Source organism: Pristiophorus japonicus, chromosome 19 (genome assembly GCF_044704955.1).
Source record: "Pristiophorus japonicus isolate sPriJap1 chromosome 19, sPriJap1.hap1, whole genome shotgun sequence".
NCBI lineage: Eukaryota > Metazoa > Chordata > Chondrichthyes > Pristiophoridae > Pristiophorus > Pristiophorus japonicus.
The window spans coordinates 8,076,784-8,148,720 of record NC_091995.1 but is presented as its reverse complement, the minus strand read 5'-3'; the positions used below and the strand labels follow the sequence as shown (position 1 = coordinate 8,148,720).

The 71,937-nt window shown below is 48.6% G+C and overlaps 1 protein-coding gene across 2 annotated transcripts; it reads right to left on the bottom strand.

Moving 5' to 3' along the window:
* Positions 1-22,728: 22,728 nt before the first annotated feature.
* On the bottom strand, positions 22,729-70,759 carry ppt2b (palmitoyl-protein thioesterase 2b). 2 transcript variants are annotated; one of them, XM_070861220.1, is made up of 8 exons: positions 70,466-70,759; positions 62,270-62,423; positions 58,908-59,003; positions 49,955-50,062; positions 49,731-49,814; positions 44,159-44,243; positions 42,938-42,992; positions 22,729-29,052 (listed from the first exon to the last, which is right to left on the bottom strand). In XM_070861220.1, exons 1-8 carry the CDS (start codon positions 70,601-70,603, stop codon positions 28,909-28,911), a joined length of 864 nt encoding a protein of 287 aa, XP_070717321.1. In that variant the 5' UTR covers positions 70,604-70,759; the 3' UTR covers positions 22,729-28,908. The 2 variants fall into 2 exon arrangements, with proteins under 2 accessions (XP_070717321.1, XP_070717322.1); XM_070861221.1 differs by lacking the exon at positions 22,729-29,052 and adding an exon at positions 36,549-37,549.
* Between the last annotated feature and the right edge of the window lie 1,178 nt (positions 70,760-71,937).

Here is a 71,937-nt window from a genome sequence, read left to right as displayed (position 1 = left end):
GGGAATCAGTCTGGTGAACCTTCGCTGCACTCCCTCAATAGCAAGAATGTCCTTCTTCAGATTAGGAGACCAACACTGAACACAATATTCCAGGTGAGGCCTCACCAAGGCCCTGTACAACTGCAGTAAGACCTCCCTGCTCCTATACTCAAATCCCCTAGCTATGAAGGCCAACATACCATTTGCCTTCTTCACTGCCTGCTGTATCTGTCTGCCAACTTTCAATGACTGATGAACGATGACACCGAGGTCTCGTTGCACCTCCCCTTTTCCTAATTTGCCACCATTCAGATAATATTCTGTCTTCCCGTTTTTGCCCCCAAAGTGAATAACCTCACATTTATCCACATTATACTGCAAGTGCCATGCATTTGCCCACTCACCTAACCTAAGTCACCCTGCAGCCTCTTAGCATCCCCTCACAGCTCACACCACCACCCAGTTTAGTCTCATCTGCAAACTTGGAGATATTACACTCAATTCCTTCATCCAAATCATTGATGTATAATGTAAATAGCTGGGGTCCCAGCACCGAGCCCTGCGGCACTCCACTAGTCACTGCCTGCCATTCTGAAAAGGACCCGTTTATCCCGACCCTCTGTTTCCTGTCTGCCAACCAGTTCTCTATCCACATCAGTATATTACCCCCAATACCATGTGCTTTGATTTTGCACATCAATCTCTTGTGTGGAACCTTGTCAAAAGCCTTTTGAAAGTCCAAATACACCACATCCACTGGTTATCCCTTGTCCACTCTACTAGTTACATCCTCAAAAAATTCCAGAAGATTTGTCAAATATGATTTCCCCTTCATAAATCCATGCTGACTTGGACCAATCTTGTCACTACTTTCCAATTGCGCTGCTATTTCATCCTTAATAATTGATTCCAACATTTTCCCCACCACTGATGTCAGGCTAACCGGTCTATAATTACCTGCTTTCTCTCTCCCTCCCTTTTTAAAAAGTGGTGTTACATTAGCTACCCTCCAGTCCATAGGAACTGGCTGTTGGAAAATGATCACCAATGCAACCACTATTTCTAGGGACACTTCCTTAAGTACTCTGGGATGCAGACTATCAGGCCCCGGGGATTTATCGGCCTTCAATCCCATCAATTTCCCTAACACAATTTCCCGCCTAATAAGGATATCCTTCAGTTCCTCCTTCTCACTAGACCCTCGGTCCCCTAGTACCTCCGGAAGGTTATTTGTGTCTTCCTTCGTGAAGACAAAACCAAAGTATTTGTTCAAATGGTCTGCCATTTCTTTGTTCCCCTTTATAAATTCACCTGAATCTGACTGCAAGGGACCTACATTTGTCTTCACTAATCTTTTTCTCTTCACATATCTATATAAGCTTTTGCAGTCAGTTTTTATGTTCCCGGCAAGCTTCTTCTCGTATTCTATTTTCCCTCTCTTAATTAAACTCTTTGTCCTCTACTGCTGAATTCTAAATTTCTCTCAGTCCTCAGGTTTGCTGCTTTTTCTGGCCAATTTATATGCCTCTTCCTTGGATTTAACACTATCCTTAATTTCCCTTGTTAGCCACGGTTGAGCCACCTTCCCTCTTTTATTTTTACTCCAGACAGGGATGTAGAATTGCTGAAGTTCATCCATGTGATCTTTAAATGTTTGCCATTGCCTATCCACCATCAACTCTTTAAGTATCATTTGCCAGTCGATTCTAGCCAATTCACGCCTCAAACTATCGAAGTTACCTTTCCTTAAGTTCAGGACCCTAGTTTCTGAATTAACTGTGTCACTCTCCATCCTAATAAAGAATTCTACCATGTTATGGTCACTCTTCCCCAAGGGGTCTCGCACAACAAGATTGCTAATTAGTCCTTTCTCATTACACATCACCCAGTCTCGGATGGCCAGCTCCCTGGTTGGTTCCTCGACATATTGGTCTTGAAAACCATCCCTAATACACTCCAGGAAATCCTCCTCCATCGCATTGCTACCAGTTTGTTTAGCCCAATCAATATGTAGATTAAAGTCACCCATGATAACTGCTGTACCTTTATTGCATGCATCCCTAATTTTTTGTTTGATGCTGTCCCCAACCTTACTACTGCTGTTTGGTGGTCTGTACACAACTCCCACTAGTGTTTTCTGCCCCTTGGTATTCTGCAGCTCCACCCATACCGATTCCACATCATCCAAGCTAATGTCCTTTCTTACCATTTCATTAATTTCCTCTTTAACCAACAATGCCACCCCGCCTCCTTTTCCTTTCTATCTATCCTTCCTAAATGTTGAATATCCCTGGATGTTGAGTTCTCAGCCTTGGTCACCCTGGACCCATGTCTCTGTAATGCCAATTACATCACACCCGTTAACTGCTATCTGCGCAGTTAATTCGTCCACCTTATTCCGAACGCTCCTCGCATTGAGACACAGAGCCTTCAGGCTTGTCTTTCTAACCCACTTTGCCCCTTTAGAATTTTGCTGTAATGTGGCCATTTTTGCTTTTTGCCTTGGGTTTCTCTGCCCTCCACTTTTACTTTTCTTCATTCTATCTTTTGCTTCTGCCCCCATTCTATTTCCCTCTGTCTCCCTGCATAGGTTCCCATCCCCCTGCCATATTAGTTTAACTCCTCTCCAACAGCACTAGCAAACACTCCCCCTAGGAATTCTTGGAATCTTGTAAATATACATGGGAACTAAAACAAGTGTCAGTGTGACTTTCCAGAAGAATTTCAATTCTGTCAATAACCCAGCGAGAATATCGAGGCATTGATATTTTTGCAATCACTTTGATGATTGATTTTGCTAGCAAATGCCTGACAATGCATTAACCACAGAACACTCTGTGAGCAAAGGTCTGTGTTTATTCGATTAGAAGGCAGCTTATCAGAGTAGAAAGTAATGCAGACTCTTTGCATAGGTTTTATGTAAATCTATTATTTACCAACATGTTTCTATTCCCATTTTATTATGCCAGCTTAGTTATCCCCAGTGTCCTGGCCAATATTTATCCCCCAATCAATGTAACAAAAGAACAGATTATATGGTCATTATCACATTGCTGTTTGTGAGAGCTTGCTGTGCGCAAATTGGCTGCCACGTTTCCTACATTACAGCAGTGACTACACTCCAAAAGTACTTCATTGGCTGTAAAGCACTTTGAGACGTCCAGTGGTCGTGAAATTCAAGTCTTTCTTTAAATCCTAAATATTCAGAAATGTCTACATTTCCCCATAAGGTCCACCAATTTGGTTTATATAAGCTGCCTGAACACCACCAGTGAAGTAATGTGTGGTGCATTGCAAAGTTCTGTCTGTTTTAATGTCCAATGCACGTCAGGGAGGGAGCGTATCCATGCTCTTTAAACACTGCTGAAATTTCTACTTTTTTTAGTATATCGAACCATTTCTTTGGGAAAACTTGCCTTAGGTCACATGATAGAACACACAAACAACCATCCAGTGCTAGTTAATTCTGCAATTTGACCAGAGGAAACCCATTAGTTGGGCTTGTGCCCCTAAATGTTCACTGTGATATTGCAGTGAATTCACGCAATGGAAAATAAACTTGCTGGGTGTAAAGTGGCTGCTGAATCACCTGCCTAAAGACCAATTTCACCCCCGTTCAGTCTAGTTCCTCAGGACGATGTCACTTGAGGTGAAATTTCCGCTGTCCCTCTCACCAGTGGGACCTCCCATGCAGCGCACCACTGATCACAGCATTGTGGGCACACTGCCTTCCATTTCCCACCTCCCACATCACATGATGCAAAACGTCAGCACTGAAAGTTCAATTTTCTGATAAGCTGCCCACAAATTCCACCCTGGCTCTTCACATCTCCAGTGACAAACATAAAAATACCTGGAACACCAACACAGGGTAAAATCAAACTGAAACAGTAACAAGGTGATACATCCTTACTATATAGTATAAATGCACACGAGGCCCATGCTTGAGAGAAGGTCAGTCTGTGACCTGTCCTTTATTCCTTAGCACTCAAGTGATGAAGGTGGGTGGAGCTTCCCCTTTCTACCTGAAGGTCCAGGTTAGGAGTGTCTCCCACCTAGTGGTCAATGTTCTCACAGTGTACAACTTAGGTCAAATTATACATGGGTTACAATGCTGGTTGAATACATGACATCACCTCCCCCCCAAAGTCTTATTGGGATCACAGGTTGAGTCTCTCTGGTGGTTTACGCTCTCTTGTAGAGCGCTTGAGTTGGGGCTCCGGTTGTTGGGCGCTGGCCTGAGTGTCTGCTGTTTGCGGTGTCTCAGGCCTATGCAGACTGCCCACAGTGATTGGGCTCTCCTCCCTTTGGTTCCGGAGTGCGGTCACCTGTGGTGGAGTGAACTCTACATCATGTTCTTCCTCTGCTTCTTCTATGGGGTTGCTGAACCTCCTTTTTGTTTGATCCACATGTTTGCGGCAGATTTGTCCATTGGTAAGTTTAACTACCAGAATCCTATTTCCCTCTTTGACAATCACAGTGCCTGCGAGCCATTTGGGCCCTGCAGCATAGTTGAGGACAAAAACAGGATCATTTACATCAATACATCGCGCCCTCGCATTCCTGTCATGGTAGTCATATTGTGGTTGGCGCCTGCTCTCGACAATTTCTTTCATGGTGGGGTGTATAAGGGATAGCCGGGTTTTGAGCGTCCTTTTCATTAGCAGCTCTATGGGTGGAACCACTGTGAGCGAGTGTGGTCAGGATCTATAGGCCAACAGTAGGCGTGATAAGCGGCTTTGTAGGGAACCCACTTGGATTCGGAGCATCCCCTGACATGGATAATTCCATTGCCTGCCATAAAGTCCTGGAATTCATTGCTTGTAAAGCACGGTCCATTGTCGCTGACCAAGACGTCCGGTAGACCGTGGGCAGCGAACATTGCCCGTAGACTTTCTACCATGACAGAGGATGTGCTTGAATTTAAAATGTCACACTTGATCCATTTGGAGTCGGCGTCTACTACAACCAAAAACATTTTTCCCATGAAAGGACCTGCGTCGTCCACATGGATGCGTGACCAAGACTTGGCCAGGGACGAAGGGCGGCTTCCCTGGGTGCATTGTCCAGCTGGGCACACGTGTTGCACCTGCGAACACAAAGTGTTCCAGATCGACATCGATCCCTGGCCACCAAACGTGTGAGCTGGCAATTGCCTTCATCATGACAATGCCCAGGTGCTCATTGTGGAGTTCTCTGATGAACACCTCTCTGCCCATCTGGGGCATGACTACGCGGTTTCCCCACAGTAGGCAATCAGCCTGAATCTAGAGTTCATCCCTGCGCCTGTGAAATGGTTTAAATTCCTCAGGGCATGCACTGTACGTCGCTGCCCAGCCCCCACTCAGGACACATTTCTTGACTAGAGACAATAGCGGGTCTCTATTTGTCCAAACTTTAATCTGACAGGCTCACCCGTGACAGCCCTCACTTCCAAAAGCTTCAACTGCCATGACCATCTCAGCACCATGCTCGGTAGCCCCCTCAATGGTGGCTAGTGGGAGCCTGCTGAGTGCATCAGCGCAGTTTTCAGTGCCCGGTCTGTGCCGAATTGTATAGTCATAGGCGGCTAACGTGACTGCCCACCTCTGTATGCGGGCCGATGCGTTTGCATTTATGGCCTTGTTGTTGGCCAAAAGGTACTTTAGGGGTTTGTGATCTGTCTCCAGCTCAAATTTCCTGCCAAACAGGTACTGGTGCATTTTCTTTACCGCATATACACATGCGAGCGCCTCCTTTTCTACCATCCCGTAACCCCTTTCTGCCTGGGACAGACTCCTGTAGGCATAAGCTACCGGCTGTAACTGACCCTTGACATTGACATGCTGCAACACACACCCGACACCATAGGACGACGCATCCCACGTTAACACAAGTTTCTTACATGGGTCGTATAGTGTTAACAGAGTGTTGGAACATAACAAATTGCGTGCTCTATTAAAAGCCCTTTCCTGGCTGTCCCCCCCAGACCCATTCGCGACCTTTGCATAGGAGCACGTGTAGCGGCTCTAGCAGCGTGCTCAATTTGGGAAGAAAGTTACCAAAATAGTTCAGGAGCCACAGGAACGAACGCAGCTCCATCGTGTTACGGGGTCTGGGTGCTCTCTGGATCGCTTCCATCTTGGACGTAGTAAGGCTGATCCCGTCTGCTGCTACCCTCATCCCCAGGAATTCTATCTCTGGAGCTAGGAAGACGCACTTCGCCTTTTTCAGTCGCAGCCCTACCCGGTCCAGTCTGCGTAGCACCTCCTCCAGGTTGTGGAGGTGTTCTTCAGTATCGTAACCCGTGATGAGGATGTCGTCCTGAAAAACTACCATCCCTGGAATCGACTTGAGGAGGCTTTCCATATTGCGTTGGAAGATCGCGGCGGCCGAGCGAATGCCGAACGGACATCTGTTGTACTCAAACAACCCCTTGTGTGTCGTGATGGTGGTCAGCTTCTTCGACTCACTCGCCAGCTCCTGGGTCATGTAAGCTGAGGTCAGGTCCAATTTTGAAAAAAGTTTGCCACCGGGATAGCATCGCAAAGAGGTCCTCCGCTCTCGGTAGCGGGTACTGGTCTTGGAGTGACACCCGATTGATGGTGGCCTTGTAATCACCACATATCCTGACCGACCCATCCGCCTTGAGCACCGGCACGATCGGGCTCGCCCAGTCACTGAATTTGACTGGCGAGATGATGCCTTCCCTCAGCAGGCGGTCCAATTCGCCTTCTATCTTTTCCCGCATCACGTACGGCACTGCTCTGGCCTTGTGGTGTACAGTAACTAAGCAGGACTCGGGATAGGTGAGCCTGCAGTGAGCCTTCAGTTACCCTCTTCAGGCTCTGCTCGATTGTTTTCACTGCTCTCTCTGCCTGACCATTGGATGCTGGTTTGAACGGGGCAGATGTGACATGTTTGATCCCATTGCGGGTCATGAACTCTTTGAACTCGGCACTGGTGAAACACGGCCTGTTGTCACTCACAAGGACATCAGGCAGGCCGTGCGCGGCAAACATGGCCCGCAGGCTTTCAGTGGTGGCAGCGGACGTGCTTGCCGACATTATCTCACATTCAATCCATTTGGAGTACGCATCGACAACCACTAGGAACATTTTCCCCAAGAATGGGCCTCCAGAGTCGACATGGACCCTAGACCACGGTTTGGAGGGCCAAGACCATAAACCTAGTGGCGCCTCACTGGGTGCATTGCTTAACTGTGAACATGTATTACATTTGTGCATGCAGCACTCTAAGTCTGCATCAATACCGGGCTACCACATGTGGGATCTGGCTATCGCTTTCATCATTACAATGCCTGGGGGGGGGTATTGTGGAGATCACTAATGAAAGTGTCCCTGCCCTTTTTAGGTACTACTACCCGATTGCCCCACAGAAGGCAGTCTGCTTGTATAGACATTTTATCTTTGCGCAGCTGGTACGGCTTTATTTCTTCCTGCATTTCCACTAGGACACCTCCTGTGAAGCACACAGCTTTTTTACTAAAGACATTAGTAAGCGAGAGGCGGCGGCGGAAGTTCGTGGTTGGTGAGGCCTATAAAAGGCCCAGCGGCAGCGAGAGGCGGCGGCAGTCCGAGAGGCGGGAGTTCGTGGTTGGTGAGGCCTATAAAAGGCCCAGCGGCAGTGAGAGGCGTACTTGTGCAGCTGCAGCGGGGAGAGAATGCTTAAAAAAAAGAAATAAATCAAAAGGTGACGTCACAGCCAAGGGGGTAAGTGATTGGCTGGTGATTGGCGAGTAGCTTTTCTTTTTATTTTTTTATATCAGTAAGTAACCTGTTAACATTGTTGTTGTCAATTTAAGGGTATCTAAGGGTTAAGTCATGGCAGGAGAGCTCGGTTACGTGATATGCTCCCCTGTACCATGTGGGAACTCAGGGACACTTAGTGTGCCTGACGACTACGTGTACGGGAAGTGTATCCGCCTCCAGCTCCTGACGGTCCGCATTGCGGAATTGGAGCTGAGGTTGGATTCACTCTGGAGCATCCACGATGCTGAGAATGACGTGAGTAGCACGTGTAACGAGGTGGTAATACCGCAGGTGAAGGGTCCACAGCCAGCTAGGGAATGGAAGACCAGCAGGAAGAGCAGTGCAAGGAAGGTAGTGCAGGTGTCCCCTGCGGTCATCCCCCTGCAAAACAGATACACTGCTTTGAGTACTGTTGAGGGGGATGATTCATCAGGGGAGGGCAGCAGCAGCCAAGTTCATGGCACCGTGGCTGGCTCTGTTGCACAGGAGAGCAGGAAAAAGAGTGGGAGAGCGATAGTGATAGGGGATTCAATTGTAAGGGGAATAGATAGGTGTTTCTGCGGCCGCAACCGAGACTCCAGGATGGTATGTTGCCTCCCTGGTGCAAGGGTCAAGGATGTCTCGGAGCTGGTGCAGGACATTCTGAAAAGGGAGGGAGAACAGCCAGTTGTCGTGGTGCACATTGGTACCAACGACATAGGTAAAAAAAGGAATGAGGTCCTATGAGACGAATTTAAGGAGCTAAGAGCTAAATTAAAAAGTAGGACCTCAAAAGTAGTAATCTCGGGATTGCTACCAGTGCCACGTGCTAGTCAGAGTAGGAATCATAGGATAGCGCAGATGAATACGTGGCTTGAGCAATGGTGCAGCAGGGAGGGATTCAAATTCCTGGGGCATTGGAATAGGTTCTGTGGGAGGTGGGACCAGTACAAACCGGACGGTCTGCACCTGGGTAGGACCGAAACCAATGTCCTAGGGTGAGTGTTTGCTAGTGCTGTTGGGGAGGAGTTGAACTAATATGGCAGGGGGATGGGAACCAATGCAGGGAGACAGAGGGAAACAAAAAGGAGACAAAAGCAAAAGACAGAAAGGAGATGAGTAAAAGTGGAGGGCAGAGAAACCCAAGGCAAAAAACAAAAAGGGCCACTGAATATAAAGGGGCTGCAGGAGGGGTCAAAACTAAAAATCATGGTTTAAAAAACTAGGATTAAAACACTCTACCCAAATGCACGCACATTCGAAATAAAGTAAATGAGTTGACAGCACAAATCATTACAAATGGGTATGATTTGGTGGCCATTACAGAAACATGGTTGCAGGGTGGCCAAGACTGGGAATTAAACATACAGGGGTATCTGACGATTCGGAAAGATAGACAAGAAGGGAAAGGAGGTGGGGTAGCTCTGTTAATAAAGGATGATATCAAGGCAGTTGTGAGAGACGATATTGGCTCTAATGATCAAAATGTTGAATCATTGTGGGTGGAGATTAGAGATAGTAAGGGGGAAAAAGTCACTGGTGAGCGTAGTTTATAGGCCCCCTAATAATAACTTCACAGTGGGGCGGGCAATAATCAAGGGAATAATGGAGGCATGTGAAAAAGGAATGGCAGTAGTCATGGGGGATTTTAACCTACATATCGATTGGTCAACTCAAATCGCACAGGGTAGCCTGGAGGAGGAATTCATAGAATGCATACGGGATTGTTTCTTAGAACAGTTAGTAACAGAACCTACAAGGGAGCAAGCTATCTTAGATCTGGTCCTGTGCAATGAGACAGGAAAAATAAACGATCTCCTAGTAAAAGATCCTCTCGGAATGAGTGATCACAATATGGTTGAATTTGTAATATAGATTGAGGGTGAGGAAGTTGTGTCAGAAACGAGCGTACTATGCTTAAACAAAGGGGACTACAGTGGGATGAAGGCAGAGTTGGCTAAAGTAGACTGGAAACACAGACTAAACGGTGGCACAATTGAGGAACAGTGGAGGACTTTTAAGGAGCTCTTTCATAGTGCGCAACAAAAATATATTCCAGTGAAAAAGAAGGGCGGTAAGAGAAGGGATAACCAGCCGTGGATAACCAAGGAAATAAAGCAGAGTATCAAATCAAAGACCAATGCGTATAAGGTGGCCAAGGTTAGTGGGAAACTAGAGGATTGGAAACATTTTAAACAACAGCAAAGAATGACTAAAAAAGCAATAAAGAAAGGAAAGATAGATTTCGAAGGTAAACTTGCACAAAACATAAAAACAGATAGTAAAAGCTTTTACAGATATATAAAATGGAAAAGAGTGACTAAAGTAAATGTTGGTCCCTTAGAAGATGAGAAGGGGAATTTAATAATGGGAAATGTGGAAATGGCTGAGACCTTAAACAATTATTTTGCTTCGGTCTTCACAGTGGAAGACACAAAAACCATGCCAAAAATTGCTGGTCACGGGAATGTGGGAAGGGAGGACCTTGAGACAATCACTAGGGTGGGTAGTGCTGGACAGGCTAATGGGACTCAAGGTAGACAAGTCCCCTGGTCCTGATGAAATGCATCCCAGGGTATTAAAAGAGATGGCAGAAGTTATAGCAGATGCATTCGTTATAATCTACCAAAATTTTCTGGACTCTGGGGAGGTACCAGCGGATTGGAAAGCAGCGAATGTAACGCCTCTGTTTAAAAAAGGGGGCAGACAAAAGGCAGGTAACTATAGGCCAGTTAGTTTAACATCTGTAGTGGGGAAAATGCTTGAAACTATCATTAAGGAAGAAATAGCGGGTCATCTAGATAGGAATAGTGCAATCAAGCAGACGCAGCATGGATTCATGAAGAGGAAATCATGTTTAACTAATTTACTAGAATTCTTTGAGGATATAACGAGCATGGTGGATAGAGGTGTACCGATGGATGTAGTATATTTAGATTTCCAAAAGGCATTCGATGAGGTGCCACACAAAAGGTTACTGCAGAAGATAGAGGTACACGGAGTCAGAGGAAATGTATTAGCATGGATAGAGAATTGGCTGGCGAACAGAAAGCAGAGAGTCGGGATAAATGGGTCCTTTTCGGGTTGGAAATCAGTGGTTAGTGGTGTGCCACAGGGGTCGATGCTGGGACCATAACTGTTTACAATATACATAGATGACCTGGAAGAGGGGACAGAGTGTAGTGTAACAAAATTTGCAGATGACACTAAGATTAGTGGGAAAGCGGGTTGTGTAGAGGACACAGAGAGGCTGCAAAGAGATTTGGATAGGTTAAGCGAATGGGCAAAGGTTTGGCAGATGGAATACAATGTCGGAAAGTGTGAGGTCATCCACCTTGGGGGAAAAAAAAAAAACAGTAAAAGGGAATATTATTTGAATGGAGAGAAATTACAACATGCTGAGATGCAGAGGGACCTGGGAGTCCTTGTGCATGAAACTCTTTTAGAGTCTACCTGCAAAACATAAAACATTAAATCATGCCACCCGACCTGGGTGACACACCAGACATTTACAAGGCCCTTTTTTTCCTTTTTTTTTTGAGTTTTTCTTTTTTTTTTTGGGCACTAAAATCACAATTTTTCTCCAGTGCCCCCTATAAAAGGGAAGGGGGACACTAAAAGCACCGGCAATTAAAACAAATTAAACTTTAAAACGTAAAATCAAATTAAAATTTGGTTGCCGGGCGTGATGATGCACTCCAGTCCCTCCGGTGCCCACCTCTCGCGGAAGGCCGCGAGCGTACCGGTGGACACCGCGTGCTCCAAGGACACCCTGGACCGGATGCAAGAGCGGAAGAGAGGCAGGCAGTCAGGTTGAACGACCCCTTCGACCGCCCGCTGCCTGGACCGGCTGATGGCACCCTTGGCCGTGCCCAGGAGCAGTCCTACGAGGAGGCCTTCGGACCTACCCGCTCCCCTCCGCACATGGTGCCCAAAGATCAGGAGAGTGGGTCTGAAGTGCAGCCAGAATTTCAGGAGCAGCCCCTTCAAATAATGGAACAGGGGCTGCAACCTCGTGCACTCAATAAAAACATGGAACACGGACTCCTCCAGACCGCAGAAATTGCAGGCGGCCTGGGAGTCTGTGAACCGGCTTAAAAATTTATTGCACGGCACTGCTCCGTGCACCACCCTCCAGGCCAAGTCCCCGATGAATAGTGGGAGGACCCCTGCGTAGAGTGCCCTCCATCGGGGACCCCCGCCTCCTCCGGACGGCAGGATGGTATGCCATGGCGTGTCTGGACGACCGGCGAGGATGGCAAAGTTGAGAGTGTGCAGGAGCAGCCCGTACAGGAAACCCCTCCGCACGGAACTGAAAGGCACGGAGGGGATTTCCCCGAGGCGGCTCAAGTTGTGAGGCGCTGGCCCCCGAGGGAGGTTCCGGGGTTTGGCGCCGATGAGGAATTCCGTCCGGACGGGGGTCAGTTCGGACGGGATCTCCCCACGTGCCTCCTCGATGCACCTAAGAGAGTCAGGGCCCAGAGCTGTTTTTAGCGACTCGATGGCATCGGCCACGTGGCGGACGTTGGCAGAATTTAGGCGCCGCGCCAGCGTGTCTGGCGCCATCCAGCCCGCTCCTCCGCCATCGAGCAGGTCCCTGACCCTGGTCACCTCACCAGCCACAACCCTCTCTTCCGACCGCCACATAAAACCTCGGTCGTGGAGGTACAGATTCCCGAGCAGCGGCTCCTGCAGGACGGCCGCCACTCCAGCCGGCGGAGAGCTGCGCTTGGTGGAGACTTTGTTCCAGACCCTGATGAGTTCCCTGTAAAAGACAGGCAGCTCCCGGAGGGCGGTCCTGGCACCCCTCAAGTTCACAAACAGGAGCTGCGTGTCATAATTGAGGTCGCGCTGCTGGCGGAAGAAATACCTCGCCAGAGCACGCCACCTAGGAGGGGGCTCGACGTAAAGGTATCTGTGCAGGGTCTGAAGACGGAAAGTCGCGAGCTGGGCGCTGACGCACACCAACGACTGACCGCCCTCCTCAAGCGGGAGACTCAAGACCGCGGCAGAGACCCAGTGCTTCCTGTTGTTCCAGAAGAAGTCCACCAGCTTCTTCTGTATCTTGGCGACAAACGCAGGGGGAGGTGTCAAAGTGACCAGCCGGTACCACAACATTGCGACCACCAGCTGGTTTATGACTAGCGCTCGACCCCTGTAGGACAGCACTCGGAGCAGTCCTGTCCAGCGCCCTAGGCGAGCGGCGACCTTGGCCTCCAGCTCCTGCCAGTTCGCCGGCCAGGCTCCCTCGTCGGGGCTAAGGTAGACTCCCAGATAGAGGAGATGGGTCGTGCTCCAGGCAAAAGGCCTGAGCTCCTCCGGCAGGGGGTCCACCCGCCACTGACCCACCAGGAGTCCGGAACATTTCTCCCAGTTGATCCTGGCGGAGGACGCGGCCGAGTAAATCTCCTGGCACTCACGCATCATCCTCCGCAGGTCAGCGGGATCCTCTACCGCGAGGAGCACGTCATCGGCGTAAGCCGAGAGGACGACCTCCACGCCTGGCCCTTGCAGAGCCAGTCCCGTCAACCTCGTCCGCAAGAGGCGCAGGAAAGGCTCCACGCAAACGGCGTATAACTGGCCGGACATGGGGCATCCCTGGCGCACCCCTCTCCTAAAGCGAAGAGGCGCCGTCAAGGACCCGTTAACCTTAATCAGACACTCCGTGGCGGCGTACAAAAGTCGGATCCGGGCGACGAAATGCGTCCCGAACCCGAAAGCGCGCAGAGTTCCGAGCAGATAGTCGTGATCCACCCTGTCGAACGCCTTCTCTTGGTCGAGGGATAGGAAGGCGACCGACAGACCAGCCTCCTGGGAACAATGGATGAGGTCCCGGACCAGATGGATGTTATCGTGGATTGTCCGGCCCGGGACCGTGTAGGACTGGTCGGGGTGGATCATGTGGTCCAGCACGGCACCAAGGCGAGCAGACATCGCCCTGGCGAAGATTTTGTAGTCCGTGCTGAGGAGGGAGACCGGGCGCCAGTTCTTAAGGAGACGGAGATCGCCCTTCTTAGGCAGCAGGACGATGACTGCCCTGCGCCAAGAGAGGGGCATCTCCCCGGTCGCCAGACTTTCCCCCAGGACCCGCGCGTCGTCGCCCCCCAGAACGCCCTGTGGAACTCCACGGTCAGCCCGTCCAGCCCCGGGGATTTTCCCCTCGAGAGCCGGTCGAGGGCACCGGTCAGCTCCGCCAGGCTTAGCGGAGCTTCCAAATTTTCGGCGCCCTCCGGGGTGACCTTCGGCAGGTCCTCCCACAAAACTCTACGCGCTTCCTCGCTGGACGGATCCGGAGAGAACAGAGCCCCGTAATATTCACGGGCCCTGTTGTTGACGCACTCCGGATCCGAGACGAGAGAGCCGTCGTCGGCCAGCAGCGTCAAGAGCTGCTTACGGACACTCTGCCTTTTTTCCAGCGAGTAGAAGAAGGGGGAGCCGCGGTCCAGATCCCGCAGGAACCGGATCCGCGACCTCACGAACGCGCCTCGGGACCCGACGAGCTGCAGGTCCTTCAGCAGTGCCTTCTTAGCTTCGTACACCGTCCGCAGGGCCGGGTCCTGGATGACTTGACCGAGACGGGCTTCCAGGTCGAGCACCTCTTTTTCTAGGCGCCCGACTCTGGCCGCCCGCCTCTTGGTCGACCCCCTCGCGTACTCTTGACAGAAGACGCGGACGTGAGCCTTGCCCACGTCCCACCATAGCCTCAAGGAGGGGAAGCCCCCCTGCTTCCTTCTCCAGTCGGCCCAGAATCGACGGAACGAGTCCTGGAACCGCACGTCCTCCAGCAGCCGGTTGTTAAAGTGCCAGTACGCGGACCCCGTCCTCGCGCGGAGCGAAGCGAGCTCCGCCCACACCAAGTGGTGGTCCGAACACGGCACCGGCCGCATGGAGGCCGCCGGGACGCAGGAAACGTACGCCCGAGACACGTAAAGGTGGTCGACTCTAGACCATCCTACTCCAGGCCTCACCCAAGTAAAGGCGCTGGAGTCGGGGTGGAGATTTCGCCAGACGTCCACCAAGTCGAAGGACCCGACCAGGTCCCTCAACTTCTCCATCGCCGTCATGCACTGCGGGGCACCGGAGCGGTCCCTCGCCTCGAGGGTGCAGTTAAAATCCCCCCCCGAGGACAATGCAGTCGCCGACGTCGACGGAGCCAAGAGCGGACACCTCTTCAAAGAAGCGCGTCTGCTGCGGGCCGGGCTGAGGGGCGTACACGTTCACGAGATGGAGCGGCACGTCCCCCAGGCGAACCGTTACATGCAGCAAGCGGCCTGGCACGGGCTCCTCGACCCCCAAGATCTCCGGCTGAATATGCGGGCCCAGCAAGATGGCCACCCCACTAGAAATGGCGGTGAGGTGGCTCATGCGGACCTCTCCTTGCTATTCCAGGAGCCACGTGGCTTCGTCTCCCGGAACGGTGTGGGTTTCTTGCAGGAAGCACACCGCATATTTCCCCTCCCGCAGGAGCGAAAAATTGTCAAATCTACGGCGTGCCCCTCTGCCGCCGTTGATGTTGAGGCTGGCTATGGTTATCTTCATGGCAAAAGCATAGTGCAACCTCTACCTTAACCTATTGTGGGGGAGGGAGCGGAGTCTTTTGTTGAACTCCGCTCCCTCCGCAGCCCAGCGAGGAGTCCCTCGAGCTCGCGCAGCTCAAGTTGTTGCGCCTTTGTCAAGGGCCCGCCCGCGGCCAAGGTTTTAACGGCGGCGCGGACGGACCTCTTGATCAGCTCTGGCTCGGACCATTTTTCCAGGGCCAGTCGGGCTTGGTTGCAGCGACCCCGGCTCTGGGCCCAAAAGTCCCGGAGTTCCTTTGCAGGAATGAGGATGTCTCGGCGGCGGCCGCGAGCAGATCCACCGCCTCGCTGGCGGTGGTCTCTAGATTTTCTCCCGCGTCCCCCACCGAGTCCCCGTCCTCCTCCGGGAGGTGGCTGCCAGCAGCCGGCCCATCGACCGCACAAGGTACGGCAAATGAACCGGCCGCTCCAACCGGCCCTGGCTCTGCCCCGATCCCACCCCCAGGATCGTCGGCAGAGGAGTCCCCACTGGGCTCTTTTAAAAATGGTGCTGGGTCAGGAAATGACAGCGGAAGGGGTTCCCCCTCCGCCCCAGGAACCGGGGAACAAGGAGAGACCCGGCCATAGGAAATCCCCAGGCTCCCCAAGTGCTCCAGCTCCAAAGTAAGGGGCGAGGGTGGGTGTTCCTCCCCCTCCCCGCTGCCAACCCCGGCCCAGCATTTACAGTTTTGTTAAAATTCTTGATAATTTCGGTTTCTGCCGGGTCGAGCAAATCCCGGGGGAAGTTGGATATTGGCTGGGCGGGCTCAGGTTCGGCCTTTTCGGCCCCGCCCGCCTCAGTCCCCGGGACGCCCGGCCCGGCGGCAATGCATTCCTCCGCGGTCCCCACGCCCCCCATGACAGGCAGATCTTCCACGCCATCCCCGGGAGGCAGAGGCTGGGCAGCCTCGACTGTCTCACCCTCCCCGGGGACAGACTCCTCCCGCCTACGGCGCTGCTTGGGGGCGCTGGTGGGGGACGCGGGACACGCGGCGGGCACCGACTCCTCCGCGGAGGGATGTTGCTCCCCCTCCGCCTCAACGGAGCGGCGCCTCCTTTTGTTGCTGGAGGTGCGCTGAGGCAGGGAGACCTCCATGTCTGCCGAGGCCTCCCGCTCCGCCCCCCCCCTTTTTCCTTTTCTTGCCTGCGCCCGGGCCCCTCTGCGGTGTTGTTCAAGGGCTCGGGCACGGGCTCAGGGCACCCCGCGCTCGCCGGTGACTGGATTGGGCCGAGCGCGGTGGTCAAACTTTCCGGCGCACTGAGGGGACCCGCCTCTAGATGTCTCGTCTTCTTCCGCGCCTTCTTTTCGATCGGACGCTCTCCTTCCCCCCCGCCGGAGGCCGTGAAAACAAAGGCCCCCGACGATGCCCGCGCACCTACGGCTCCCGGCACGCGGACGCAACTAGGGGGAGGGGTGGCGGCGGCGCCAGCCTTGGCCGCCCTCGGTGGTTTGGCAGCCTTGGAGGCGGGGCAGTTCTTGCGAACGTGCCCCACCTCCCTACAGACATGGCACCGCACGCCGTCCGACGTCCAGAAGGCGCGGTAGGCAGTCCCCTCGTGCACCACATTGAAATTTCCCTCCGTCGTGTCCTCCCGCGCCAGCCGGACAGAGAGCTGGCGGCGGAAGGAGAACACGTGGTGCAGGCTGTTCTCCCTGAGGCCGAGCGGTATGGGGTTGATCCCCGACCTTACCTCCCCCAGTTGTTGTAGGTGAGGGAGGAGGAGCTCAGCGGGAACAAAGGGCGGGACGTTTGAAACGATGACCCTCTGCGCGGTGGCCTCGAGAGGGTCCACCGGCAGGAACGTCCCGCCCACCGTGAGCCCCTTTTCGAGGGCAAGGGACACTGCCCGCTCCGACCCCAGGAAGAACACGGCCTTTCCAGACATCTTGGAGGCTGCGACAATGGCCGAGGGGCCGACTACCCCAGCCATCGCCCGCACGCACTCCTCGATGGTCATTATGGGGTGAGTGTAGCTCTTGACCCAGTGTTTTTTTGTAATAAGTCGAAAAGGTGGCAGGGCAGCAGGTGCCGTGGAAGCGGTTGCCACCTGCGCATATGTCCTTGCTGGCCCTGCCACCGGCGTGGATGGGGTCGCCATCACGGGGTCCCTTTAAGGGCTACACCCACCCCAAAGTCACAGGCCTTAATGGTCTTAATTGGCCTCTTGTCTAAAGACTGAGCAGAGGAGCCCTTAACGAGGCACACCTCTCCCCTAGTTGGCAATTGGGGAGGGGCCTTGCTCCCTCTGCTCAGTTGTCTCAATTGGTTTTTTTAAAAATTAATTTGGGAGAAAGGGGTCTCAGAGAGAGAGGGGAGAAACAGAGTAACAGAGAACGAGAGAGGGGGGTGGGAAACTGCGAGGGCAGGTCTCCCCTCGCAGCTGTGGGTGGGTGCAATCCCCAGATGGCAAAAACACACAATAGTCTTTGGGGTGGTCTTCAGGTGAGGGGAGAAGATGTCTTCACCTGGGGCAGCTAGAGCCACCAGGCACACACTCCTAACGATGTTAAAATGGGTATTTAAAGAAAAGAAATCTTCAGCCTGGTAGCTCCAGCTATCCCAGGCTAGGCAATTGCGGGGGGGGGGGGGGGGTTCAGTTGTGTGTGGGGCCTAGTTGTAAGCAAGGCCCCCACACACACACCCCCCGCGATGTCCCGGCCCTCAGTGGTCTTCTTTCCTCCCCCCACCGATATAACAAAGTCTTTTTGGGAAATGCACCCACACCCACCTGTAGAGGATGTAGAGTCTCCCTCCTTCCACACTGGATGTTGTTGGTCTTTCCCCCTCTCTCCAACTCTTTACAGAATGGTAAAAAGTTGTTAAAAAGCTTTCTTTTCTCCTCCTCTCCCTCTGAGTGAAAGTTGGTGGTGAAGCCCCTTCCTTCCTTGTCTTCCTGGGCTGTTCTCAGGGCTCTCCAGGCAGGAGCTAAGGTTGATAGCTGCTCCTCTCACTGCTCACAGCTCCAACTGAGCAGGACACGCCTCCACTGCTCCCAATCCCAAAAAGTTAGTTTGCAGGTGCAGCAGATAATCAGGAAGGCGAATGAAATGTTGGCCTTCATTGCGAGGGGGATGGAGTACAAAAGCAGAGAGGTCCTGCTGCAACTGTATAGGGTATTGGTAAGGCCGCACCTGGAGTAGTGTGTGCAGTTTTGGTCACCTTACTTAAGGAAGGATATACTGGCTTTGGAGGGGGTACAGAGACGATTCACTAGGCTGATTCCAGAGATGAGAGGGTTACCTTATGATGATAGATTGAGTAGACTGGGTCTTTACTCGTTGGAGTTCAGAAGGATGAGGGGTGATCTTGTAGAAACATTTAAAATCATGAAAGGGATAGACAAGATAGAAGCAGAGATGTTGTTTCCACTGGTAGGGGAAACTGGAACTAGGGGGCACAGCCTCAAAATACGGGGGACCAATTTAAAACCGAGTTGAGAAGGAATTTCTTCTCCCAGAGAATTGTGAATCTGTGGAATTCTCTGCCCAAGGAAGCAATTGAGGCTAGCTCATTGAATGTATTCAAGTCAAAGATAGATAGATTTTTAACCAATAAGGGAATTAAGGGTTACGGGGAGAGGACGGGTAAGTGGAGCTGAGTCCACGGCCAGATCAGCCATGATCTTATTGAATGGCGGACCAGGCTCGAGAGGCTAGATGGCCTACTCCTGTTCCTAATTCTTATGTTATGTTCTTATGATAGTAAGAGGTCCTGTCTCATCCAGGCGGTAACAGGTGATTGCTCACTCTCGAATGCTTCCATTACCGTGGGGGCAATGGCAGCCTACTGAGAGCATCGGCACAGTTTTCTGTGCCTGGCCTATGGCGGATGGTGTAGTTGTATGCGGACAACGTGAGCGTCCATCACTGGATGTGGGCTGATGCATTCGTATTATCCCTTTTTTCTGAAAGTAAGGGGATAATCAGTGGCTTATGGTCGGTTTCCAATTAAAATTTGAGCCCAAACAGATATTGATGCATTTTCTTTACCCCATAAAAGACATGCTAACACTTCTTTTTCAATCATGCTGTCGACCCTCTCAGCCTTAGACAGACTTCTGGATGCATAAGCAACCAGTTGCAATTTCCCAAATTCATTAGCTTATTGCAATACACATCCAACATCATATGACGAGCATCACATGCTCGTACCAAACACTTACATGGATCATACAACACAAGCAATTTGTTTGAACATAACAGTTTTCTAGCTTTTATAAAGGCACTTTCTTGGCTTTTACCCATACCCATTTGTCTCCTTCATGCAGTAAAGTGTACACTGGTTCTAACAGTTACCAAAGTAGTTCAGGAGTCCTAGAAACGACCATAGCTCCGTCACGTTCTGTGGTCTCGGTGCGTTCTCAATTGTCTCCATCTTCGAATCAGTGGGCCTGATGCCGTCCACTGCGATTCTTCTCCCCAGCAACTCCACTTTAGGCACCAGGAAAATGCACTTCGAGCATTTTAACCCGAGCCCCACGCAATTAATTCGATGATTCCTCCAGCTCCTGCATCATGTAGGCAGAGGTCAAGTCCAGCTTCGTGAACATCTTTCCTCCCGCCAGTGTCGCAAATAGGTCGTCTGCTTTTGGTAGTGGGTATTGATCCTGCACAGAGAAACAATTCAGTTACTTTATATTCACCACAGATTCTGAAGGTGCCGTCTCTCTTGAGGACTAGCTCACTCATTGAATTCGATCGGCGAAATGATGCTCTCTCATTGCAGCCGGTCCAGCTTGATCTCCACCCTCTCTCATCATGTACGGTACCGCTCTCTCCTTGTGATGGATGGGTCGCACCCCCGGAATTACGTGGATCTGCACTTTTGCTCCTTGGAACTTCCCGATGCCTGGTTTGAACAGTGAGGGGAACGTGTTTAGGACCTAGGCACACTGAGTGTTGTCGACAGGAGAGCGCGCTCGGACGTCATCCCAGTTCCAGCGTGTCTTCCCCAGCCAGTTCCTGCCGAGCAGCGTGGGGCCATCGCCCGGGTACCACCCAGAGTGGTAACTTGTGCACCGCTCCATCCTCGGAGACCTTTACAGTAGCACTGCCGATTATGGGAATCAGTTCCTTTGTATAAGTTCTCAGTTTAGTGCACATGGGAGTCAGGACTGGCCTTGAGGCCTTGCTGCACCACAATTTATCTGAAGTCTTTTCGCTCATTATGGACTGGCTCGCGCCCGTGTCCAGCTCCATTGACACCGGGAGTCCATTTAATTCAACATTCTGCATTATCGGGGGACACTTTGTAGCAAATGTGTGCACCCTATATACCTCTGCCTCCTTGGTCTGAGGCTCTGGTTCATCATGATCCGCTGTGGATTTGTCCTCCTCTGCAACATGGTGGTTTGCAGGATTAGCAGCTCGCCTGTACATATGTTCCATTGTTCCACAGCCCTTGCAAACGTATCTTTTGAAGCAGGATGAATGGAAACAATGATCACCCCCGCAGCGCCAACAAGGTGTTAATGGCCTAGCATTCATAACCCTTGATAGTGGACTCAGCCATCTGTGGACGTGCAGCTGCAGGCCTGCCCGGTACGTTACGATTTGAAAACAACACTACTTTGTTCACAGTATTTGTAGCAGCATTCATGTACTGAGAGATTTGCTTGGTATTGTCATGGGTGGTGATGAACACCTAGGCTATCACTATGGCTTTACTCAAGATTGGGGTCTCTACAGTCAAAAGTTTGCGAAGTATTACTTCATGGCCAATGCCAAGTACAAAGAAGTCCCTGAGCATGTGCTCCAAATTCGTAATGTCCTGCAAGGCTTCTTAGCTCGGCAACATAGCTCGCCAATTCCTGGCCTTCAGACCTCTTGCACGAGTAGAACCGGTACCTCGCCATCAGAACACTTTCCTTCGGGTTAAGATGCTCCCAGACCAGTGTGCAGAAATCATCATACAATTTCTCTATGGGTTTCGCTGGAGCAAGCAGATTTTTCATGAGGCCATACGTTGGTGCCCCACATTGAGGAGAATCGCCCTTTGTTTGGCAGCGTTCACTTCTTCCAGCTCATTGGCCTTGAGGTATTGGTCGAGTCGTTCCACGAAGGTTTCCTAATCATCTTCCTCCAAAGATTTCTCCAGATGCCCACTATTCTCTGCATCGTTGCGGTGGGATTCATCATCTGTATCTCATCGCCAGTTGTAGTGTATGAATAAAGAGTCTGACCAGATATTGTGATCCCAAAATAAAGTGTGGCCTTAGTCTTTTATTGCAGGTCTCCAGCGTGCCTCTCCAGCCTATGAGGCCTCCTTAAGTACAGGTGCTCCCAAGGGATTGTGGGATCCCTTGGGACTCCAGCGGGTGAGCCCTCTGGTTGTTAAACAAGGTATTTACAGGTTTACATATACAACAGTTTCACTCTAGGCACAGCGATGCCAATAACATTAAAGTTAAAAGTGCAGTAAGCGAATGCAGGTATGCAAATGTAATATTAAATTGTGATCCCGGATTAACTAATGGAAAAAAATGTAATGAATGCTTGTGAAAGTGATGTTAGCAACAAGTTTGTACTGTTAAATGATGATGCTAGAAATTTTAATATGATAAATGTAACCCTGTATGGAGACACTGATACACAAGAAAGTGTTGTAAGTGCTAAATGTGATACTGTGAAGAGAGATAACAGTGTAGAATCGACTATTTGTGATCGGAGCCAATGTGTCAACCATGCAGAAAGTAGACTGTTAAAGGACACTGGGTTCTACAGGTACAATGTAAATGCCAGAAGTATCCCCCTGTGGGAGACCCCCAGGTCTAGCGGGCTACCTGCCCATGTAGCCTGGGCTTTTGGGACCAATGTGATACCCCAGGAAGGGCTCACACACACCCAGTGGGAGCAGACACACTGCAGGGACAGCGGTCAATGGGCAGCACAGCCACCACCACTGGCAACCTGCCTCTACATCCTCTGGCCACCAGGGCCAGCACCAGTAGGGAGAGGCCAGTACCCTCCAGCTTTCCTGGCAGACCCTGGGATGACCAGACTTCCACCACCAATGGAGGACAAGGAGCCCAGGCAGCCCTGTGGCCCTGCCCACCACCACTTACCCACTCTACAGTGTATGTACCTTACCCATTGCACTGGCTCCACCACTGAGGAATCCTTCAACAGTGACACCCACATGGTCCATGTGTGAGGTCGGGGGAGGGGGAGGGGGAATGAATGAGGCAGCGTCAAGCACAGGGATCACACCTGGTACCCACACAACCCTCACTACAGCCCACTAGTGATCACCTCCCCATGTCATGTCAACACCTGGAGATAGTTACAGATAGTGGTGAAATGATACCTAAACCTGATAAACCAGAATCACAGAACCCAGCAATCAGTTACACAACACTAGCGGCCCAGAGCCCACTCCCTCAGGCAGGGAGTGAGGCATGGCCCAAGAAACCCAGTCAATATCCCCAATGAACAGAGGCCGATTCCCACTCGTCACACACTCTTCTTTAAAATACTTTTATTCAAGAATGAGGCAACATTGGAATAATTTACAAACAGTCAGCAAAAATGGTAGAAACAAGTCACAACAAAGAAAGGGAAAGCTCAGTTTGTTAACAATCATCACACGTTGATTCTGGTTCAATATAATTTTTCCCCCTCAGTTTATCCGGTTACTGCAGCTGAGGCCAATATTCTACAGAACTACACATCCAGCCATTGTTTGTATTTGACAATGAGCCCCTCTCTGCAATGATGCCAGCCCTAGTGTACAACATCCCATCAGATCACTATTGGACACCATAGGCACCGAGCTGTACTAGACGATGGGCCCAGCCCATCGCTGAATGGGCAAAGCTAATCTCCTCAGACTGGGGGTGCACTGCACCTGCAGAATCAACATCAAGGGGGAAATTTGTTCCCTCGCGTCAGCAGCTGTCATGGATAACCCCACCTTTATTAGTCATACACCGAGGTTTTTGCATTGCTATCTATTTATGGAAATTTCAATAGATCTGAAAATTAAATATTCAAGGATTATTTCCCATCTCTCATTTAAACACATCAGCCTCATAAACCTCTTTTTTTAACCAAGTTCTTTGTGAAGATATTCCTCTCGTTCCTAACTTCTACAGGAGAGGAGAAAGAGGATGATCATTTTAAAACAGGAGAACATATGACAGGCGCCCGATGAGCAGGTTGTCAGTAATGGGTTAGGACAGCTAAGGTACACACACCAGCCAACCATTGGTGTTTCACACCGACAGTCAGCATTTCGGGGTCCTGGCTATGTGTTGATAAAAATAACGGACAGCTATGCTGACATTACCAATGGCTGCTCCCAATGCATGAAGTTCTTCCACCTGGACGTTGGAGATGGAACCCTCGTTCTTGGTTTAAAACAAGGTGCATGGGCCTCTTTTTTTACATAAACACATCAACTGACAGAGCTGCCATATTGGAAGAAGTTGCCAATCACAGCAGACACTTTCCCAGGATCGACACTCCCGAATAATCAACATTCCTAGATTTGGAGCACTGAAATAAGAATCCTTACTACCATTCATAAGAACATAAGAATTAGGAACAGGAGTAGGCCATCGAGCCCCACGAGCCTGCTCCGCCATTCAATAAGATCATGGCTGATCTGGCCGTGGACTCAGCTCCACTTCCCTGCCCTCTCCCCATAACCCTTAATTCCCTTATTGGTTAAAAATCTATCTATCTGTGATTTGAATACATTCAATGAGCTAGCCTCAACTGCTTCCTTAGACAGAGAATTCCACAGATTCACAACCCTCTGGGAGAAGAAATTCCTTTTCAACTCGATTTTAAATTGGCTCCCCCGTATTTTGAGGCTGTGCCCCCTAGTTCTAATCTCCCCGACCAGTGGAAACAACCTCTCTGCCTCTATCTTGTCTATCCCTTTCATTATTTTAAATGTTTCTATAAGATCACCCCTCATCCTTCTGAACTCCGAGTAAAGACCCAGTCTACTCAATCCATCATCATAAGGTAACCCCCTCATCTCCGGAATCAGTCTAGTGAATCGTCTCTGTAGCCCCTCCAAAGCTAGTATATCCTTCCTTAAGTAAGGTGACCAAAACTGCACGCAGTACTCCAGGTGCGGCCTCACCAATACCCTGTACAGTTGCAGCAGGACCTCCCTGCTTTTGTACTCCATCCCTCTCGCAATGAAGGCCAACATTCCATTCGCCTTCCTGATTACCTGCTGCACCTGCAAACTAACTTTTTGGGATTCATGCACAAGGACCCCCAGGTCCCTCTGCACCGCAGCATGTTGTAATTTCTCCCCATTCAAATAATATTCCCTTTTACTGTTTTTTTTTCCCCCCCAAGGTGGATGACCTCACATTTTCCAACATTGTATTCCATCTGCCAAACCTTAGCCCATTCGCTTAACCGATCTAAATCTCTTTGCAGCCTCTCTGTGTCCTCTATACAACCCGCTTTCCCACTAATCTTTGTGTCATCTGCAAATTTTGTTACACTACACTCTGTCCCCTTTTCCAGGTCATCTATGTATATTGTAAACAGTTGTGGTCCCAGCACCAATCCCTGTGGCACGCCACTAACCACCGATTTCCAACCCGAAAAGGACCCATTTATCCCGACTCTGCTTTCTGTTAGCCAGCCAATTCTCGATCCATGTTAATACATTTCCTCTGACTCCGCGTACCTTTATCTTCTGCAGTAACCTCTTGTGTGGCACCTTATCGAATGCCTTTTGGAAATCTAAATACACCACATCCATCGGTACACATCTATCCATCATGCTCGTTATATCCTCAAAGAATTCCAGTAAATTAGTTAAACATGATTTCCCCTTCATGAATCCATGTTGCGTCTGTTTGATTGCACTATTCCTATCTAGATGTCCCGCTATTTCTTCCTTAATGATAGCTTCAAGCATTTTCCCCACTACAGATGTTAAACTAACTGGACGATAGTTACCTGCTTTTTGTCTGCCCCCAGAATAAAGCAGAACCGAAACCTACAGTCAAAAGTGATGGGGAGAAAAGACCAGGAACGGTTTAAACAGCTCCACAAACACCACTGATGGAGCGGGTGAAACTATCAGCAAACCTGGAGCCTCGCTCCTGGGATATTGTCAGCTCTCAGTGCTGGCTGGACATGTTCCATTTATCCCTCCATCCTGCAACACGAGGGAAATATGCTAAACATTTCTAGCGTGCAAAACATACAAATGATGTGAACATTATTCCCATGAGGGGCTGATCTCACTAGTGAACTAAAGTCTATTGTACACGAGATGTGCTGCTCATTCAGGCAGCTCCCGGGAATTTAATCCATCAGTGTCAGGTTAGACACAACGATCATTTAAAAATTCTAAGTTAAACTCCTGTTGAAACACTGGAAGCAGAGCAGCCAGTGTGTCAAAATGATGATATTCTTTGTAAAATGCACAGTAACACTGAATACACATTATCGTATATTGCACTTTTTGTCCCATCACACATGCAAACTAAATTACCCCCCTCCCCCCCGTTTAGGTATCAAGAATTTAAAATATTCACCATAATTTGTTTGCCTCTCTTCTACAAGAATTAACTTTTGTCAAACTAATAATTAACACTCCCAAGAGTTTATTATCCGTAAATGGATTAATAATCTGTGTTGACACTGAGGATTTTCATTGTATGAGTGCTCAACACTCTCAACAAACTCCTCCGACATTTTGGTGGCATTACCAGTTTAAAATAAATAGGTTAAAGGTGCCAGTAAAATAGTGAACGGAGAAGTTCAATAGGATTATACAGTGTTTGTCGGATAATATCCTAGTTTAATTTCTGAGCTCATACAACAGGTATGAATGGAAGATGCACTGCACATCAAATATAATGTCTCCAAAGTATGGCATTGTCTTAACATTTCCCAAATTAAAGGGACGTGGATCAAAGGTGGGCAAAAGGAGTTGAGGTACAGATCAGCCACCAGTGGTAAGAACTGTTTGGAAAGGCTGAATGGCCTCCTCCTGTTCCCATGTTCTTATGTAAATGCTAAATTGAGATATTTTTGCAATATTAACAGAAAATGCTGAAAAACACTGAGCTGGTCAGGCAGCACCTGCGGAGAGGGAAACAGTTAACGTTTCAGGTCAGTGACCTTTCATGAGGTCGGTGACCTTTCATCAGGTATTTTTGTATCCGGACAAGGTGCCTGCAGCAACACCAAACGTCGGTTGGTGGCGCTGTTCTGAGAATTCCTATAGACTCAATGGTGCCACTAGCAGAATCTTGGTGGAACTGCAGCTGTTTGCAAATAGGTCAAGGATCAAGGACATCAAATTCAAGACTAAAAAAACGGTGTGAATGAAATGCCGCAGAAAGATCTACTGGAACAAGCGAGATTTGTACAGGGCTAAAACAAAGATGATTCTCGGCTTTCATCTCACACATTTCCAATCGAAACCAAACTCATATTTAGTGTCTTTGCACATTCACAATACATTAACAAAGAATTTGTTTAAATAATCTGATCATTAAAACAATCTACATTTATTATAAGATTTTAAAAAAATAAAGTAACTGAAAAGATAAATAGATGATTTAATGTTACAGGTGTAGACCATTTGACAGCCCTTCTCGATAAAGCATCTTACACCCAGAAACATTGATCTACTTTCCTCTTTTCAGATGCTGACGAGCCTACTGGGCATTTCCAGCCTTTTCAGTTTTATTTCAAGTTTCTAATCCCTTCAGTTTCTCTTTCCAGCTACATTGATGAAGAAAATGTAAACATTGAGGGAGAAGGCAGCTGGGAGGTGCATGTCAGAGCCATGGACCCTGAAGTACAGACGATAATTACACCACGGTGAACGGAGGGCCAGGCTTCCCCCCACACCACAGCGATTCCTTACAGTAACACGGCCCACTTTTCTCTTCACTACTCACCTTTCTCTGCCGTTTCTTCTCCTCCCTTAGAGGACCTCATGCTCACTTACTTGGTCCATCACAAATTTACCCACCAAGTGGTAACAATGCAATCCCTGCGGTTTCTTGCATAACGCCCTGTCGCAACAGGGGGTCGAACTGAGTGAACAAAGAGATCGCTGCCTGGCAGAATCCAAGAAATTAAAATAAAATCAATGGAGGGAAAAATTGAACCACTGATTCCTCATATTTAACAATATTTTCCACACCAGACAGATTGATGAATACACAGAAGTGATTGAGGTCAACTGTGTTAACAAGTTGTAAAACAGTCCCAACAGACTCAAACAATATTTTCTAAAATAGACTTGGGTATTCCACCCATTAGCCCGACAGAGTGATGGGTGGGATTGGAAATAAGAGTTTCTGCAGTACCGCTTTTAGACAGTAGATGGCAGTGATGCGCCGCAAGGCACCGCCTGTTGGGAGAAAGCGGTACTACATGAACAAGCAGCTCACACCAATCCCAGCCACTCCTTTTCCTCTTTCGTGGAGAGAATTGATATCTTTCCCCCATCGCCAATATTGGGTGTCCTCATATCCCTGAGGCATATACTGATTTTTGATGCTCAAACTCTTACCTGCTTTAATATTCTTCCACATTTTTATATAAAAGACAAAATTCTCAAATATATGATCCTTAAAAACCCAGTTCATTCATTCAAAACTATTCCTTTGAAATACAATTTTAAAAGCTTATATATAGAAAACACTCTTCCCTTCAAAAACATTTAAATTTCCCTTTAAATCATTAAACCGCCAGGTTACGAAAGGAGAAGCGAATAGTGAACAGAGACAAACCAGACAGAACTGGTCAGATACAGAACTTTGTTGGGAACGGGAAATTAAATCGGAGGCATTGAGGAGTCCAGTTCAACTGGTGAAGCCCACAGCAGCAGCCCAGCCATCAACTCTGGGATAGAGGTATTAATCTGCCCAGGAGGCAGCAGAGTGTAGATTTACAATAAATCATTGGCTGGGTGCCAGATTAATCCACAGGGACCAGGCTGAATTACATCGTCCACATGACTATAGTTATAGGATATACACAAGTCAATTTCCGTTCCGAGTGGCCTATCTGCCTCTCCTCCACCCCCGTCCACTCCGTTTAATTAGAGTTTGTCCAAGAGTCAAGGGGGAAGAACACCTGAGGTAGTCGTTGAATGTTTTGTGACGTTTCAAAATGAATCTGAATACCTGAAAATATTCTGTATGTTGCATTCAGATCACATAGTTAGCAGTCGCCTTAAAAAGCAGCATCGGAGCAGGTTACCTGGCTCCTCCCCCCTCAGCGGGAAATGGAAGGAGTGGGGGGAAGGGAGGGAAAAGAGAAAGAGGGGTGTAAATTAAATGAGTTACTTGTAAACTTTTAGCCAATTATTAAAATCAAACTGGGACTTCGTCCTTCCTGGACCGGGTTTCACCAGTAGATGGCGCTGTTCCCCCACCCTTCACCACCTCCCTCCCCCTCAGTCACACACTGAGGCAGTTAAAACAAACACTGGTGCCACCTGATGAGATCCTTTCACACAGATCAGCCTCCAGTGCCGATTGTCATTGTATTTAAACTGGGGGCCCACATAAAACCTTCCAGGTCAGCAGTGTCCCCCCCTCCGCCTGCAGGGGGCACTTCTTTGTGCAGTTGGGTTTGGTTTGCTCAGAGTCCACAGTTCGCTTGCCCTTAATTACACAGATCTCCCACTTATTTTTTACGTCAGCCACTTGATGATGCAGTTGTCAAACACGGTGCGGTTGGAGTGCCACTCTGTGTGATGCACATTGTTAACCATAAAAGTGGTAATGGCTCCCCTGGCGTCCAGACTTTTCAGGCCAAACATGTCCTTGAGGTAAATCTGGATGGGAAGAGAAAGCAGATTTTTTATTTCATTTCAAGGGTGCCACTTTCGCACATTACTTGTGGCTCCGAAGGAAAATCGTCAAGCCCAGGCTGGGCTGTGACTCTCCCCACCCATTGTGACAGTCACTTCAGTTACTCGGGCCACATATTAGAGGCTACTGTTATCCCCGAAGTTCCGCGCCCAGCAGCCCCTAGAAGTCTGTCCTCACAGCATGGGTCGTGAGCACCTTCAGGAATAGAGATGACAAAAAAGATGAAAATAAAACCTTCAAGCTCAGTCAAAAAACTTTCCTGACATGTGCAGCCACAGGTCTCGAGCAGTTTCCCCTCAGAACAGACAGAGAGATAAACACTTCAAGAGGCAATCCCATCATACAGTGCACCCCAGTCTTGTGCCCAGCAAAGGACCAGGCCTCAGGCAGGTGCTCACAGGGTGGGCTCCCAAATCTCAACTGAACCATGGATGGAGGAAGGGACCAGGTCAAGCCCAGTCAGTAGAAGGTAAGAGAATACAATGCCAACATTCTCTTACACTGTCCACTGAACTTTCCTCCGGCATATCTGGGAGATTATTGCCCTCATTACAGCAACAATGTGCATTTATACAGCGGTATAATATAGAAAAAAGTCTTCACAGATGCAGAATCAGACAACAGTGAACACCAAGCCACATAAGGAGATATTGGGCCAGGTGACCAAAAGCTTGCTCAAAGAGGTGGGTTTTAAGAAGCGTCTCAAAAGGAGGGTAGAGAGGTTTACGGAGGGAGTTCCAGAGCTCAGGGCCTAGGCGGCTGAAGGCCCGGCCACCAATGGTGGAGCGATGAAAATCAGGGATGCGCAAGATTCCAGAATTGGAGGAACAGAGAGTCCCGAGGAATTTCTAGGGCTGGAGGAGGTTATGGAAATAGGGAAGGGGCGAGGCCATGGAGGATTTAAACACAGGGGTGATGGGTGAATGTGAGTTAGGAGTTTTAGATGAGTTGGAGTTTATGGAGAGTGGAAGAGGAGAGGCCAGCCAAGAGAGAAACAACACCAACTTACATTTATACAACACCTTTTAACACAGTAAAACAACCCAAGCCATTTTGCCGGAGTGTTAACAAACAAAATTTGACACCGAGCCACAGAACATATTAGTACAGGGGTCACAGAGGTAGGTTTTAAGGAGTGTTTAAAGGAGGGGAGAGAGGTAGACAGACAGAGAGGTTTAGGGAGGGAGTTCCAGAGCTTAGGGCCCAGGCAGCTGAAGGAATAGTTGAACATAGAGGTGATAAATACATGGTTGAGGGTTTCAGCAGATGAGCTAAAGCTGGGGCAGAGACGGGCAAAGTTAGAGAGGTGGAAATAGACGGTCTTTGTGATGGAGAGGACATGTGGTCGGAAGCTCAGCTCCGGGTAAAATAGGACACTAGGGCTGAAAAGAATCTGGTTCAACCAGAATCAGAGGCTGGGGAGAGGGATGGAGTCGGTGACAATGGAACAAAGTGGCAAGTTGGATCCATAATTGGCTCAGAGGCAGGAAGTAAAGGGTAATGGTTGATGGGTGTTTGTGACTGGAAGGCTGTTTCCAGTGGGGTCCCACAGGCCTCAGTACTACATCCCTTGCTTTTTATGGTATTTATGGTATTTAGACTTTAATGTGGGGCATATAATTAAGAAGTTCGCTGTGTGGTTGATAATGAAGAAGCAAGCTGTAGACTGCAGGAAGATATCAATGAACTGATCAGATGAGCAAACAGTGGCAAATGGAAATCAATCTGGAGAAGTGTGAGGTAATGCATTTGGGGAGGGTTAACAAGGCGAGGGAATACACATTAAATGGTAGGCCATTGAAAAGTGTAAAGATAAAAGGGACCTTGGAGTGCAGGTCCACAAATCCCTGAAGTTAGGACAGGTAGGTAAAGTGGCTAAGAAGGCATACGGAATACTTGAATTTATTAGCCGAGGCATAGAATACAAGAGCAGGGAGGTTATGTTTGAACTGTATAAAACACTGGTTAGGCCACAGCTGGAGTAATGCATTCAGTTTTGGTCACCACATTACAGAAAAGATGTGATTGCATTAGAGAGGATACAGAGGAACTTTACGAGGATGTTGCCGGGACTGGAGCATTTTAGCTAAGAGAAAAGATTGGATAGGCTAGATTTGTTTTCATTGGAACAGAGGAAGCTGAGGGGAGACCTAATTGAGGTGTATAAAATTATGTGGGGCCTCGATAGAGTGGATAGGACGGACCTATTTCCCTGAGCAGAGGGTCAACAACCAGGGGGCATATATTTAAAATAATTGGGGGGAGGTATAGAGGAGATATGAGGGGAAATGTCTTCATCCGAGGGGGGTAGGGGTCTGGAACTTACTGTCTGAAAGGGTGGTAGAGGCAGAAACACTCACCAAATTCAAAAAGTACTCTGATATGCACTTGATGTGCCGTAACCTGCAAGGCTGCGGACCAAGAGCTGGTAAGTGGGATTAGGCTGGGTAGCTCTTTGTCGACAGGCATGGACATGATGGGCCGAATGGCCTCCTCCGGTGCTGTAAATTTCTATGATTCTGTGAAAGGACGCTGTTATTTGTTTTTATATAACCAATATCTGCAGTCCTGGTAAACACCTCTAAATGCCCCTGGGACACAGTGAAAGTCCCTTTCTACACAATCTAATGGTGCCATTTGCTGCCACAAATAATAATGTACTCTATACTATTATTGAAAGTTAATAAACCAGTCGTCAGAATGGAGTAGTCGAATTACTGGCAAAAATCTAGTTTTTGAAAAAAATGACAGTACACCACCACCAGGCAAACAAAATCGGTATTGCTGGAAAAAATAAATTGGTTGTAGTCCCAATCTCAGCGAACAGGTGCCAGTGTTGCTCAATGGAAAATGGGATAGCAAAAATTGTTTTTGTTCACCGATCTTAATAATTATCCTACATACATTAATACACAATAACTATAGAGATTGATCGTCAGAGAAGTAGTGACTGGAGGCCCTGACATCACCTCTAACACGATAAATTAATTGAAACATACTAGAATCTGAAGCTCATTGAAACATAGGGTGGATTCACTCTGGAGCATCCACGATGCTGAGAACGACGCGAGTAGCACGTGTAGCGAGTTGGTCTTACCGCAGGAGAAGGGTCCACAGCCAGATAGGGAATGGAAGACCAGCAGGAAGAGTAGTGCAAGGAAGGTAGTGCAGGGGTCCCCTGTGGTCATCCCCCTGCAAAACTGATACACCGCTGTGAGTACTGTTGGGGGGGGGGGGGGGGGGGGGATGACTCATCAGGGGAGGGCAGCAGCAACCAAGTTCATGGCACCGTGGCTGGCTCTGTTGCACAGGAGGGCAGGAAAAAGAGTGGGAGAGCGATAGTGATAGGGGATTCAATGGTGAGGGGAATAGATAGGCGTTTCTGCGGCCGCAACCGAGACTCCAGGATGGTGTGTTGCCTCCCTGGTGCAAGGGTCAAGGAGCGGGTGCAGGACATTCTAAAAAGGGAGGGAGAACAGCCAGTTGTCGTGGTGCACATTGGTACCAACGACATAGGTAAAAAAAAAGGGATGAGGTGCTACGAAACAAATTTAAGGAGCTAGGAGCTAATTAAAAAGTAGGACCTCAAAAGTAGGCATCTTGGGATTGCTACCAGTGCCACGTGATAGTCAGAGTAGGAATCGCAGGATAGCACAGATGAATTCGTGGCTTGAGCAGTGGTGCAGCAGGGAGATTCAAATTCCTGGGGCATTGGAACCGGTTCTGGGGGAGGTGGGACCAGTACAAACCGGACGGTCTGCATCTGGGTAGGACCGGAACCAATGTCCTTGGGGGAGTGTTTGCTAGTGCTGTTGGGGAGGAGTTAAACTAATATGGCAGGGGGATGGGAACCAATGCAGGGAGACGGGAACCAATGCAGGGAGACAGAGGGAAACAAAAAGGAGGCAAAAGCAAAAGACAGAAAGGAGATGAGGAAAAGTGGAGGGCAGAGAAACCCAAGGCAAAGAACAAAAAGGGCCACTGTACAGCAAAATTCTAAAAGGACAAAGGGTGTTAAAAAAACAAGCCTGAAGGCTTTGTGTCTTAATGCAAGGAGTATCCGCAATAAGGTGGATGAATTAACTGTGCAAATAGATGTTAACTAATATGATGTGATTGGGATTACAGAGACGTGGCTCCAGGATGATCAGGGCTGGGAACTCAACATCCAGGGGTATTCAACATTCAGGAAAGATAGAATAAAAGGAAAAGGAGGTGGGGTAGCATTGCTGGTTAAAGAGGAGATTAATGCAATAGTTAGGAAAGACATTAGCTTGGATGATGTGGAATCTATATGGGTAGAGCTGCAGAACACCAAAGGGCAAAAAATGTTAGTGGGAGTTGTGTACAGACTTCCAAACAGTAGTAGTAATGTTGGGGAGGGCATCAAACAGGAAATTAGGGGTGCATGCAATAAAGGTGCAGCAGTTATAATGGGTGACTTTAATATGCACATAGATTGGGCTAGCCAAACTGGAAGCAATACGGTGGAGGAGGATTTCCTGGAGTGCATAAGGGATGGTTTTCTAGACCAACTAGGGGGGAGGCTATCTTAGACTGGGTGTTGTGTAATGAGAGTGGATTAATTAGCAATCTCATTGTGCGAGGCCCCTTGGGGAAGAGTGACCATAATATGGTGGAATTCTGCATTAGGATGGAGAATGAAACAGTTAATTCAGGGACCATGGTCCAGAACTTAAAGAAGGGTAACTTTGAAGGTATGAGGCGTAAATTGGCTAGGATAGATTGGCGAATGATACTTAAGGGGTTGACTGTGGATGGGCAATGGCAGACATTTAGAGACCGCATGGATGAACTACATCAATTGTACATTCCTGTCTGGCGTAAAAATAAAAAAGGGAAGGTGGCTCAACCGTGGCTATCAAGGGAAATCAGGGATAGTATTAAAGCCAAGGAAGTGGCTTACAAATTGGCCAGAAATAGTAGCGAACCCGGGGACTGGGAGAAATTTAGAACTCAGCAGAGGAGGACAAAGGGTTTGATTAGGGCAGGGAAAATGGAGTACGAGAAGAAGCTTGCAGGGAACATTAAGGCGCATTGCAAAAGTTTCTATAGGTATGTAAAGAGAAAAAGGTTAGTAAAGACAAACGTAGGTCCCCTGCAGTCAGAATCAGGGGAAGTCATAACGGGGAACAAAGAAATGGCAGACCAATTGAACAAGTACTTTGGTTCAGTATTCACTAAGGAGGACACAAACAACCTTCCGGATATAAAAAGGGGTCAGAGGGTCTAGTAAGGAGGAGGAACTGAGGGAAATCTTTATTAGTCGGGAAATTGTGTTGGGGAAATTGATGGGATTGAAAGCCGATAAATCCCCAGGGCCTGATGGACTGCATCCCAGAGTACTTAAGGAGGTGGCCTTGGAAATAGCGGATGCATTGACAGTCATTTTCCAACATTCCATTGACTCTGGATCAGTTCCTATCGAGTGGAGGGTAGCCAATGTAACCCCACTTTTTAAAAAAGGAGGGAAGAGAGAAAACAGGGAATTATAGACCGGTCAGCCTGACCTCAGTAGTGGGTAAAATGATGGAATCAATTATTAAGGATGTCATAGCAGCGCATTTGGAAAATGGTGACATGATAGGTCCAAGTCAGCATGGATTTGTGAAGGGGAAATCATGCTTGACAAATCTTCTGGAATTTTTTGAGGATGTTTCCAGTAAAGTGGACAAGGGAGAACCAGTTGATGTGGTATATTTGGACTTTCAGAAGGCTTTCGACAAGGTCCCACACAAGAGATTAATGTGCAAAGTTAAAGCACATGGGATTGGGGGTAATGTGCTGACATGGATTGAGAACTGGTTGTCAGACAGGAAGCAAAGAGGAGGAGTAAATGGGTACTTTTCAGAATGGCAGCCAGTGACTAGTGGGGTACCGCAAGGTTCTGTGCTGGGGCCCCAGCTGTTTACACTGTACATTAATGATTTAGACGAGCGGATTAAATGTAGTATCTCCAAATTTGCAGATGACACTAAGTTGGGTGGCAGTGAGAGCTGCGAGGAGGATGCTATGAGGCTGCAGAGTGACTTGGATAGGTTAGGTGAATGGGCAAATGCATGGCAGATGAAGTATAATGTGGATAAATGTAAGGTTATCCACTTTGGTGGTAAAAACAGAGAGACAGACTATTATCTGAATGGTGACAGATTAGGAAAAGGGGAGGTGCAACTAGACCTGGGTGTCATGGTACATCAGTCATTGAAGGTTGGCATGCAGGTACAGCAGGCGGTTAAGAAAGCAAATGGCATGTTGGTCTTCATAGTGAGGGGATTTGAGTACAGGGGCAGGGAGCTGTTGCTACAGTTGTACAGGGCCTTGGTGAGGCCACACCTGGAGTATTGTGTACAGTTTTGGTCTCCTAACTTGAGGAAGGACATTCTTGCTATTGAGGGAGTGCAGCGAAGATTCGCCAGACTGATCCCTGGGATGGTGGGACTGACCTATCAAGAAAGACTGGATCAACTGGGCTTGTATTCACTGGAGTTCAGAAGAATGAGAGGGGACCTCATAGAAACGTTTAAAATTTTGATGGGTTGAGACAGGTTAGATGCAGGAAGAACGTTCCCAATGTTGGGGATGTCCAGAACCAGGGGTCACAGTCTAAGGATAAGGGGTAAGCCATTTAGGACCGAGATGAGGAGAAACTTCTTCACCCAGAGAGTGGTGAACCTGTGGAATTCTCTACCACAGAAAGTAGTTGAGGCCAATTCACTAAATATATTCAAAAGGGAGTTAGATGAAGTCCTTACTACTAGAGGGATCAAGGGGTATGGCGAGAAAGCAGGAAGGGGGTACTGAAGTTGCATGTTCAGCCATGAACTCATTGAATGGCGGTGCAGGCTAGAAGGGCTGAATGGCCTACTCCTGCACCTATTTTCTATGTTTCTATAAGATTCTGAGGGGGATTGACAGGGTAGATGCTAAGAAGCTGTTTCTCCTGGCTGCAGTGTCTAGAACTGGGGGCACAGTCTCAGGATAAGGGGTAGGCCATTTAAGACCGAGATGAGGAGAAATTTTACTCAGAGGGATGTGAATATTTGGAATTCTGTGAATGCTGAGTCTCTGAATATATTTGGGGGGGGGGGGGGGTGGGGAGAGAAGAGAGAGCCTGGCTTGGGGGTGTGGAGGAAAAAGAGAGCCTGGTTTTGCGGTGAGGGGGGGGGGGGGGAAAGGGAGCTTGGTTTTGGGGGTGGGGGGGCAGGGGAAGAGAAAGAACCTGGTCAGACTCTCGGGGAAACAACAGATATGGGGATTGGAGTTGAGGTCAATGATCAGCCATGATCTTATTGAATAGCGGAGCAGGCTCGAGGGCCCATATGGTCTACTCCTGCTCCTATTTCTTATGTTCCTAAATGTTGAGTGATCTCATTGAATGGTGGAACAGGTTAGAGGGGTTAAATGGCCTGTTCCTATATCAAAAGATTCTTGGTAACTACTAGGTTTAAAAAATAATTCTGTAGACTCTTTGTGGTTTTATGTTTACTGTTTTACTGGCAAGTAACATATATTTATTTATACCATCCAACAATGTGACCCGCTGGTTAAGAATAGAACAGAAAAAAATGTTGTTGCAATATCAGCACAAGCCAATAGCTGTTGCACTGTTTAAAGAAAAAAGGCTAATTGTAACTCCTGCAATACCATTCTCAGCCACGCTGGTGGTGTTGCACCATCTAATTTTACTTTCATTCTTATTTTCCAACTATACACCAACGGCACCAATAATTCAACCAGGTGGGTCTTCTCAACCTAGCAACATACGTCATCATCATAGGCAGTCCCTCGAATCGAGGATGATTTGCTTCCACGTCGAAAAGTTCACAGGTGTTTCAATGCTGGACCTAAAATTCCAGGTCCGAACTAAATCTTGAAGGGTGGAAGATGCTTGTGCGTGGATTGTTTTAACATGTGATGACCGTTGCACACCAGCCACCACACTGGCTTGACAGAGCTAGGTCTTGGCCCAGTAGCAAGGATTAACCAAGACGACTGGAGACAAGCTCTGCTGCACGGACCCAGTGCGCGCACACAGATCGCAGTGTGGGCTGGGCTGAGCTGCACCTGGGCCCTCGCCTGTTCTGGGCCCTGAACTCGCGCCTCTCCTGAGCCCCGATCATGTCCCTCTACAGTCTCTCGCCACTCCTTCGCCCCGATCTCGCTGCTCCTGATGTACCTGCCCACGCTCCAATCACCGACCTGGACCTTGGTGATGTCCCTTTTCACTGCTGTTGCTCTCCTGCTCCAGCACTTCCTGCTCCTTGGAGTGATATGCTGCCACGCTGCTCCTTCCGCTCCCCGACCTGCTCCGATGGTGCTCGCAGGCCGGGGGCTGCACAGACTGCTGGGCTAGGTTGCCACACTGCTCCTTACATACAAGAGTAACGCTGAGGCCACAGCACTCCCTCTTAGCCAAAACGGCACAAAAGCGCTGAACAACTGCATAAAATCAAAAGAAAAACACTGAGGACGCTGGAAATCTGAAATAAAAGCTTAAAATGCTGGAAATGCTCAGCAGGTCAGGCAGAATATATGGAGAGAGAAACATAGTTAACGCATGCGCAGGGGAGATTGCCTGGAGTCTGAATTTCCCCCCTTGTTTCCAAGCACAGTGATGGAGATTTATACTGTTTCTGTAAAAGTTTTGTGAGGAGGGGTTAAGACTGGCATTTAACTAGTCGGAGCTATAAAAAGAGCTGGAGCCCCGGCCCTGGAACATCATGGGCCACCCCGACCTGTGAGAGAACACCACCGCAGGCCGCGGCTATAAAAAGAGCCTCTGCAGCTTCCAGCGCGAGCCGCTCGACGGCTTCGAGGTGACGTCATCAGGACCCAGGTCGTAGTTTGCAGCGTGGGCAGGAGCATCGGCTGGGCCCTGGTAAAACAGTGGAATAGGAAGATCATGGCGGACTTGCGACGAGTGATCAGGGCGGAGGAGCGGTGAGGAATCGTGGCTGCGATTTGGTGGATGATCGTGACGGAGATTCTGCGAATGTTTGGTGCGGCGGGAGATTGTGGCAGAGGAGTGGTGAGAGGTCATGGCTGAGGTGCGGCGAATGTTTGTGGTGGAGGAACGGCGAGAGATCGTGGCGGAGGAGCGGTGAATATTTATGGCGGAGGAACGGCGAGAGATCGTGGCGGAGGAGCGGTGAATGAGGGTACGGGGCCCAGAAGAGCCGAGGGCCCAGGGGCAGCACGGACCAGCCCACACTGCGATGTGTGCGCGCACTGGGTCCGTGCAGCAGAGCAGGTCTCCAGCCATCCTGGTTAACCCTTGCAACTGGATAAAGGCCGAGCTCTGTCAAGCCCGTGTGGTGGCTGATGTGCGACGGTCACCACACGTTAAAACAATCCAGGCACAGGCATCTGCCACCCTTCAATTGGAGTTCAGGACTGGAATATCAGGCCCTCCATTGAAACATCTGTGAACCCATGTGGAAGCAAGTCCTCCTGGTTCCAGGGACCGCCGATGATGATGATGATGCCTCCACCTGTCCTCTGCAGCTCGGGGAGTATTTACACTCCAGCTTTAACTGGTGTGGTGTCAATCCGGATTCCAGGACTGGGCTTGTATTCATTGGAGTTCAGAAGAATGAGAGGGAATCTCATAGAAATGTTTAAAATTCTGACGGGTTTAGACAGGTTAGATGCAGGAAGAATGTTTCCAATGTTGGGGAAGTCCGGAACCGGGAGTCATAGCCTAGGGATAAGGGGCAAGCCATTTAAGACCGAGATGAGGAGAATCTTCTTCACCCAGAGAGTGGTGAACCTGTGGAATTCTCTACCACAGAAAGTAGTTGAGGCCAATTCACTAAATATATTCAAAAAGGAGTTAGATGTAGTCCTTACTACTAGGGGGATCAAGGGGTATGGCGAGAAAGCAGGAATGGGGTACTGAAGTTACATGTTCAGCCATGAACTCATTGAATGGCGGTGCAGGCTAGAAGGGCCGAATGGCCTACTCCTGCACCTATTTTCTATGTTTCTATGTTTCAGGTTGATGATATTTCATCAGAACTGAGAGGTGATGGAGATTAATCAGCTTTTAAGCAAATACAGAGCCAAGGAAAAGGCTGGAGGTGGGGGGGAGGGAGATTACAAAATGGAAGGTCTGTGATAGTGATTCAATGACAAAAGGGATGATGGTGTAAGACAAAAAGAGATGGTAATGGGACAAATATAGAAACAAAAGATGGGTCCAGAGGAGATGTAAATGGTTATAGCAGAGATGGAGGGAAGCTTTGAAAATCTGGCAAATGCTCCCATGGTCCGGGAATATGGCAGAAGAAAGGTGTATAAAATTACTCTATTTGTTCTAACTCGCGCTTCCGCGTTTGAACAGAAGTGAGTGAGCACAAATAGTCTCCGACTCCACCCCCCCCACCCCCCCCCCCCCCCAAGCGCAATTTCCACTAACCCTTTTCTGCGCATGCATCATCATCATAGGCAGTCCCTCGGAATTGAGGAACTCTTGCTTCCACTCTTAAAATTAGTCCTTAGATGGCTGAACAGGCCAATACAAGAACCACAGACTCTGTCACAGGTGGGACAGATAGTCGTTGAGGGAAGGGGTAGGTGGGACAGGTTTGCCGCACGCTCTTTCCGCTGCCTGCGCTTGATTTCTGCATGCTCTCAGCGATGAGACTAGAGGTGCTCAGCGCCCTCCCGGATGCACTGTCTCCACTTAGGTCGGTCTTGGGCCAGGGACTCCCAGATGTCGATGGGGATGTTGCACTTTATCAGGGGTGTTTTATGGGTGTTCTTGTAACGTTTGCTCTGCCCGCCTTTGGCTCGTTTGCTGTGAAGGAGTTCCGAGTAGAGCGCTTGCTTTGGGAGTCTCATGTCTGGCATGCGAACAATGTGGCCTGCCCAGCGGAGCTGATCAAGTGTGGTCAGTGCTTCAATGCTGAGGATGTTGGCCTGGACGAGGACGCTGATGTTGGTGCGCCTGTCCTCCCAGGGGATTTGTAGGATCTTGCGGAGACATCGTTGGTGGTATTTCTCCAGCGACTTGAGGTATCTACTGTACATGGTTCATGTCTCTAAGTCATACAGGAGTGCGGGTATTCATCATCATAGGCAGTCCCTCAGAATCGAGGAGGACTTGTTTCCACTCTCAAAGTGAGTTCTTTGATGGCTGAACAGTCCGATACGAGAGCCACAGACCCTATTACAGGTGGGACAGACATTTGTCGAGGGAAGGGGTCGGTGGGGCTGGTTTGCCGCGCGCTCCTTCCGCTGCCTGCGCTTGGCTTCTTCATGATCTTTGCGTTGAGACTCGAAGAGCTCAACGCCCTCCCGGATGTACTTTCTCCACCTCGGGCGGTCTTCGGCCAGGATCTCCCAGGTGTCAGTGGTGATGTCGCACTTTACCAGGGAGGCTTTGAAGGTGTCCTTATAACGTTTCCGCTGTCCTCCTTTGGCTTGTTTACCATGAAGGAGCTCCGCATTTGCTTAGGGAGTCTCGTATCTGGAATGCGAACTATGTGGCCTGCCCAGCGAAGCTGATCGAGTGTGGTCAGTGCTTCAATGCTGGGGATGTTAGCCTGGTCGAGGACATTGCTGTTGGTGCGCCTGTCCTCCCAAGGAATTTGCAGGATTTTGCAGAAACATCGTTGGTGATATATCTCCAGTGACTTGAGGTGCCTTCGATACATTGTCCATGCCTCAGATCCATACAGGAGGGCGACTATTACTGCATCCCTGTAGACCTTGAGCTTGGTGGTAGATTTGAGGGTGTGGTCTTCAAACACTCTTTTCCTCAATTGGCTGAAGGCTGCACTGGCACATTGGAGGCGGTGTTGAATCTCGTCATCAATGTCTGCTCTTGTTGATAAGAGGCTCCCAAGGTATGGGAAATGGTCCATGTTGTTCAAGGCTGCACCGTGGATCTTGATGACTGGGGGTGGGGGGGGGGGGTGGGGGGCGGGAAAAAAGACAGTGCTGTGCAGCAAGGACAGGCTGGTGAAGGACCTTTGTCTTACGGATGTTTAGCTTAAGGCCCATGCTTTCGTATGCTTCAGTAAATACGTCAACTATATCCTGGAACTCAGCCTCTGTATGTGCACAGACGCAGACGTCGTCCGCATACTGTAGCTCGACGAGATTGGGGTGGCCATGGACCTGCCCTGAAGACAGCGAAAGTTGAACAGGTTCCAACTGGTTCTGTAGTTTAGTTCCACTTCAGCGGGGAGCTTGTTGACTGTGAGATGGAGCATGGCAGCGAGGAAGATGGAAAAGAGAGTCCGGACGTGGATTGTGTCTGTAATGGATCCATTGGTAAGGATCACGGCCTACATGTCGTCATGGAGCAGGCTGAGGATGTTGAAGAACTTTTGGGGGCATCCGAAACGGAGGAGGACACTCCATAGACCCTCGTGGTTGGCAGTGTCAAAGGACTGCATCCTCTTCTTCGCTCTTCTCCTCTCCACCCCCAGCCAATCCGGAAAGGGAACAGGCCCCGACCACCACATTGGCCGCTGGGCCCCGAGCTCCCTCAGCTTCCCGCTTAGCCCCCAGTCCCTTGGGGGGGGGGGGGCAGCGGTGAAGAGAGAGCCTGGTTTTGGGGGGGGGGGGGGATGGGCAGGGATGAGAGGAGGAAGAGAAAGAACCTGGTTGGCTGGGGGGGGGGGTGGGGAGGGGATGGAGAGTGAGAGCCTGCTTGGGGACAGGGTGGGGGTGGGTGGGAGTGCCTGGTATGGCGGGGGGGGGGGGGGGGGGGGGCGGTAGAAGAGAGCCTGGCTTGGGGTGGCGGGGGGGGGAGAAAAGGAGAGCGAGAGAGAGAGAGAGAGAGAGAGAGAGAGAGAGAGAGAGAGAGAGAGAGAGAGAGAGAGAGTGAGAGTGTGTGTGTGTGTGTGTGCCTGGTTGTTGTGGGTGGGGAGGGGGGGATAGAGAGGGAACTCAGGGAAGACAAATACCGTTCTTCCAACCCCCTTTACACCCACACCCGACATCGTTGGAGTGGATGAAATCCAGAAGTCACGACACTGTCACTATTCACTTCATACCAATAAACCTGTTAACAATCCGTACACAATGCCACCTCTGGGCGGAGGGGGTGGGGGATGGTAAGGTCATGCGCTTGCGCCGGGGTAAGGGGGGGGGGGAACGCGCTTGCGCCGGGGTAAGGGGGGACGCCGGCTGTGAGATGGATGTTTCCTTTCTGACCTCAAGTCCAAATGGATCATGTTACAATATGCAAAGTTAGGCTGGGCAGTTCCATTTACACATTCCAGAGAAACTTCAGGGTGTGGCTTATCCTCCAAGGGGACCAATCAGCAATAGGTCATGTGATAATGGTGAGCCAGAGAATTGACTCCAATTCAGTTAGTACAAATAAACACATCCATAAAATTATGAGGGGCCTGGTTAAAGTGAATAGGAAGGACCTGTTTCCCTTGGCAGAGGGGTCAACAACCAGGAGACATATATTTAAAGTAATTGGGGGGAGATTTAGAGGGGATATGAATGGAAATTTCTTCACCCAGAGGGTGGTGGGGGTCTGGAACTCACTGCCTGAAAGGGTGGTAGAGGCAGAAAGCCTCACCACATTTAAAAAATACTTGGATGTGCACTTGAAGTGCCATAACCTGCAGGGCTACGGACCGAGAGCTGGAAAGTGGGATTAGGCTGGATAGCTCTTGGTCGGCCGGTGCAGACACGATGGGCCGAAATGGCCTCCTTCCATTCTATGATTTTATGTAAAGGTGGAGGAGCCCAGATGTACAGACCCCACCGGCCGTGTACCGACAGGGGATCCCTGGGGTTCCCCTTTCACCATTACCACCCCATCCACCCGCCCATTGCTATGGCTGCTCGACAACTCACCAGCTGCTCTCTCATATCCACCACCGTCTCGTTCTCATTGTAAAACCCAAAGTGGCTGGAAAAGAAACAGTCAGTCAGAAATGGGCTGCAATTAACAGACAACACAGTAACAGAGTGGGGTGGGGGGGGGGTTGGGATGGAATTACCGTCAGCTGCAGGGGGAAGCGGTTTCAAGAATCACCGACCTCGGGGAACCCCATAACCGTATGAAGCTCACTGAGTACATCAGCTGAACCCACCAAACTCAGACAGGGACCAGGAGAGAGTCAATCTAAAACCTTGCTGTCACAGCAGAAGAGGAACATAGCAACAAAACCCTGGTTCGCCCTTAGCCACAGTCCCTCGTGACCACAACCACACTTCCCACCGAGAGCTGGTACTTTTTAAAAAAAACATTTATAAAAAGTTCTTCCCCACAAGGTTTTTTTAAAAAAATCATCAGTTTGGTTTTATTGTCTAATTTCCCTCCTGTCCATCACACCCAGCTGCTGACACTTTGCTAAATCTTGGTGGCCAATGTAACCAGCTTCCAGCAAGTGTCAGGGACCCTGGGACAGCATCACCTAGAATTTACAGCACACAAACCAGCCAGTCGGGCTAACCAGTGTTTAGGCTCCACACAAGCCTCCTCCCACCCCTCTTCAACTCATTCCATCAACAAACCTTCTGTTCCTTTCTTCCTCATGTGCTTATAGATGCATTTAAGGGGAAGCTAGATACTACTCATTTCAACCATTCCACATGGGAGCGAGTTCCACATTCTCACCACTCTCTGAGTAAAGATGTTTCTCCCGAGTTCCCTAGTCGATTTATTCGGAACTACCTTATATTTATGGCCCCTAGTTTTGGACTCCTCCGCAAGTGGAAACATCTCCTCGACATCTCACATATCAAAACCTTCCATAATTTTAAAGACCTATATTAGGGCACCGATCAGCCTTTTCTTTCCGAAAGAATAGAGCCGCAGCCTGTTCAATCTTTCCTGATATGTATAATCTTCCACTTCTGGTATCGTCTTTGTAAATCATTCCTTTTTGCACCTTCCCCAGTAGCGTGCACTCGAACAGTGCAGAGCCCAATACTGGCAGTGGATTGGAGACTGCCGTGCTGCCCATGCTCGGCAGGGCAATGGAGGATGGCACATACTAATCTCGAAACAGAGGGCACGCCCCTGTATCAACTCCACCCCCATCCCACGCCCCCACACAGACCGAACCATACCTCGACTGCCATGGGGTTATGACCCCATCGTCCGGTCCGCCAATCAGAACAAGATTCCCGATCCTTAGGAAATTTTTCTTCCATTCTAATAAAAAGCACAAAAAACAAGTTATAACCGGCATTAAAGACCTTGGAGCATTTACAGGCAACACCTGGAACCTCTGGGACTGGGTGGTGCAGTGGGTCACACACTGTCCTTTCCCCCTCTGGGACTGGGTGGTGCAGTGGGTCACACACTGTCCTTTCCCCCTCTGGGACTGGGTGGTGCAGTGGGTCACACACTGTCCTTTCCCCCTCTGGGACTGGGTGGTGCAGTGGGTCACACACTGTCCTTTCCCCCTCTGGGACTGGGTGGTGCAGTGGGTCACACACTGGCCTTTCCCCCTCTGGGACTGGGTGGTGCAGTGGGTCAGACACTGTCCTTTCCCCCTCTGGGACTGGGTGGTACAGTGGGTCACACACTATCCTTTCCCCCTCTGGGACTGGGTGGTACAATGGGTCACACACTGTCCTTTCCCCCTCTGGGACTGGGTGGTGCAGTGGTCACACACTGTCCTTTCCCCCTCTGGGTCTGGGTGGTGCAGTGGGTCAGACACTGTCCTTACCCCATCTGAGATATAGAAACATAGAAAATAGGTGCAGGAGCAGGCTATTCGGCTCTTCGAGTCTGCACCGCCATTCAATATGATCATGGCTGATCATGCAACTTGAGTACCCCACCCCTGCCTTCGCTCCATACCCCCTGATCCCTTTAGCCCAAAGGGCCACATCTAACTCCCTTTTGAATATGTCCAATGAACTGGACTCAACAACTTTCTGTGGCAGAGAAATCCACAGGTTCACAACTCTCCGGATGAAAAAGTTTCTCCCCATCCCGGTCCCATATAGCTTACCCCTTATCCCTAGACCGCGTCTCCCGGTTCCAGACTTCCCCAACATCGGGAACATTCTTCCTGCATCTAACCTGTCCAGTCCCGTCAGAATTTTAAACATTTTTATGAGCTCCCCTCTCATTCTCACTCAACACATACACTGTTTTGGGTACTGCTGGGCAGGGGGGCAGGGAATGACTCATCAGGGAAGGGCAGCAGCAGCCAAGTCCATGGCACCATGGGTGGATCTGCTGCAGGAGGGCAGGAAAAAGAGTGGGAGAGCTATAGCGGTAGGGGATTCTATTGTAAGGGGAATAGATAGACGTTTCTGCGGCCGCAATCGAGACTCCAGGATGGTATGTTGTCTCCCTGATGCAAGGGTCAAGGATGTCTCGGAGCAGTTTCAGGACATTGTGGAGGGGGAGGGTGAACAGCCAGTTGTCGTGGTGCATATAGGTACCAACGATATAGGTAAAAAAACAGGATGAGGTCCTACAAACTGAATTTAGGGAGCTGGGAGTTAAATTAAAAAGTAGGACCTCAAAAGGTAGTAATCTCAGCATTGCTACCACTGCCACGTGCTAGTGAGAGTAGGAATCGCAGGATAGCTCAGTTGAATACGTGGCTTGAGGAGTGGTGCAAAATGGAGGGATACAAATTCTTGGGTCATTGGAACCGGTTCTGGGGGAGGTGGGACCAGTACAAACTGGACTGTCTGCACCTGGGCAGGACCGGAACCAATGTTTCCTAGTGCTGTTGGGGAGGGGTTAAACTAATATGGCAGGGGGATGAGAACCTATGCAGGGAGACAGAGGGAAGTAGAATGGGGTCAGAAGCAAAAGATAGAAAGAAGAAAAGTAAAAGTGGAGGGCAGAGAAACCCAAGGCAAAAAGAAAAAAGGGCCACATTACAGAAAAATTCTAAAGGGGCAAACGCTGTTAAAAAGACAAGCCTGAAGGCTCTGTACCTCAATGCGAGGAGTATTCGTAATAAGGTGCATTAACTGCACAGGCAGCAATTAATGAATATGATATAATTGGCATCACGGAGACATGGCTCCAGGGTGACAAAGGCTGGGAACTCAACATCCAGGGGTATTCAACATTCAGGAAGTATGGACAGAAAGGAAAAGGAGATGGGGTAGCATTGCTGGTTAAAGAGGAAATTAACACAATAGTAAGGAAGGATATTAGCTTGGATGATGTGGAATCGTTATGGGCGGAGCTGCGGAATACCAAAGGGCAGAAAACGCTAGTGGGAGTTGTGGACAGACCACCAAACAGTGGTAGTGAGGTTGGGGACAGCATCAAACAAGAAATTAGGGATGTGTGCAATAAAGGTACAGCAGTTATCATTGGGAACTTTAATCTACATATAGATTGGGCTAACCAAACTGGTAGCAATACAGTGGAGGAGAATTTCCTGGAGTGTATTAGGGATGGTTTTCCAGACCAATATGTCGAGGAACCAACTAGAAGGCTGGCCATCCTAGACTGGGTGATGTGTAATGAGAAAGGATTATTTCACAATCTTGTTGTGCGAGGCCCCTTGGGGAAGAGTGACCATAATATGGTAGAATTCTTTATTAAGATGGAGTGTGACACAGTTAATTCAAAGACTAGGGTCCTGAACTTCAGGAAAGGTAACTTCGACGGTATGAGACACAAATTGGCTAGAATAGACTGGCGAATGATACTTAAAGGGTTGACGGTGGATAGGCAATGGCAAACATTTAAAGCTCACATGGATGAACTTCAACAATTGTACATCCCTGTCTGGAGTAAAAAATAAAACGGGGAAGGTGGCTCAACAACCATGGCTAACAAGGGAAATTAAGGATAGTGTTAAATCCAAGGAATAGGCATATAAATTGGCCAGAAAAAGCAGCAAACCTGAGGACTGGGAGAAATTTAGAATTCAGCAGAGGAGGACAAAGGTTTACTTAGGAGGGGGAAAATAGAGTCTGAGAGGAAGCTTGCTAGGAACATAAAAACTGACTGCAAAAGCTTCTATAGAAATGTGAAGACAAACGTAGGTCCCTTGCAGTCAGAGTCAGGTGAATTTAGAATGGGGAACAAAAAAATGGCAGACGAATTGAACAAATACTTTGGTTCTGTCTTCACGAAGGAAGACACAAATAACCTTCCGGAAATACTAGGGGACCGAGGGTCTAGTGAAAAGGAGGAACTGAAGGAAATCCTTATTAGGCGGGAAATTGATGGAATTGAAGGCCGATAAATCCCCAGGCCCTGATAGTCTGCATTCCAGAGTACTTAAGGAAGTGGCCCTAGAAATAGTGGATGCACTGGTGATAATTTTCCAACAGTCTATCGACTCTGGATCAGTTCCTATGGACTGGAGGGTAGCTAATGTAACACCACTTTTTAGAAAAGGAGGGAGAGAGAAAACGGGTAATTATAGACCGGTTAGCCTGACATCAATAGTGGGGAAAATATTGGAATCAATTATTAAAGATGAAACAGCAGCGCATTTGGAAAGCAGTGACAGGATTGGTCCAAGTCAGCATGGATTTATGAAAGGGAAATCATGCTTGACAAATCTTCTGGAATTTTTTTGAGGATGTAACTAGTAGAGTGGACAAGGGAGAACCAGTGGATGTGGTATATTTGGACTTTCAAAAGGCTTTTGGCTAGGTTCCACACAAGAGATTAGTGTGCAAAATTAAAGCACATGGTATTGGAGGTAATGTACTGACGTGGATAGGGAACTGGTTGGCAGACAGGAAGCAGAGAGTCGGGATAAACGGGTCCTTTTCAGAATGGCAGGCAGTGACTAGTGGGGTGCTGCAGGGCTCAGTGCTGGGACCCCAGCTATTTACAATATACATCAATGATTTAGATGAAGGAATTGAGTGTAATATCTCCAAGTTTGCAGATCACACTAAGCTGGGTGGCGGTGTGAGCTGTGAGGAGGATGCCAAGAGGCTGCAGGGTGACTTGGACAGATTAGGTGAGTGGGCAAATGCAGTATAATGTGGATAAATGTGAGATTATCCACTTTGCGGACAAAAACACGAAGGCAGAACACTAATTGAATGGCGGCAGATTAGGAGAAGGGGAGGTGCAATGAGAACTGGGTGTCATGGTGCATCAGTAATTGAAAGTTGGCATTCAGGTATAGCAGGCGGTGAAGGCAGCAAATGGTATGTTGGCCTTCATAGCTAGGGGATTTGAATATAAGAGCAGGGAGGTCTTACTGCAGTTGTACAGGGCCTTGGTGAGGCCTCACCTGGAATATTGTGTTTAGTTTTGGTCTCCTAATCTGAAGAAGGATGTTCTCGCGATTGAGGCAGTGCAGCGAAGGTTCACCAGATGGATTCCCGGGATGGAAGGACTGACATATGAGGAGAGACTGGATCGACTGGGCCTGTATTCACTGGAGTTTAGAAGGATGAGAGGGGATCTCATAGAAACATATAAAATTCTGACGGGACTGGACAGGTTAGATGCAGGAAGAATGTTCCCGATGTTGGGGAAGTCCAAAACCAGAGGACACAGTCTAAGAATAAGTGGTAAGCCATTTAGGACGGAGATGAGGAGAAACTTCTTCACTCAGATAGTTGTTAACCTGTGGAATTCCCTACTGCAGAGAGTTGTTGATGCCAGTTTGTTGGATATATTCAAGAGGGAGTTAGATATGGCCCTTACGGCTAAATGGATCAAGGGATATGGAGAGAAAGCGGGAAAGGGGTACTGAGGTTAATGATCAACCATGATCTTATTGAATGGTGGTGCAGGCTCGAAGGGCCGAATGGCCTACTCCTGCACCTATTTTCTATGTTTCTATTCACACCCTATTTTGACTAATGTTTTTCTAACTCCTGTCATCACCATTTAAATTTGGGCCATCATCCCTTTTTGCTTCTCCAATCTCTCCTGTCTTCCAACTTATCACAGACCTTCCCTTTTGTTCTTTCCTCCCCTACTCCTTTCAGTGCTTAAGAATCCGCTCTTTCCAAACACTCCCCAGTCTGACGAAGAGAGGCGGAGAGGTTTAGGGAGAGCGCGCTTGGGGTCCAGGCAGCTGGTGGAGCGATGGAAATCGGGGATGCGCAAGAAACCAGAATTTCTTTTGTTACCCAACAAAAATCTATCGATCTCAGTCCTGATAATTCCAAATGACCTCCAACATCCACGGCCTTTTGTAGTGTGGAGAAAGTTTCAGATTGCGGATGTATTTGGAACAATCCTTGCAGAGTAACAACACTTCTGATACTTCGATCTTGTTTGTGTGGTCTAACAGTGGGTCACACACTATCCTTTCCCCCTCTGGGACTGGGTGGTGCACTGGGTCAGATACTGTTCTTTCCTCCTCTGGGACTGGGTGGTGCAGTGGGTCAGACACTGTTCTTTCCCCCTCTGGGACTGTGTTCAACTCCAGTCCAGTTTAATGGAATAACGTCTTTATCTGTTGGCTATCAAGGCTCAATTTGGGAGCTTACCAATGCAATCCCTAATCTGACAGTCTACTGCACAATACTGCCATTCAGGCAGACTATAAACTGGTGTAGAAAATGAAAAAATACAAACATGTGCAACAGAATGCCCTCTCGCTATGTTGGGCTGAGGAGCTTTACGCTGTACCTAACCAGTGTTGTACCTGCCCTGGGAGTGTTTGATGGGACAGTGTAGAGGGAGCTTTACTTTGTATCTAACCCATGCAATCCATTTCTGTGTTACCTGTGGAGTTAGGGTTTTCCCTCTCGCTGTTGAGGATGGCGAGGTAGTCACTGGTGTTGAGGTAAAGGTCATGATGGTGAGGGTCTAAACAGACAAAAACAAATCAGACATAAAGGACCTGATCGGATTATTTATATTCACACTGTACATTGTGCACAAAGACAGTGCATAACACACTGATACTTACACTGTGCACAGTCCTCACACATGATCTTGTTACTCACCATTCCAGTAATTACAGATGGAGACACACTGTCCTAAATGCGTGTAACAAAAGTGGTAGAGATTGGACTTCACATAATGCGGAAAAAGCCATTTCAGGTAACTGGTATCTGTTGGAGAAAAAGCGACTCAGTCACTACACTTGGGGACTACTGACGCACACACACGAGACACACTTTCCCAAAGACACACACGCACAGAGGAAGAGAGAGATACACACACAGAGGCACAGAAACAGAGACACACACACGCACAAAACGCACACAGACCAGCACACAGATGGTGAATGACGGCTCTCAGGGTCAAACACACACAGGTATTAGTCGGAGAGAGTTTGGTAACTGGACAAATGTTATACTGTTCTAGTCTCCTGTCCAAGCTGGTGGCCACTGAACCCCTGAACTAAAAGGGACCCTTCCTATGACTGCAGGTATTAGCAGTTTTAATTAGATTATGCTTGCGTGAGCTAATACGGACATAAGAATTAAGAACAGGAGTAGGCCATCTAGCCCCTCATTCAATAAGATCATGGCTGATCTGGCCGTGGACTCAGCTCCACTTACCCGCCCTCTCCCCGTAACCCTTAATTCCCTTATTGGTTAAAAATCTATCCATCTTTGACTTGAAAACATTCAATGAGCTAGCCTCAACTGCTTCCTTGGGCAGAGAATTCCACAGATTCACAACCCTCTAGGAGAAGAAATTCCTTCTCAACTTGGTTTTAAATTGGCTCCCCCGTATTTTGAGGCTGTGCCCCCTAGTTCTAGTCTCCCCTACCAATGGAAACAACCTCTCTGCCTCTATCTTGTCTATCCCTTTCATGATTTTAAATGTTTCTATAAGATCACCCCTCATCCTTCTGAACTCCAACGAGTAAAGACCCAGTCTACTCAATCTATCATCATAAGGTAACCCCCTCATTTCTGGAATCAGCCTAGTGAATCGTCTCTGTACCCCTTCCAAAGCCAGTATATCCTTCCTTAAGGTGACCAAAACTGCACGCAGTACTCCAGGTGCGGCCTCACCAATACCCTATACAGTTGCAGCAAGACCTCCCTGCTTTTGTACTCCATCCCTCTCACAATGAAGGCCAACATTCCATTTGCCTTCCTGATTACCTGCTGCACCTGCAAACTAACCTTTTGGGATTCATGCACAAGAGTTCGCGTGGCACGGTTTAATGTTTTATGTTTTGCAGGTAGACTCTAAAAGAGTTTCATGCACAAGAGTTTCATGCACAAGGATCCAAAAGAGTTTCATGCACAAGGACCCCCAGGTCCCTCTGCACTACAGCATGTTGTAATTTCTCCCCATTCAAATAATATTCCCTTTTACTGTTTTTTTTTCCCCCCAAGTTGGATGACCTCACACTTTCCGACATTGTATTCCATCTGCCAAACCTTAGCCCATTCGCTTAACCTATCCAAATCACTTTGCAGCCTCTCTGTGTCCTCTACACAACCCGCTTTCCCACTAATCTTAGTGTCATCTGCAAATTTGTTGCACTACACTCTGTCCCCTCTTCTAGGTCATCTATGTATATTGTAAACAGTTGTGGTCCCAGCACTGATCCCTGTGGCACACCACTAACCACTGATTTCCAACCGGAAAAGGACCCATTTATCCCGACTCTCTGCTTTCTGTTCGCCAGCCAATTCTCTATCCATGCTAATACATTTCCTCTGACTCCGCGTACCTTTATCTTCTGCAGTAACCTTTTGTGTGGCACCTTATAGAATGCCTTTTGGAAATCTAAATACACCACATCCATCGGTACACATCTATCCACCATGCTCGTTATATCCTCAAAGAATTCCAGTAAGTTAGTTAAACATGATTTCCCCTTCATGAATCCATGCTGCGTCTGCTTGATTGCACTATTCCTATCTAGATGTCCCGCTATTTCTTCCTTAATGATAGTTTCAAGCATTTTCCCCACTATAGATGTTAAACTAAAAGGCCTATAGTTACCTGCCTTTTGCCTGCCCCCTTTTTTTTTTAAAAACAGAGGCGTTACATTAGCTGCTTTCCAATCCGCTGGTACCTCCCCAGAATCCAGAAAATTTTGGTAGATTATAACGAATGCATCTGCTATAACTTCCGCCATCTCTTTTAATACCCTGGGATGCATTTCATCAGGACCAGGGGACTTGTCTACCTTCAGTCCCATTAGCCTGTCCAGCACTACCCCCCTAGTGATAGTCTCAAGGTCCTCCCTTCCCACATTCATGTGGCCTGCAAATTTTGGCATGGTTTTTGTGTCTTCCACTGTGAAGACGGAAGCAAAATAATTGTTTAAGGTCTCAGCCAGAGTCAGGATTTGCTTTCAATGTTCAGACCACTGTTGGTAATTGGGTTGCGCCTGTTTAAACTAATTGCTAATTGTGCAGAGATAGGATGCGAAACAGATGTTCATTGTGGGGAAAAGTATTGTGTTCCTAACACAGATGAGACTGCACACAGGGAGGTTAAAGTAACAGTGACCCCAGTTTTTATTAACACACTCGAGTGAGGAACAGGCCTTAGGGGCCGGCTTATATACAGTGCTCCCAAGAGATGCTGGGATCCCTTGGGACTTCAGGGGATGTACTCCCTGGTGGCGGAACATGGGAGTGTATGCTTTACAGATACACAACATCACTCCCCTGCCAAAGTCAAAGTGAAAACTATTTACAAGGTGAGGCGGTCGGGAGCCTTTCTTTCCCTGGTGGACCGCCTTGGTACAAATGTCTGTTCTGGTGTGTTGGCTGTGCCCTCGCTGGGCTGGCGTGTTGTTGGCCCTGCAGGGCTGCTGGGTGAGCCAGGCCTTGCTGGGCTGTTGGGCATGATGAGTTCGATTTCCTGGTCTGGCGTGGTGTCGTTGATCCTTTGGGTGTGTGTTGTGGGCTCGAAAAAGGTGGTGTCTGCTGTGGGTTGTTCAGGGCAGTCTGTGAACCGCAGCCTCGTTTGGTCCAGGTGTTTTCTGCAAATTTGTCCATTGTTTAGTTTGACTACAAACACCCTACTCCCTTCTTTAGCTATCACCGTGCCCGCGATCCACTTGGGACCATGTCCATAGTTTAGCACATACACAGGGTCATTCAGATCAATTTCCCGTGACACGGTGGCGCGATCATCATTTACATTTTATTGCTGCTGCCTGCTCTCTACCTGATCATGCAGGTTGGGATGAACCAGCCAGAGTCTTGGTTTAAGTGTCCTTTTCATGAGTAGCTCAGCCGGGGGCACCCGTGAGCGAGTGGGGTCTCGTGCAGTAGCTGAGCAGTACTTGGGACAGGCGGGTTTGGAGTGAGCCTTCTGTGACTCGTTTGAGGCTCTGTTTGATTGTTTGTACTGCCCGCTCTGCCTGCCCATTGGAGGCTGGTTTAAACGGGGACGAGGTGACATGTTTGATCCCATTGCGGGTCATGAATTCTTTAAGTTCGGCACTGGTGAAACATGGCTGTTGTCACTGACCAGTATGTCAGGCAGGCCGTGGGTGGCAAACATGGCCCTCAGGCTTTCAATGGTGGCGGTGGCGGTGCTTCCCAACATTATTTCACATTCAATCCATTTTGAAAAAGCATCCACCACCACCAGGAACATTTTACTGAGAAACGGGCCCGCGTAGTCGACATGGATCCTCGACCATGTTCTGGAGGGCCAGGACCACAAACTTAGTGGTGCCTCTCTGGGCACGTTGCTCAACTGAGCACACGTTGCATTGCCGTACACAGGACTCTAAGTCAGAATCGATACTGGGCCACCACACGTGGGGTCTGGCTTTTGCTTTCATCCTTACTATACTCGGGTGTGTGCTGTGGAGATCCGAGATGAACGTCTCCCTGACCTTTTTGGGTAGCACTACGCGGTTACCCCACAACAGGCAGTCTGCCTGAATGCACAGCTCGTCCTTTCGCCTCTGGAACAGCTTGATTAGTTCTTACATTTCAACGGGGATACTGGCCCAACTCCCATGCAGACACAGTTTTTTTACTAGGGACAGCAGAGGATCTTGGCTGGTTCAAGTCCTAATCTGCCATGAAAGGTGATTTATCATTTTCAAACGCTTCCATGAACATCAACAAGTTTGCAGGCTGCGCCATTTCCACCCCCGTGGTGGGCAATGGTAGCCGACTCAGAGCATCCGCACAGTTCTCAGTACCTGGCCTGTGGTGGATGGTATAGTTATACGCTGATAGCGCAATTGCCCACCTTTGTATGCGGGCTGAGGTATTAATATTTATCCCCTTGTTTTCAGCGAACAGGGATATAAGGGGCTTGTGATCGGTTTCCAGCTCAAATTGGAGGCCAAACAGGTACTCATGCATTTTCTTTACCCCGATCACACACACGCTAATGCCTCTTTCTCAATCACATTGTAGGCCCTCTCGGCCTTAGACAAGCTCCTGGAGGCATAGACAACAGGTTGCAACTTCCCCGCAACGTTAGCTTGTTGTAATACACACCGAACTCCGTACGACGATGCAGCACATGCTAGCACAAGTCTTTTACATGGGTTATACAATACAAGCAGCTTGTTGGAACATAAAATGTTTCTGGCTTTTTCAAAAGCAATTACTTGTTTTTTTCCCCATACCCAGTTCTCACCTTTACACAATAACACATGTAGGGGCTCTAAGAGGGTGCTTAACCCCGGTAGGAAGTTACCAAAATAGTTGAGGAGTCCCAGGAACAACCGCAGCTCCGTGACGTCTGTGGCCTGGGCGCATTCCTGATAGCCTCTGTCTTGGCGTCTGTGGGCCGAATGCTGTCCGCTGCGATCTTTCTCCCCAAAAATTCCACTTCTGTTGCCATGAAGACGCATTTCGACCTCTTCAGCTGCAGCCTACGCGATCCAGTCGCTGGAGGACCTCCTCCAGGTTTTGTAGGTGCTCGACGGTGTCCTGACCCATGACCAATAGGTCATCCTGAAAAACCACCGTGCGTGGTACCGACTTGAGTAGGCTCTCCATGTTTCTCTGGAAGATCGCTGCAGCCGACCGAATTCCAAACGGGTATCTGTTGTAGATGAACAGTCCCTTGTGCGTGTTGATGCAGGTGAGGCCCTTCGAAGACGCCTTCAGCTCCTGCGTCATGTAGGCCGAAGTTAGGTCGAGCTTGAACGTCTTGCCTCCTGCCAGCGTCGCAAATAGGTCATCTGCGTTAGGTAGTGAGTATTGATCCTGTAGCGAGAAACGATTAATAATTACTTTATAATCGCCGCAAATCCTGACCGTGCCATCACTGAGTACTGGAACAATTAGGTTGGCCCAATCGCTGAATTCCACTGGGGAGATGATGCCCTCGCGTTGCAGCCTGTCCAGCTCGATTTCCACTCTCTCCCTCATCATGTGAGGTACCGCTCGTGCCTTGTGGTGAATAGGTCGTGCCTCTGGGACCAAGTGGATCTGCACCTTCGCTTCGGAAAAGTTTCCAATGCCTGGCTCAAAAAGGGAAGGAAATTTGTTAAGAAACTGGGTACATGAGACCTCATCGGCATGTGATAGCACTCGGATGTCATCCCAGTTCCAGCAGATTTTGCCCAGCCAGCTCCTTCCAAGCAGTGTGGGGACAATCCAGAATGGCAATTCGTGCACTGTGTCCTCGTAGGTGACCTTGACCATAGCACTGCCCAGGACAGTGATGAGCTCTTTGGTGTACGTTCTCAGTTTCGTGTGGATGGGGCTCAGAGCTGGTCTGAATGCCTTGTTGCACCACAGTCCCTCAAACATCTTTTTACTCATGATGGATTGACTAGCGCCAGTGTCCAATTCCATGGCTACGGGTAAGCCAATCAATTTTACATTTAGCATTATGGGTGGACATTTCGTCGAAAATGTGTGCACCCCGTGTACTTCAGCATCTGCCTCCTCTCTCTGAGGCTCGAAATTGCTTTGATCCACCATGGATCGATCTTTCTCTGCCACGTGGTGGTTAGCAGGTTTTGCAGAGCTTGCAGCTCATCTGCAAGCTCGTTGGAGGTGCCCCATTGTTCCACAGCTCTTGCAAACATACCCTTTGAAGCGGCATGAATAGGCTGAATGGAAGCCTTCAAAACGCCAACAAGGTGTGAATTGCCTTGCATTCATCCTTTGTTGCGGACTCAGTCATCTGGGTCACCTGAGGCCTACTGGCAGTTGCAGACTCGTGGTTTCTGCCCTGTACATTTCTGCTCGCAAACACAGTTCCAGTTAATTTATGAACATTGCTAGCACTTGTGTGCTGAGAGATTTGTTTGGTGTTATCACTGGTGGACATAAACGCCTGTGCTATCACAATGGCCTTACTGAGGATCGGTGTCTCTACAGTCAAAAGTTTTCGTAGGATGGTCTCATGGTCAATGCCCAGTACAAAAACATCTGAGCATCTGCTCCAGGTAGCCATCAAACTCACATCGTCCTGCAAGTCGCCTTAGCTCGGCGACATAGCTCGCCACTTCCTGACCTTCAGATCGCTGGCACGTGTAGAACCGATACCTCGCCATCAGCACGCTCTCCCTCAGGTTAAGATGCTCCCGAACCAGTGTACACAGCTCCTCATAAGACTTATCTGTGGGTTTCACCGGAGGCAGAAGATTCTTCATGAGGCTGTAGGTCAGTGCCCCGCAGACCGTGAGGAGGACCACTCTCCTTTTTGCAGCGCTTCCTTCTCTGTCCAGCTCGTTGGCTACAAAGTACTGGTCTAGCCGTTCGACATAGGCTTCCCGGTCCTCGCCCTCCAAGAACTTCTCCAGGATGCCCACAGTTTGCTGCATCTTTGCGTTGGATTCGTACACTCGTCGCCAGTTATTGTGTTCATAACACAGATGAGACTGCACACAGGGAGGTTAAAGTAACAGTGACCTCAGTCTTTATTAAGACACTCCAGAGTGAGGAACAGGCCTTAGGGACCGGCTTATATACATTGCTCCCAAGGGATGCTGGTATCCCTTGGGACTTCAGGGGATGTGCTTCCTGGTGGCGGAACATGGGAGTACATGCTTTACAGATACACAACAAAAAGTGTAGCTCTTTGGAGTAACAAGGTACTGAACATAAACAGATGTTCTTAACTGCCCTGAAATATCACAGTAACGCAGGACTGGCTGTACAGTATCCTCACACAGAGATAACCATTAATGAATTAGCAAGAGTTAGTGGTACGGTAGCTGAGCCAGTCGCTGTGTTTTAGAACCGATTGGGGGAGGAGATGGTGCATCAACACATCGGTTACCCACTAGTGATTCATTCTTGATCTGTGCGGCATGGTGAATAAATTCGGCCGAGTTAATGGTCTTGTGAACCAGGTGTAGTCAACAGACTGTCAGTCCAGATTGGGTAACCAGTAATGGGCGTCAGAGCCACAGCAAGAGGCAAAGGGTTGTACCCTAACTCTCCTGCGTTTAGTTAGCAAGGGCAAAGGATTAATCGTAACAGCAGGATATAAACCGTCTTGTGTTAGTCCTCAGTTTTGATTCTGTTCACAGCTCCCACTAACAACAATGTGGTAATGATCAGTTCAACTGTTTTTTTTAATGATGTTGGTTGAGGGATAAATATTGGCCAGGTCACCAGAGGGGAACACCCCTGCTCTTCTTTGAGATAGTGACCATGTGATCTTTCACAATTACTCGAGGGGGCAGATGGGGGCCTCAGTTTAACATCTCATCTAAAAGACAGTACCTCTGGTAGTGCAGCACTTCCTCAGTCCCGCACTGTGTCAGCCTGAAACATAGACATAGAAACATAGAAAACAGGTGCAGGAGTAGGCCATTCAGCCCTTCTAGCCTGCACCGCCATTCAATGAGTTCATGGCTGAACATGCAACTTCAGTACCCCATTCCTGCTTTCATAATTTGTGCTCGAGTCTTGAACCCACGACCTTCTGACACACGTAACCATTCTATGGTTCTAGCACAGAAGGAGGCCATTCGGCCGGTCAAACCTGTGCAGGCTCACTGCAGGCTCACTGCAGGAGCACTTCAGCTAGTTCCACGCCCTGTCCCCCGCCCTTTCCCTGTAGCTCTGCAATTTCTTTCTTCTAGGTACTTATCCAATTCCTTTTTGAAAGCCATGATTGAATATGCCTCCACCACCCTTTCAGGCAGTGAATTCCAGATCCTAACCACTCGCTGCATAAAAATGTTTTTCCTCATGTCACCTTTCGACCTTCTGCCAATCACCTTAAACCTGTGTCCACTGGTTCTCGACCCTTCCGCCAATGGGAAGAGTTTTTAACAAAATGTATTACTTTGTACTTTTCTGTGTTAAATTTGATCTGCCACTTGTCTGCCTTTTCCACCGACCTGTCTGTCCTCTTGAAGTCCATCACTATCCTCCTCACTGTTCACTATACTTCCAAGTTTTGTATCATCTGTAGATTTTGAAATTGTGCCCTGTACCCCAAGTCTAAGTCATTAATATATATCAAAACAAGCAGTGGTCCTAGTAATGACCCCTGGGGAACCTCCACTTTTTGGAATTCCATGTACACCACATTGCCCTCATCAACCCTCTCTGTTAACTCATCAAAAAACTCAATCAAGTTAGTTAAACACGATTTGCCTTTAACAAATCCATGCTGGTTTTCCTTAATTAATCCATTCTTGCTCAAGTGACTGTTAATGTTGTCCCGGATCATCGTTTCTAAAAGCTTCTCCAAGGTTAAACTGACTTGACTATAGTTGCTGGGTTTATCCTTACGGCCTTTTTTGAACAAGGGTGTAACATTTGCCATTTTCTAGTCCTCTGGCACCACCCCTAATGGCAAGATTGCTACCACTTCGAGTAGATGTGCTCGTGTCCACTAAGCATTGGATTGAGACTGTGTAATTTCTATTCACATAGAAAAGCATGCACAGCATGCCTGGGCTCAATTTAAACACTGCTCCCAGGAGATGTCTGGCCTACTGCCTCATCCAGCTCCACCATTCATTCCCACACTTCCAATTCTCAGCTCCTCGTTGCAGTGAGCGAGGAGCAGTCTAGAACTCACCTCCGTACTGTCCGAGCTGAGGGGAGGATAGGGATATCAAGGTGTCCACGTTGTGGTCTGGCATTGTGGAGAGGATACCTCGACAGACCAGGCCGCCTGGAAAAAACCACAACAAGAAACACAAGCTTGATTTCTTAAAGGGCACTCAGCAGAAAGAGGTGTAAACTTCACTGGTTTCTGGACTCCAAAACGCTGCAACATCGAATTCTCACCCCAATACAGACAGAGACAACTGTGGTGAAGAGTGCTCAATATCCTTAATTTAAACACTCAAAACCTCTGCTTAAAGCTCCAGTCCCACGATCTCGGCCCACCGTGGCCACCCTAAAGTTTATTGGTTCCCTTCAGTAGAGTACAGTTCTCCACTGGCCTATTGAGAGGAAGGTGGGGGGGGAGGGGGGGAAACAGAGGAGGGAAGGCAGAAAACATCAGCCCCAGTTGATCATTTTCAAATCAAGTCTTGTTTTTTTTTAAAAATACATTCTTCAGACATGGCGTCGCTGGCATGGCCAGCATTTATTGCCCATCCCTAATTGCCCTTGAGGTGGTGGTGGTGAGCCACCTTCTTGAACCGCTGCAGTCCGTGAGGTGAAGGTTTTCCCACAGTGCTGTTAGGGAGGGAGTTCCAGGATTTTGGCCCAGCGACGATGAAGGAACAGCCGATATATTTTCAAGTCAGGATGGTGTGGAACTTCGAGGAGAACATGGAGGTGGTGGTGTTCCCGTCCTAAGATGAGGTCAGTGTGACGGAATTCAGTGCACCGTGGGATGTGGCTTCCCGTCTGAAAACCTCTCATCCTCAGGATGTGTTCCTGAGGTAGCCCGGAGCTGGGAAATCACCAGGTGTCACCAAGCAGTGTGGGTTTGAGGGGATGGGGAGAACAAAAAACCAATGTCCACATTGAGAGGAGGCAACAGATTGCCACTCCATTATCCAAAGTTACAAACACCTCATCCATTGATAGCAAGAGCATGAAACAGACAGTGGAGAAAATATCTTGCAATGGCTTAAGCAAAGATATAAATAAAGAGTTGAATTTATATAGCACCTTTCACGATGTCTCAAAGCGTTTTATAGTCAATGAAGAACTTTTGTAGTGTAGTCACTGTTGTAATATGGGGAACACAGCAGCCAATTTGTGCACAGCAAGGTCCCACAAACAGCAATGTGATAATGACCAGATAATCTATTTTTGTAATGTTGATTGAGGGATAATTATTGGCCAGGATATCAGGGATAACTCCACTGCTCTTCTTCAAGATAGTGCCATGAGATCTTTTACGTCCACACTAAGAGCAGATAGGCCCTCGGTTTAACGTCCCGTCCGAAAGACGGCACACCTCTGACAGTGCAGTGCTCCCTCAGCACTGTACTGGAGGGTCAGCCTCAACTTATGTACTCAAGTTCCTGGAATGGAACTTGAACCCACAACCTTCCGACTCAGAGGCGAGTGGTCTGCCCACTGAGCCACAGCTGACACAAAGTTATGACATTTTCACAGGCTGAAGTCTCAAGTAACACCAGATGGGTCCAAATCCTGCAACTCCCAACCAACATCTTCAGCACACAGCCTGCACCAATTCAAGGAAAATCCTCACCACCACCTCTTCAAGGGCAACTAGGGATGAGCAATAAATGCCAGTGACAATCGCAGCCCCAGTATGAAAAAAAACAAAAATAAATCGTGCGCTGGTTGGTGATGTGACGTGGCCTCTGCAATGGAAATCAGCACCACTGGTTTGGAGGCACACAGGTTCTCAGGTTTTTCAACACTTGGTTAAATGTGGCCAGTTTCCATCACAGCTCAGGGTTCTGTGAGCTGCTCAATTTCCGAGCAGAAACGCTGCGAGAAACAGCACAAGTGTGTGGGCGGTTGAGCAAGGGCAGAAGCCACATCAATGGAACACCTTAAACAGTGAGCATCACTGTGCAGTTGAGGGAAGGAGCTGTGGCGACACAGTTGCAGGCATCGCATAAACAGGAAGAGTGTGGCGGAAACAAATTACAAATCGTTGCTGTCCCAGCACAGCGAGTGAAGTCATTTTCAATTATGGAAGTATCTGTGGTGACCAGGGAACTTTCCTCTATTTCTGCCACCCAGCATCGTCATCCAGCACTCCGAGAATGTACAGAGTAAAGCTCCCTCTACACTGTCCCATCAAACACTCCCAGGGCAGGTACAGCACGGGTTAGATACAGAGTAAAACTCCCTCTACACTGTCCCATCAAACACTCCCAGTGTAGGTACAGCACGGAGTTAGATACAGAGTAAAACTCCCTCTACACTGTCCCATCAAACACTCCCAGGGCAGGTACAGGGGGTTAGATACAGAGTAAAGCTCCCTCTACACTGTCCCATCAAACACTCCCAGGGCAGGTACAGCACGGGTTAGATACAGAGTAAAACTCCCTCGACACTGTCCCAAACACTCCCAGGGTAGGTACAGCACAGGGTTAGATACAGAGTAAAGCTCCCTCTACACTGTCCCATCAAACACTCCCAGGGCAGGTACAGCACGGGTTAGATACAGAGTAAAGCTCCCTCTACACTGTCCCATCAAACACTCCCTGGGTAGGTACAGCAGGGGTTAGATACAGAGTAAAGCTCCCTCGACACTGTCCCAAACACTCCCAGGGTAGGTACAGCACAGGGTTAGATACAGAGTAAAGCTCCCTCTACACTGCCCCATCAAACACTCCCAGGGCAGGTACAGCACGGGTTAGATACAGAGTAAAGCTCCCTCTACACTGTCCCATCAAACACTCCAGGGCAGGTGCAGCATTCTATTCTGCACCAAACAACTTGCCTGATGCACAGCCCCAGGTGAGTTCCTCCAATTGTAAATCGAAACATTCCCAATTCCCCAAAGCTCAACCTCAGAGAGAGTTATGCCGAATTATGCATAGGCCCAGTCAGTGTCAAAACAAATGCCTCTTAACAAAAACGGAGTGAATACTGACACCGCTTGGTCAGCCAATGAGGTGGAGGCGGGGCGAGACAGGAGGTGTGGTTTCCATTTACCGAGCTCATGACCAAAACTACAGTAAAGCGAGTCTCCTGACTGCAGCAGGGTGATTTCTCCAGTGAAATGCAGTAAGTGAGTTGCATAATACAAATAACTTGCGTAAAATCAATCCCAGTCATACAGCAGTGCAGTCTCCAGGCGTGATTGACAGGGGAATTACCCAACCATTTCCACTCGGGCTGCATAAACTGACCCCACAATTCCCAGCCAAATAAATAGCTGCCGCACCTGCCTTAAATCTTTATGGTTAAAACATTTTTGAAATGTACCTTTCAATCATGGTATGAACGCACTCACAATAACCCCCCCACTCCCACCACCCTTTCTAGCCATACCTTGCGAGTAACATATCATGTGCACCCCGTCTGCTGCATTTTGCATGATGGGATAGATGGCCTCTTTGAATCCATCCACCTGACTCCACAGGGACTTCAGGCTCTGTGTGTGATCGAACAGGTCGATGATGGTCACGTTGGTGCCTGGATGTGTCTGTGGAGAGAAAGAAAATGGGACAACCCCATTGGCAAGTTTTCAGATTTCCTCATGTGGCAATGTCTTTCAAACAACTTTAAATTAGAATTGTTACAACTCACTGGAAAAAAAAAAATACATCTTTGCTTTTATATAACAATGTTCAAGTCCTCGGGACGTCCCCAAGTGCTTAAATGCCAATGAAATACTTCTGAAGTGCAGCGATTGTTATGCAGGCAAATGCAGCTGCCATTCAGGTTCTGGAATGGGACTTGAACCTTTCTGACTCAGAGGCGCGAGTGCTACCCACTGAGCCACGGCTGACATCAATTAGATTGAAAGTTACCAAAGTATTGGCCTTGGTCGAGTAGCATTGACACACAGACGGCAATTTTAATCTAACCTGCTGTCGGGAAACTGATGGGATCAGGTGTAATGCTGGTCTTTCACTCCGGCCAATTTTGCTCTCCATTGAATTAACGGAGAATAATATTGGGCGAGATGTAAAACCAGTGTTCCACCCAATTCCGTTGCATTCCCGCCCGGAGAGTTAGGTTAAAATTACGCCCACACCAACATCACGACAGGACTACCTCTGATCATCCTTCTCACCCACCTCTAACCCATCCATCAACTTCACTGCCTCTGGAATCTTTACCTCAAATCCCTCGACCACCACAAACCTCTCTTCTCACTCACCTACAGCACTAACATTGAGATCTTGGTTGATTTGCCTTGCAATCTTCAACCTTAACAGGTCTCCCAGCCCTGGTACAACAATCACCTCTGTGGATTTAGCTCCATGGGACTAAAACTCACATGGTGTACAACCAGATCTGGCTTGGCCCTCTCAAGCCGCACCGTCTCTCCCTCTCCACAGCCACGTCCCATTATTCCAGGCCATCATCGCTGCTTTGGTTGCTGTTACTCTCCACCTAAGCAAGATACCATGGTGGAGAGTGACATGAGCACAATTCACAGTCTTCAAAAGTAGGAGGAGAAAAGGTGCGAGAGGGGTGATCTGAAAGAATGCAGAATAAATAAGGGAGGATATGGGAGAGGCACTAAGTTCGACCAGTTCAGGATTGGAATGAGGCACTGATCCCGAATTATTCCCAATCTGAGCAGTGCTACACAGAAGCTACTTAGCCTCCCTGCAGAAGGAGGAAAATAGTTGGGGAGAATCGTTCCCGGCAGCACCCAAAGTTGGGGAGAATTATGTCCATCAATTTGAGGCCTCTACCCATCTAGGAAATGCACCTTCCAGCCAGTTGGAGGTTGCAGAGGTTAAGGGAACCTGAAGAGGAGAAATAATTGGACACCGAGAGAGGATCTAAACTCTTCATGTCGACGGGGCTGGTCAACGCGAGATAAATACAAAAGTAGGGGAAATGCACTCGGCCACACAGTCGGTGAGTGGGAGCCTTTGATTTACAAGGCTGCTGCACTGATCCATTAGGCAACGCAGTTGCAATATCTACAGAATTTATGGCATTAGTCAAACAGGACTTATCCTGTTCTGCTGAGTTCAAGACTTGTATCGACAAGTACACTTGATGCATCAATGCCCAGCCGCACTTGGGAATGAAAATAACAGACCCTGCCCTGACAAAGACCAGTCGCATATACAGAAATGGCTAGAAAGAATGTCTAAACTTCCAGGCTCCACAACCTAACCAAGTGCTTTCATCTTTAAACTGTATGCATCGTACAGAAGCCACTGCTTGTGGCTTTTTAAACTCAAGACAGCGATGGGGATTTTAGTAAGGACTTCCAAGTCAGATAAAGCATGGATTCACTCTCTCTACTGGGAGAATTCCTCTGTACTTCCGCGAAATAGTGCCAAAGGTTCATTTACGTCCACCCGGGGGGGCAGACGGGGCCTCAGTTTAACGTCTCATCTAAAAGACAGCAGCTCCGATAATGCAGCACTCCCTCAGTGCTGCATTGAATTGTCTGCCTGGATTTTGTACTCAAATCTCCGGAGTGGGACTACTGACTCAGAGGCGATAGTGCTACATCTGAGCCACGGCTGTGGAAGAAAATAACTTACCAAATATAAAAACTAAAAGAAATGGTTGAGCTCAATGTTCATTCCTCGTTCCTCTCTTTGCTACATTCTTACATCTTAAACAAAAGGGTAAACACCCTTAATGTTTATTCCTTCAACCAACAGCACAAACAGATCTGATCATTATCCCAATGCTGTTTGTGGGAGCTTGCTGTGCACAAATTGGCTGCTGCATTTCCTACATTACGCCGCGGACACGATGGGCCGAAATGGCCTCCTTCCGTGCTGTAAATTATGATTCTATAACAGTGACTACACTTAATACAGGTAGAATGTCCGAAATCCGGAGTTCTAAAGACCAGAATGTTCCAAAAACCGGGCATTGTGCAGATCACAGGAGTCATCGTCATCTGTAATCCGGAAATATGTCCCGAAAACTGGACATTTATTTATTTTATTTTTTTTAAAAAACGGCGCATTCTCCGTAATCCGGAAATACATGAAAGTCGGCCAAAGGGTTTCCGAATTTGGAACATCAGATTTCTTCTCTGAAATCCGGAAATACCCGAAAACCAGAATGGCCTCAGTCCCAAGTTTTCCGGATTCGGGACGTTGTACCTATAACTTAATTAGCTGTAATGTATTTTGGGATGTCAGGAGGTCGTGAAAGGTGCTATATAAATGCAAGTTCTTTTGTTCTTAACTGTAACAATGTATCTTAGTCCCAACCTCAGAAGTGGACCTAGTGGACCCGAAACCTTTTTTCTCGCTCACCAAAGGCACCAACATCTATATCTTGCCCTATCAGCCTTGTCTCCACTTCCAATACCCACAATGTTAACATGTCCCTCACCACAACACCAGCACCCCGATGATCTCGGAATTAGGAGGATGCAATAATCACATTCCTTTTCCTGTATTTGACTGTAAACTGTAAAGAAATCACAGGGGACGTGGGTCAGGCCTGTCACTGGCTTTACTTGGCAGAAATGGGTTTATTAGGCCACCAACGTTCACCCATAAGTAGCCATGGGTCCCAATGGCGATATGAATGTAAAATCGCTCAATGTCAGAAGCGTACAATACCTAGAGCAATTCCCCTCACAATGCTTGGGAGTTACATTATTATTTTTGTATCCCACTGTCTTCAATTATAAATTTCTTGCAACTTTGCCAAGAGCAATTGGTACCTTCGCTACAAAATTGATTCCTGGAATGAGGGTGTTGTAATACGTGCATAGACCGAGTAGATTTGGCCTATATTCTCTGAAGTTTAGAAGAATGGACCCAACATTGCCCAAGCCGTTTTTTCGGCGTACTGACCTGAAGCGCGCCGACTTTGCGCGCTGGGAAGGGCGCCAGAAAAAAGGGGCCCCATCCTGGCCGCTCTTTGGAGTCCCCGGAGACGTGGCGTGGTGTGCAGTCTATAGGGGAGGGGCGGGTGCGGGGAGCAACAGGCCAGCACATAAAGCACTGCGCGCATGCTCCTGCCCTCCCAGCGCATCCTGTGGGCTGTGAGCAGGACTCGATGCTCGCCGCACCTTATCCCTGGCCGAGTGGCCTCCCACACTGGCTGGCCGGCCCGCTGAGTTCCTGGGCGATGTAGGACTTCAGTTCTATTTTTTATTTAGTGGCTGTGCTGGAGACTTTTGATTTTGGGGGGGGGGGGGGGAGGGGGGGAGGAGGGGTGGTGGAGGAGAATTTTTTTTTTGGGGGGGAAAGAGTGTATGGGTGGGGGGAGGAGGAGGGAGAAAGTGTTTTTTTTTGGGGGGGGGGGGGGGGGGAGGGGGACAGGGGGGGTGAGAGAGAAAGTGTTTTGTATACCAGCATCTCTCTCTCTCTGGCTACGTGCCCTCCCCCCCCCCGGGTGACATCGCGGTCAGCAGCTCTCATTTCTCCAGTAGGATTTACTTCATTTTTATTAGTATTTTAATTGTTTGAGCTTTTCCTTAATGTTTGGTGCTTGGTTGTTGAGGTCCTCTCCAGTTCCCTTCCCTCCCCTATCCCTGCCGAATGTGCACTGCTTTTTCTTCACTGCCCGCAAGGTTTTTCAGAGCTGGCCTCATACGCTGACCTAAGTCGATTTGGAGTATGTTTTTGCTGGCCAAAGTGGCACAAATGGCAAAAACTGACATAAGTGTCTGGGAACGCCCCCTTTTGAAAAAAAAACTGACCTAAAACAAAATAATACCTAACTGACTTACTCTGGAGCAAATTTCGGGAGGAAAATGACATTTTTTAAACTTACGCAAGAAAAAACAACTTACTCCAAAAAAATTGATGCAAGTCATGGCTAAAATTGGGCCCAATGAGAGGGTGATTTCATTGAAACAAATAAAATTCTGAGAGGGCTTGACTATGTAGATGCCAAGAGGTTGTTTCCCCTGGCCGGAGAGTCTAGAACTAGGGTTCATAGTCTCAGGATAAAGGGTTGACAATTTAAGACTGAGATGAGGAGGAATTTCTTCACTCAGAGGGTAGTGAATCTACCCCAGAGGGCTGTGGACACTGAGTCGTTGAGTATAAGGCTGAGATAAGATTGATTTTTGGACTTTAGGGGAACCAAGGGATAAGGGGGATCAGGCAGGAAAGTGGAGCTGATGTCAAAGGTCAGCCATGATCTAACTAAATGGTGGAGCAGGCTCGAGGGGCCATATGGCCTACTCCTGCTCCCAAGTCTTATGCTCTTATCCGCTTCAGTTCACTCCTATGCCTCACCAGTAAAACAGGTTTGTAAAAACTTAAAACAAAACACATAAGCGATTGTACATGAACAGCTGCTGCTTTCTGGTTGCAGATATACACTTCTACCAAGAATAGTAACGGTTGGAGTTATCTACATAACCTTACGAGGTAGGCAAATGACAAACACACTGCCTCGTACCGACTGTACATTCAGCCAGTTGTGTGCAGTCTGTGGACTTTGCACAGAGACCATAATATACACGAGGACCACGATACGTCCTCAGATCCCCGCCTGGCTTGTCCACTTCAATTAATCCCCTCCATCGCCTCCACAATAAAACACAACAGTAATAACACACGGCTGACATGCCACAGTTCTATGAAAAATTCCAAGCGACTTCCTTAAACATTTTGGGGGCAATTTTAACCTAACCTGCCATCATGAAACTGATGGGATCGGGTGTAATGCTGGTTTTACATTCCGCCCAATTTTACTCTCCATTGGAGTCAATGGAGAATAATATCGGATGGGAATAAAACCGGCATTACACCCGATCCCACGGGACTCCCTTCCAGCGGGCTAGGTTTAAATTACCCCCACTAATTCTGATTTCCATTGCTCCTGCATTGGCTCCCGTGCCTTTTGCTGCCTGGGCCCTGAGCTCTGAAATTCCCTCCCTAAACTTCCCCATCTCTCTCCACTCCTTTAAGACTCTCTTTAACTCTGACCTCTTTGACCAAGCTTTTGGTTACCTGTCGTAATATCTCCTTATGTGGCTCCGTGTTAAATTTTGTTTGTTAACAGTCCTCTGAAAAGCCTTGGGATGTTTTACTACATTAAAGGTGCTATATAAATACAAGTTATTGTTTAAAACAAGTATCGTAATTTCACTACATCCAAATAAACAAGCTTGGAATTAAGGGACAATTTTCTCCTCGTGTCTGGAGTGTATTTCAGTTAGCACGCCTTCCTGGATCCATGCTCTTGGCCCCAGCTTGTGTACAGTGAAGCAACACATTATATCATCACTACACTGGAATGGTGTGATGTTATTTCAAGTCAGTGACTCACCATACGCCAAGTTCAAAGGTCCTGCAAGGGAACCAGGGGGGAACGTAAAGCACAGGAAATAATAACCATAGTGCAAGGTAGCCAGGGCATCTTACACCTGGCAGGCAGAGGCAGGGCAGATTCAGCATCATATGGGAAAGAAAATATATCTTATAATAAAAAGGAAGCTTACTCTACAAAATTTGTAAGCAATTCTGCCTATTTCAACCTGGTCCCACATCACGGATCAAGGAGCAAAGCACAGCTGGTAAACCACTGATCTCTCTGCTCTTCTACATTAGTGCTTCGGACAGTTCTTCCTTTTTCCTCAACCGAGTTTTTCCCTCTACTGTGATTGACACGGCCCTCGACCATGTCCATTCCATTTCCTACACTTCTGCTCTCACCCCTTCCCCTCCGTCCCTAAACCACGATAGCGTTCCCCTTGTCCTCACTTTTCATCCCACTACCCTCCACATTCAATGAAATATCCTCCACCACCTCCAGCGTGATCCCATCCACCAAACACATCTTCAGCATTCCAAAAGGACCGCTCCCTCTGTGACACCCTGGTCCACTCCTCAATCACCTCCAACATCCCCTCCCTCCCCTTCCCACAGCACCTTCCCGTACAAATGCAGGAGATGCAACACCTACCCTTTTATCTCATCCCTGCCCACCGTCCACAGCCCCAAACACTCCTTCCAGGTGAAACAGCGATTTATTTGTACTTCTTGAAATGTTGTATACTGTATTTGCTACTCATGATGCGGTCTCCTCTACATTGGGGAGACCGAATGCAGATTGAGTGACCGCTTTGCAGAACACTGCTGTTCAGTCTGCAAGTATGACCCTGAGCTTCCGGTCGCCTGTAATTTTAATTCTCCACTCCACTCTGACCTCTCCATCCTCAACCTCCTACACTGTTCCAACAAATCTCAACGTAATTTCAAAGAACAGCATCTCATTGTTTGTTTAGGCACTTTACAGCTTTCTGAACTCAACATCAAATTTAACAAATTCTATAGCCTCTGCCACTATTTTTCCAGATAGCAGCTGATGATTCTGCAATTCCAGTTACACTTCACTATACCCATCTTTTGTTTCTTTATTAGTCCCCTTGCCACCCTCGTTTGCCATTTAATCTCTCCTGCCTTCCACCTATCACAGACCTTCACTTTTGTTCTTTCCTCCCTCTTCCCCCGCCTCTGCACTTGAATACGTTACATCTCTAACTTTTTCCAATTCTGACAAAAGTCGCCGACCTGAAACGTTCACTGTCTCTCTCTCTCCCCACAGCTGCTGCCTGACCTGCTGAGTATTTCCAGCATTTTCTGTTTTTATCATTGCTCTTTGCCTCTGCTTCAAGTTTTATCAGCAACAATACACAGCAGAGATGTCAGCTCAGGAGTACACAGACCATGAGACACGAAATTAATTTAGTTTTCCTGACCTACGCATTTTTAAACTACTCTGACCGAGGAAAATCCCACCAGTTCCATTCCTTATCTCTGCTGAGTTAGCTGGTTTGGGGCAGGGCATGGAGCCCCAGTGCTCCAGAATGGGAGAAGAGAGCGAGAAATCAGTCAGGCTCACGCTGCTGATTCCAAAGCCGGAAAGCATGTGGTAGGGGAGGGCGATCCTGTGAGAATACAGGAACGTTCAACTCTTGACAAAGTCTCTCCCTCGCTCACTTTCCAACACTCGGCGTTAAGGAACAGACAGGAAAAACGATGATACAGAATTACTGAAGGGGTTACCGATATCTGCGGGAGGGACATTCAAAATACAGCCAGATGTTTAATGTGGGAGAGATAGGACACGAGAGTGGCGAGCTTTCGTGGTCTAATGGCCTTTTCTCATCTTTGATTTTTTTTTATATGTACAAATTGTTGGAGCAAAAATACTTGAGCCAACAAACTTTCCTTGCTGTTACACGTACGCCAGAAAACCGCTTCACTGCCAGAGGCTGAAGCTTTCAGAGTATTTTAACACTCGTGACCATCGTATAAATCCCATTAAGCGACTGTTGATCAGCTACACACTTGCTGAGACTGGGTTTCCAATTTAGTAACTTATTACAAACCGGGTCCCCATGCCTTCTGCCCCCCACCCCCATCCCATCCCATATCCCCATCTCCCTCCAGCAGACAGTTCGTGTTTCCAGAGCCAAGGGTCCGATTCTCAAAGTACAGTCACTTTGCCCACTTGCAGAAGGGGGGAGGAGGGGTGGTTGGGCAAGGATCCAGGATGGATCTGTAGGAAAACAGGCCTGGCCACAGCAAAAAGAGCACATAGTTAGCGTCGCCTTACCTCGTTGATGAAACCTTGGAGCATTTTGAAATCTCCTGGGCTGTCAAACAACCCGTGCACCACAATAACCGGCTTGTAGGACTGTGCCGCTTGCAGCACCAGAGCGGCTGAGACCGCCAGCACAGTCCAGGGAAACATGTCGGTGCCCTTACGAACTGTGGAGGGGAGCGAGGAGGGGGTGGGGAGCAACAGCTCGAATAGACAACTGCGGAAATGCGCGGCCAACCCTTATCTATCGATCCTCAGTCCATTTGCGGCATCGCTCCCCAGACCGCTACAGCTGAAACTGAGCAGGGCAGCTGCGCGCGACACCCTGTGGCTTCAATGTCACATCCTGCTTTCCCCGGCAACCGTGCAGGCGTCTCTGGCAACGGTGCTTTCACTTCCCCTACCTGCAGTTCGCTTCATTGAACCCTGTATTCGTTTTGAATTAAAGTCCCCCTCTTGGGTGGAGAAGAGAGTGCCTGGGACAACACAGGCGTGGCACATTTTTTTCACAGCCAGAAATTAAAACTGTCAATGAAATATCAGTGTTCCGACCTCTTTCCCTCCTGGCAGAAAAGGGCATCACCATAGGCAGTCCCTCGAAATCGAGGAAGACTCGCTTCCACTCCAAAAGTGAGTTCTCAGGTGATTCAACATCGAGTACAGGAATTACAGTCTCTGTTTCTGTCAATTACGCTTGCATTGCAGAACCTTATATTAATATGACTTCCAACATTCTTTGTATCTTTTAGTGCTTTTACTATAAAAATTACAGCTAACTGGAGGAGGTCATTCAAGCCCTCAAGCCTTTTCCACTATTCAATTAGATCATGGCTGAAATGTACTTAACTCAATTTTTCTGCCTTTGCCTCATATTCCTCAATACCCCTACCTAACAAAAATCTGTCAACTTCAGTTTTGAAATTTTCAGTTGACCCCCAGCCTCAACATTTTTTTATGGGAGGGAGTTTCAGATTTCAACTACCCTTTGTGCGAAGAAGTACTTCCTGACATCACCCCTGATGTCATTGTCATAGGCAGTCCCTCGGAATAGAGGAAGACTTGCTTCCACTCCTGAAGAGAGTTCTTTGGTGGTTGAACAGTTCAATACGAGAGCCACAGAATCTGTCACAGGCAGGACAGATAGTCGTTGAGGGAACGGGTGGGTGGGACTTGTTTGCCGCACGCTCTTTCCGCTGCCTGTGCTTGATTTCTGCACGTTCTCGGCTTTGAGACTTGAAGTGCTCAGCGCCCTCACGAATGCACTTTGTCCACCTAGGGCGGTCTTTGACCAGGGACTCCCAGGCGTCAGTGGGGATGTCGGACTTTTTCAGGGAGCTTTGAGGGTGTCCTTGTAACGTTTCCATTACCCACTTTTGGCTCGTTTGCCATGAAGGAGCTCCGCATAGAGCACTTGCTTTGGGAGTCTCATGTCTGGCATGCGAACTTTGTGGCCTGCCCAGCGGAGCTGATCGAGTGTGGTCAGT

Excerpts from the sequence above, each read along its gene's own strand:
- ppt2b (XM_070861220.1), bottom strand. The coding sequence starts at position 70,603 with ATGTTTCCCTGGACTGTGCTGGCGGTCTCAGCCGCTCTGGTGCTGCAA. Across the intron at positions 62,424-70,465 it reads TCCAAGGTTTCATCAACGAG|ACACATCCAGGCACCAACGT; the intron begins GTAAGGCGACGC and ends TTCTCTCCACAG. Across the intron at positions 29,053-42,937 it reads TGGATATGAGAGAGCAGCTG|ATTTACCTCAAGGACATGTT; the intron begins GTGAGTTGTCGA and ends CTTCCCATCCAG.